This window comes from Lithobates pipiens, unplaced genomic scaffold (genome assembly GCF_037356315.1).
Source record: "Lithobates pipiens isolate NorthernLeopardFrog02 unplaced genomic scaffold, aLitPip1_a1.2 Scaffold_8, whole genome shotgun sequence".
Lineage (NCBI taxonomy): Eukaryota > Metazoa > Chordata > Amphibia > Anura > Ranidae > Lithobates > Lithobates pipiens.
Window position 1 is genome coordinate 457571634 of NW_027507903.1, and position 72089 is coordinate 457643722.

The 72089-nt window shown below is 44.1% G+C and overlaps 1 protein-coding gene across 2 annotated transcripts; it reads left to right on the forward strand.

Moving 5' to 3' along the window:
• Positions 1 to 13959: 13959 nt before the first annotated feature.
• On the forward strand, positions 13960 to 54989 carry TMEM263 (transmembrane protein 263). 2 transcript variants are annotated; one of them, XM_077468467.1, is made up of 3 exons: positions 13960 to 14105; positions 39523 to 39591; positions 49608 to 54989. In XM_077468467.1, the coding sequence occupies exons 2-3, from the start codon at positions 39528 to 39530 to the stop codon at positions 49886 to 49888; spliced, it is 345 nt and encodes a 114-aa protein (XP_077324593.1). In that variant the 5' UTR covers positions 13960 to 14105; positions 39523 to 39527; the 3' UTR covers positions 49889 to 54989. The 2 variants fall into 2 exon arrangements, with proteins under 2 accessions (XP_077324593.1, XP_077324595.1); XM_077468469.1 differs by lacking the exon at positions 13960 to 14105 and adding an exon at positions 28501 to 28524.
• The last annotated feature ends 17100 nt before the right edge of the window (positions 54990 to 72089 follow it).

Below are 72089 nucleotides of genomic sequence, written 5' to 3' on the forward strand. Positions count from 1 at the left end.
AATTATGACCGCCTTTACAAAATTCGACCAATACTAAATTATTTTTCAGAAATATTCCCCAAATTGTTTACCCCGGACCAACACATATGTGTGGATGAGTCCCTTATTAAATTTAGTGGCAGGCTTAGAATGAAGCAATTTATGCCCAGCAAAAGGGCCCGCTATGGGGTGAAGGTCTACAAATTATGTGACCGAGCCACAGGGTACACATATTCCTTCAAGGTGTACGAAGGGAAGGACACCCAGCTACAGCCCCCTAATTGTCCGGACTACTTGGAATCCAGCGGAAAAATTGTTTGGGACCTCATATACCCCCTACTGGATAAAGGCTACCACCTCTATGTAGATAACTTCTACACATCTCTGCCCCTGTTCCACAACCTTCACCGGAAGAAGACGCCAGCATGTGGCACTGTAAAAAAGAATCGGAAGGGCTTTCCTCAAAGTCTGGTGAACAAGAAGCTGCGGAAAGGAGAAACCGCAAGTCTAAGAAACAAGGGGGTTCTGGCAGTGAAGTGGAGGGACAGAAGGGATGTGTACATGTTATCTTCTATCCACAACGATACCTTCGTGGAAATCCCCAGAAGGAATGGCCCCGTAAAGAAACCCAAATGCATTTCCGAATATAATTTGTTCATGGGAGGAGTCGACTTCAACGACCAAATGATGGAACCATATCTGGTCACAAGACGGACATACCATTGGTACAAAAAAGTAGCAATTTATTTTTTTCAATTGGCCATTTATAATTCATATGTCATTTACCGCAACACCACCCAAAACCCCAAACGTTTCTTTGGCTACCAGGAGGAAGTTTTCACAGCCCTTATTTTCCCAAATGGCCCACCAGAAAATATCAGATCAGACGTTGTTAGTCGACTCTCCGAGCGCCACTTTCCGGATAAAATCCCCCCCAAACCAACAGGCAAAAGACGCCAAAAAAGATGTAAGGTGTGTACCAAAGCAGGAGTCAGAAGAGACACATCTTATTATTGTGCACAATGTCCTTCCCAACCAGGCCTCTGTATAGGCGACTGTTTTCGGCGTTACCATACTTCAATAAATTTTTAGTGAAGTATGGTAAACATAATCCTCAGTTCCTGCCTTCATACACTTTCACACCCCTTATGCCACTGCCTGCTCTGTAACTGACCCTGGCTTGTTATTTGACCACTCTTATGCCTGCCGATTCTGTACATACCGCTGCCTGATCTGGAACTGACCCTGGACTGTTATTCGACCATGCTTCTGTCTAACGATTCTGTACATATCTCTGCCTGATCTGGAACTGACCTTGGACTGTTTGACCACGATATTTGCCTGCCTCTTGGACTGATCTTGTATTCTGCAACTGGACTAGTGGGATTCAACACGGGGTCTCACATATGTGAGGGGCTCCAGTATAGTTTTTCTGGAAGAAGAAAACTATTTTCTTTGTTTTCTTATTCCTAGATTAGGGTCTGGAGACTCGGAGGCTTCAAAGAGATTTGGGAGGGAGAAGCCTCTACCCCTATCCCCATTCTGTCCTGAACGAGGCTCTACTTCTGTCTGCTGCCTGTAGGACTTACTGCCATCATGCCGCACTGACCACACCCCAAGGACCTGCCTACTACCAGGACCAATATTTTTGGCACTGCTGACATCTCTGCACTAACCCTGGACTGTAATACGGACAGTATCCCTGCCTGCTGCCTAAAAAACTGTGTTCGCTGTTGCTGACCAAGTCCTTTGCCTGCTGCCTGGACCAGTGATATCCTCCTGTGGACAACTGCGCTTCTAAAACCACAGGTAATCTTTTCTTTACCCTTTGCTCAGCATAATGTATTTGGGGGTGTAATTCTTGGTATGTGCAGGCTATGTGTCCCTGGAACGCCGACGGTGTTTCTTGCATGTTGCGCCTCTGTATGTGGCCAGGCTGTATAAACGTCTCACACATGTGGTATCGTTATACTCAGGAGGAGTAGTAGAATGTATTTTGGGGTGTTATTTTTGCTATGTAAATGCTATGCGTTGGAAATATCTTATAAACGGACAACTTTGTGTAAAAAAAAATGCGTTTTAATTTTTTTCCACATTTTCCGAAAACTTCTGGAAAAAAATGAACCATTGAAAAGACTCATTATGCCTCATAGATTATACGTTGGAGTGTTAGCTTTCCAAAATGGGGTCATTTTCTGGACGTTTCCATTGCCCTGGTGTTCCAGGGCCTTCAAAACTGTAATAGGTGGTTGAGAAATGAAATGTGTAATTTATGCTCCTAGAATGCCTGAAGGTGCTACTTCAAAATTAGGCCTCTGTATGTGGTCAGGCTGTGTAAAAGTCTCACACATGTGGTATCGTTATACTCAGGAGGAGTAGCAGAACGTATTTTGGGGTGTTATTTTTGCTATGTAAATGCTATGCGTTGGAAATATCTTATAAACTGACAACTTTGTGTAAAAAAAAAATGCGTTTTCATTTTTTTCCACATTTTCCGAAAACTTCTGGAAAAAAATGAACCATTGAAAAGACTCATTATGCCTCATAGATTATACGTTGGGGTGTTAGCTTTCCAAAATGGGGTCATTTTCTGGACGTTTCCATTGCCCTGGTGTTCCAGGGCCTTCAAAACTGTAATAGGTGGTTGAGAAATGAAATGTGTAATTTATGCTCCTAGAATGCCTGAAGGTGCTACTTCAAAATTAGGCCTCTGTATGTGGTCAGGCTGTGCGAAAGTCTCACACATGTGGTATCGTTATACTTAGGAGGAGTAGGAGAATGTATTTTGGGGTGTTATTTGTGGTATGCACATTCCGTGTGGGAGAAATAAGCTATTACAATGAAAATTTTGTGGAAAAAAATAAAAATAAAAATCGTAATTTTGCAAAGAATTGTGGGAAAAATGACAACTTAAAATAACTAACCATTATTACATACTAAATACATTGGAATGTCTACTTTCCAAAAAGGGGTCATTTGGGGGGCATTTGTACTTTCCTGGCTTGTTAGGGTCTCAAGAATGGAGATAGGCCTTAGTACATCAGATGTGATTTTTTTTTGCAAATCTTTATGATTTGCACCATAGCTTGTAGACTCTATAAATTTCACACAGATCATATAATATGCAAATATTTGGGTTATTTTTACCAAAGATGTGTAGTAGTATAAATTGTGGCCAAAATTTATGAAGAAAAATTGCTAATTTGCTAAATTTTGTCACAGAGACGAAGAAAAATTCTTTTTTTTTCAAAATTTTCGGTCTTTTTTCATTTATAGCGCAGAAAATAAAAAACCAAGAGGTGATCAAATACCACCAAAAGAAAGCTCTATTGGTATGAAGAAAGGGACAAAAAAATCATTTGGTTACAGTGTTGCATGACTGAGTAATTGTCATTCAAAATGTGAGAGCACTGAAAGCTGAAAATTGGTCTGGGACTGAGGGGGGTTTAAGTGCCCAGTAAGCAAGTGGTTAAACGCCCCTGTTAAACAGGGGCAGAAAAATTGGGCTGCTGGCATCACCCAGAACCAAAAATGTTCTTCCAACATATCAGCGGAGGAGGAAGAGGATAGACAATCAACATAACAGGACAGTCACTCAGCATCAGCATAGGCAGTCTTGAAGGGATGTGGTATTTCAAAAAAAATTATTCGGTTACATCAGCTTCAGGTGCTTGGTAGCTGTGGGTGATCCAAGACTGATTCATCTTGATGAAGGTCAGTCGATCAACTGATTCGGTGGACAGGCGCACCCTGTGATCGGTAACAAAGCCACCAGCAGCACTGAAGGTGCGTTCCGAAAGAACGCTGGATGCAGGACAGGCCAGTAGCTCAATTGCATATTGTGCAAGCTCTGGCCAGTGATCCATCCTCAAGACCCAGTAAGCCAGAGGATTTTCGGTGGGAAAGGTGTCCAAGTCTGACCTTGCCCCTAGGTATTCCTGCACCATGTAAATCAGACGCTGGCGATGGGTGCTGAAACCGATCATACCTTGGGGCTGCGGACTAAAAAATTGTCTGAAAGCATCAGTCAGACGGCCACCTTCTCTACCGCTCCTTCTGACCGATGCCTCAGCAACACGTTGTCCAGGACCAGGAGTTTGTAACCTCCCAGTCTCTGGGAACGCGTTGCACAGACCTTTCTGCAAGGCCTCCCGGAGATGTCTCATCCTCTGCTCCCTCTGCGATGGCAAGATAAGGTCGGCAACCTTACCCTTGTACCGTGGATCAAGGAGAGTGGCCAGCCAGTAATGGTCCCTCTCCTTGATCCGAAGAATACGAGGATCCTTCCGCAGGCTTTGCAGGATTAGGGAGGCCATGCAGTGTAGGTTAGCTGAGGCATTCGGTCCGGAGTCCTCTGGGTCACTAAGGACAACATGATCCGCAGCTACCTCCTCCCAGCCACGTACAAGTCCACGTGTTTCTTGGGACTGTAAATCATCCCTATAAGACTGCTGCTGCTGCAACTGATGCTGATGCTGAGTGCCAGCCTCCACCTCCATGCTGACACAATCATCCTCCTCCTCCTCTTCCTCCTCCTCATCCTCTTCCTGTGTGATGGGTGGCACAGCAGGAACACTGTCTGGATAAAGGGGGACTTGAGAGGCAAGGAAGTCCTCCTCTTCCTGCCTCTGTTCTGCCTCAAGTGCCCTGTCCATTATTCCACGCAGCGTATGCTCCAAGAGGTGGACAAGAGGTACAGTGTCATTGATGCATGCACTGTCACTGCTCACCATCCTTGTGGCCTCCTCAAACGGTGACAGGACAGTGCATGCATCCCTGATCATGCCCCACTGGCGTGGTGAGAAAAAACCAAGCTCCCCTGACCCTGTCCTGGTGCCGTAGTCGCACAGGTACTCATTGATGGCCCTCTGCTGCGTGTGCAGCCGCTGCAGCATAGCCAATGTTGAGTTCCATCTGGCGGGCATGTCACATATAAGGCGGTTCTTGGGCAGGTTCAACTCCTTTTGGAGCTCAGCCAGCCGAGCACAGGCATTAAATGATCGGCGGAAATGCACACAGACTTTCTTGACCTGCTTCAGGACATCCTGTAAGCCGGGGTACCTGCCCATGAACAGCTGCACCACCAGGTTAAGGACGTGAGCTACACAGGGCACATGGGTCAGTTGTCCCTGTCGGAGGGCGGAGAGGAGGTTGGTGCCATTGTCGCAAACCACCATTCCTGGCTTAAGCTGGCGTGGCGTCAACCACCTCTCGGCCTGCCCCTGCAGAGCTGACAAAACATCCGCCCCAGTGTGGCTCCTGTCCCCCAAACAAACCAGCGCAAGCACGGCATGGCATCGTTTTGCCTGCGTACTTGCGTAGCCCCTGGAACGCCTACGGAGCACCACTGGTTCTGAGGACAGAGCACTGGAAGAGGCCATGGAGGAAGAAGAAGAGGAGGGGGTGGAGGAGAGAGGTGTGTCACAACCAATAGTAGCATTTTGGAGGCGTGGTGGTGGAACAACCTCCAACACTACTGCACCTTGTCCTGCATCCTTCCCAGCAGCCAGAAGAGTGACCCAATGGGCCGTGAAAGACAGGTAACGTCCCTGTCCATGCCTGCTGGACCATGAGTCAGCGGTAATATGCACCTTACCACTGACCGCCCTGTCCAGCGAGGCAAGGACATTGCCTTCCACATGCCGGTAGAGAGCCAGAATCGCCTTCCGTGAGAAAAAGTGGCGTTTGGGGACCTGCCACTGAGGAACCGCACATTGTACAAACTCACGGAAGGGGGCCGAGTCTACCAACTGAAAAGGCAGCAGTTGAAGTGCTAGCAATTTAGCCAAGCTAGCATTCCACCGCTGGGCATGTGGGTGGCTGGGAGTAAACTTCTTCCGCCGGTCCAGCAGCTGGGGCAGGGACATTTGCCTGCTATAATCAGACGTGGGTGTACCGCTAGCAGAGTTCCTGGAAGCACTTGGCTGTGACACACCTAATTCTACACCTTCATTCCTCTCAGAGCAGGTTTCAGAGAGGACTGAAGATCTAGTGGGGTTGGAGATGCCAGCTGATGAGGAGCAAGGAGAGGTCCGCTTTGTTCTTTGGTGTGGGTCTTTGAGGTACGCTTGCCAACGAGCTGCATGGCAGATCAACATATGTCTGGTCAAGCATGTGGTGCCCAAGCGGCTGATGTTTTGGCCACGTGAGATACGCTTGAGACATATGTTGCAAATAGCAGCGGTGCGATCTGATGCACTCGTCTCAAAAAAGGCCCACACCAAAGAACTTTTAGAATAACGCGCAGAGGCAGCGCTCTGCACAGGCGGAGCTCTGCGGTGTGATTCAGTCGGTGTGCTGCCCCTAAGCTGGCCCCCGGAGGGCATCCTGCCTCGTTGGACATGTGCCTCCTCCTCCTCCTCCTCCCTCCTTCCAGGCACCCACGTGGAGTCAGTGCCCTCATCATCCCCTCCCTCTTCATCGCTGTAGCAAACCTGGCAGTATGCTGCAGCTTGTGGAACATGACTGCCAGATTGCTGTCCTTCTTGAGCATCCCCTCTCTCTGCGCTCACGCTACTGCCTTCCTCTAGCTGAGTGTCATCATCTGAGCCCACCAAACACTGGGCATCCTCCTGGAGCATGTACCCAACACTGTGCTCAAAGAGTTCAGGAGACTCCTCAGGAGGACGTGGTGGGTCTAGGGAAGGAGTCACTGATGATGACATTGAGAGGAGGGAAGACGATGCGTTGGCAGCTGCTTTGCTACTACCCTGAGACTGGGTGAGAGAGGATGAGGAAGATGAAGAGGGCTTGGTCATCCACTCTACCAAGTCGTTGGCATGTTGCGGTTCAACATGTCCAGCTGCCGAAAAGAAGGACAAGCATGTCCCATGGCCACGTGCTGATGACAATGCACCGCGTCCACGACCAGCACTGTTGTCTCTAGACACAGAGCCTGCTTGCCCTCTTTTATCGGCTCGCGCCTGTCTGCCTCTCCTTGCTGGCCTTCCAGACATGGTAATGGCCTGAAGGGAGTTGGGTAAAACAGCAGTTGGGTAGTTTATATTGTGCTGGAGGCACACAACACCCACTAACTCCTGCAGATGCCTTTTTTATAGAACACCAGAGATAAAGGGGTATATACAGATGTATACTGTGCTGTGCTGGAGGCACACACAACTTCCAATAACTCCTGCAGATGGCAAGTGGGCTCAAATAGAGAACAGCTATGTAGGTGGATATAGCGGTATGTACTGGGTACAGAGCACGCAGACAGCACGCACTATCTCCTAACACTACTGACTGCAAGCTCTATTATTAAAGATAGATCACTAGCTATATAGGTGAGGTGAATATAGTGGTGTATACTGCGGTCAGGGCACGCAGACAATAACCAGAAAACAGCAGAGATAAAGGGGTATATACAGATGTATACTGTGCTGTGCTGGAGGCACACACAACTTCCAATAACTCCTGCAGATGGCAATTGGGCTCAAATAGAGAACAGCTATGTAGGTGGATATAGCGGTATGTACTGGGTACAGAGCACGCAGACAGCACGCACTATCTCCTAACACTACTGACTGCAAGCTCTATTATTAAAGATAGATCACTAGCTATATAGGCAAGGTGAATATCGCGGTGTATACTGCGGTCAGGGCACGCAGACAACAACCAGAAAACAGCAGAGATAAAGGGGTATATACAGATGTATACTGTGCTGTGCTGGAGGCACACACTACTTCCAATAACTCCTGCAGATGGCAAGTGGGCTCAAATAGAGAACAGCTATGTAGGTGGATATAGCGGTATGTACTGGGTACAGAGCACGCAGACAGCACGCACTATCTCCTAACACTACTGACTGCAAGCTCTATTATTAAAGATAGATCACTAGCTATATAGGTGAGGTGAATATAGTGGTGTATACTGCGGTCAGGGCACGCAGACAATAGCCACTACACAACAGCAAGATAGGAAATCAGCCGAAAACGATCGGTGTGTACTGTGTTAAAGGTACACAGAACACCCACTGCTTCAGACGCCAACACACTACACGAGGCCGCCGCAATGGCGGCCTTATATAGTGTGGGGCATGCACTACACAGCCTGAGCTATGATTGGCCACAGGTATCCTGCCTGTGGCCAATCATGGCTCTCCTCGCTGCTGGCGCTGCGATTGGCCAAGCATGCGGGGTCACAGTGCATGCTTGGCCAGTCATGAGCCAGCAATGCACTGCGCCATCGCAGTGCATTGTGGGCCGTGAGCGCCACGCGAATTTGACACGAACGGACCAAAATGTTCGGATTTCGCCGAACGGACGAACAGCCAATGTTCGAGTCGAACGTACGTTCGACTCGAACACGAAGCTCATCCCTAGCTGTGAGTACCCGGAAGAAGATGGAAGCTCCATACTACAGGGGACAGTGGTGACATTGCTGGCTCCTGTGTCAGGTAAATGACGCATCATGGGCTACTATGCGATGCATAGTAGCCCATTATGCTTTACCTTTGCAGAGAGACAAAAAAGAAGTAAACCCATCAGGGTTTACTTCCTCTTTAAAGCTTATTGGGATTTTTTTTAACCTCTAGAGATCCGCGCTATAGCCGAATGACGGCTACAGCGCGGACCTGCATTGCCGGGACTATGTCTATTGACGTCGTCCCATGCACGAGAGCGCGGTCTGTGATCAGCGAGTCTATGAGACTCGCTGGATCACAGATCGGAGTAAGGGGTCGATCCCCTTACCATGTGATCAGCTGTCAGCTAATGACAGCTGATCATGTGATGTCAACACAGCCAGTAATCGGCAATTTTTTCTCCTCGCGCTGACAGCATGAGGAGAAAAAAAAAAGCCGATCACCGGCGGCAGTGAGCGGGACATCAGTCCCGATCACTGCGATGTGCCCCAGCTCCTCAGTGCCCACCCGTGCCCCCTACAAGTGCTGCCTACCAGTGCCCACCAGTGCCACCTGTCAGTGCCCACAGTGCCACCTGTCAGTGCCCACAGTGCCATCTTTCAGTGCCCACAGTACCACCTATCAATGCCCACAATCAGTGCCTGGACAGTGCTGCTGCACATCAGTGCCATCTATCAGTGCCCATCAGTGCCACCTATCAGTGCCCATCAGTGCCACCTATGTGTGCCATCTATCAGTGCCCATCAGTGCCATCTATCAGTGGTACCTATCAGTGCCCATCCGTGCCACCCATCCATGCCACTCACCCGTGCCACCCATCAAGGCCCATCAGTGCCATCTTATCAGTGGCCATCAGTGCCACCTTATCTGTGCCCATCAGTACCGACTTATCTGTCCCCATCAGTGCAACCTTATATGTGCCTATTAGCGCCCATCAGTGCAGCCTATCAGTGCCCACCAGTGCCGCCTCATCAGCACATATCAATGAAGCAGAAAAATTACCTGCTTGCAAAATTTTATAACAAACTATTAAACATGATTTTTTTTTTCAAAATTTTCCATCTTTTTTTGTTTGTTTAGCAAAAAATAAAAAACCCAGATGTGATTAAAGACCACCAAAAGAAAGCTCTATTTGTGGAAAAAAAAATGATAAAAATGTTATTTGGGTGCGGTGTTGTATGACCGCACAATTCTCATTCAAAATGCTTCAGTGCCGAAAGTTGAAAATTGGTCTGGGCAGGAGGGGGATTTAAGTGCCCAGTAAGCAAGTGGTTAAACCAAAAATATGTAGCAGAATACATATTGACCAAAATTGATGAAGAAATTAGATTTTTTACATTTTTTTATTGGGTGTGTTTTATAGCAGAAAGTAAAAAATATTGGGGGTTATTTACGAAAGGCAAATCCACTTTGCACTATAAGTGCACTTGGAAGTGCAGTCGCTCTAAGACCCCTTTCACACCAGGGTGTTTTTCAGGCGCTATAGCGTTAGAAATAGTGCCTGCAATCTGCCCTAAAAAAGCCGCACCATTGTCTGTAGTGTGAAAGCCCGAGGGCTTTCACACTACAGTGGTGCGCTGGCAGGACGTCAGGGAAAAGTCCTGCCAGCAGCTTCTTTGGAGTGGTGAAGGAGCGGTGTGTTTACCGCTCCTCCACCGCTGCTCCCCATTCAAATCAATGGGGCAGCGCTGTAATACCGCCGACAAAACGCCGCTATTGCGGCATATTGCCGGCGGTTTTAACCCTTTCTCGGCCACTAGCGGGGGGTAAAAGCACCCCGCTAGCTGCCGAAATGCGCCGCAAATCCGGCGGTAAAACGCTGCTAAAAATAGCGGCATTTTACCGCCCACGTTATGGGCGGTGTGGTGTGAAAGGGGTCTTAATCTAAGGGGTAGATCTGAAATGAGTGGAAGCTCGCTGATTTTATCATCCAATCATGTGCAAGCTAAAATGCTGTTTTTTTATTTTCCCTGCATGTCTCCCTCGGATCTACAATGACTTTACTTCCAAGCGCACTTGCAGTGCAAAGTGGATTTGCCTTTAGTAAATAACCCCCATTGTTTTTTTTGTTCAAAATGGTCAGTATTTTTTTGTTGATAGCACAAAAAATAAAAACCACAGAGGTGATATAATACAACCAAAAGAAAGCTCTATTTGTGGGGAAAAAAAAGGACATACATTTTATTTGTGTACAGCGTCGCACGACCGCAAAATTGTCAGCTAAAATAAGGCAGTGCTGTTTCGCAAAAAATTGCCTAGTCGGGGGGGGGGGGGGGGGGAACCAATAAATAAGAAAAATGGTAATAATCTGACTTTACTGGTACACAGGAGACTATGCTTTACAAAATGTATTGAATACTTTATTACATGAACCATTAAAACCCAAACTGGATCAAACACAATCCTAAAATAAGCATATGAGCTGTTTTACATTCATAACTCCTACAGCAATAAAAAATTCTACCAAATTGTCTATCACCCTATTGGCCTATTGTTTTGTGTTTATGTCCTCAATAACATTAGCCAGGTGGTGACAGATCCTCTTGGGTTAACCGCCTCACTGCTCTAGCCACAGTATGTAAAAACAATGTACAAAAAGCAGATAAAAAATAGTAAAAAAAAGAAAAACATGTTAAAACAATTTAACAACAACATTGTCCCGAATCACTACCACACCAGTTATATGATGACATATGATATATGATACTGCTCTGGTGACAGTATGTAAAAAAAAAAAAATAGATTTTATTTCTTTTTTTAATTGTGACAAAAAAATGACAACTCAAAAACACTCACTATGCCTCTTATTAAATACATCGGACTGTCTTCTTTCCAAAAAGAGAAAAATAGGTCATTTGGGGGATATTGGTATTGTCCCGGTATTTTAGGGCCTTAAGAAATCAGATAGACCGTCAGTACATCGGGGTTGATCAATTTAAAAAAAAAAAAAAATTATATATATATATATATATATACACACACACACACATACACACTATATATATATATATATATATATATATATATATATATATATATATATATATATATATATATATATATATATATATATATATATATATACACACACACACACACATACTATATATATATATATATATATATATACCATAGAAATAGATTGTACACACTAAAACTTTCAGTATGTGGCAGAATATATTTTGGCCTAAATTTAAAAAGACTAGTTGCAAAATTGTATGATGGAAACAAAGAAAAAATAGTTTTTTTTTTTTTCATTTTTTTTTTTTATGTCTATAGCAAAAAAACAAAACCAAACCCAGTGGTGGCTAAATACCCCCAAAGAAACTCTGTCTCAAAAAAATGATAAAAATTTCATTTGGTTACAGTGTTACATGTCCGAGTGTCATTCAAAATGTGTCAGCACTGAAAGCTGAAAATTAGCCTGGGCAGGAAGGGGGTAAAAGTTTTCTGTATTGAGGTGGTTATATTGCTTTGGTGATAATTAGCTAACCTTTTATGTCATGTGGTTATGATTTGGGTTCAATAGGAAAACAAAAAAACAAAGCTGAATTTAAAATCGGTACAATACTGATTCCAACGTGCCCGTCATTGTATACAGCAGACCTAAGAGCACCTACACCTCCTGCAGTGCACCCAGGGTCATGTATGGGCAATGTTGGTATAGGGTTCTGGACCCCCCTGAGGGACTAGCAGTGCAGTTACTGGTGGTATGGACATCTTTTAGACCTCTGATGGACAGACAGGGCAGACACAGGGAATATTGGCAACTCCTAGGGAATGGTACAGAGGGTATGAACACCTCTGAGGGACTGGCAGTGCAGGTACAGGGGTTATAGGCACCATTTAGGGATTAGCAGTGTAGGTACAGGAGGCATGGGCATCTCTGAGGAACTAGCATGTCAGGTATGTGGGTATGGGCACCACTAAGGAACTGGCAGTGTTTGTACAGGGAGAATAGACACCTCTGAGGGACTAGCAGTGTAATACAGAAGTTATGGTCACCTCTAAGGAACTGGCAGTGTTGATATAAGGAGAATGGACACCTCTAGGGGACTGGCTTTGTAAGTACAGCTGGTATGGGCATCTTTGAGGGACTGGCAGTGCAAGTTCAGGGATTATGGGCACTTTTCAATGACTTGCATATGCATTACAGGAAGAATGGATACCTCTCACTGGCAGTGCAGCTACAGAGGTTATAGGCACTTCGCAGGGACTGCCAATGAAGGTACAAGATGGTATGTGCACTTTTCAGGGGCCGGCAATGCAGGTATAGGGGGTATGGACACTTCTCAGGGACTGGCAGTTCAGGTACAGGCGGTATGGGCACTTCTCAGGGACTGGCAGTGCGGGTATAAAGGGTATGGACACTTCTTAGGGACTGGCAGTCCAGGTATAAGGGGTATGGACACTTCTCAGGGACTGGCAGTGCAGGTACAGGGGGTATGGACACTTCTCAGGGACTGGCAGTGCAGGTACATGAGGTATGGACACTTCTCAGGGACTGGCAGTTCAGGTATAAGGGGTATGGACACATCTCAGGGACTGGCAGTGCAAGTGCAGGAGGTATGGACACTTCTCAGGGACTGGCAGTGTAGGTACAGGAGGTATGGGCACTTCTCGGGACTGGCAGTGTAGGCACAGGAGGCATGGGCACTTTTCAGGGACTGGCAGTGCAGGTACAGGAGGCATGGGCACTTCTCAGGGATTGTCAGTGCAGGTACAGGAGGTATGAGCACTTCTCAGGGACTGGCAGTGCAGGTACAGGAGGCATGGGCACTTCTCAGGGACTGGCAGTGCAGGTACAGGAGGTATGGGCACTTCTCATGGACTGGCAGTGCAGGCACAGGAGGTATGGGCACTTCTCAGGGGCTGGCAGTGCAGGTATAGGAGGTAAGGACACGTCTCAGGGAAAGGCAGTGCAGGTACAGGAGGTAAGGACACTTCTCAGGGACTGGCAGTGTAGGTACAGGAGGTATGGGCACGTCTCAGGGACTGGCAGTGCAGGTACAGGAGGCATGGGCACTTCTCAGAGACTGGCAGTGTAGGTACAGGAGGCATGGGCACTTCTCATGGACTGGCAGTGCAGGTACAGGAGGCACAGGCACTTCTCATGGACTGGCAGTGCAGGTACGGGAGGTATGGGCACTTCTCATGGACTGGCAGTGCAGGTACAAGAGGTATGGGCACTTCTTGGAGACTGGCAGTGCAGGCACAGGGAGTATGGACACTTCTCAGGGACTGGCAGTGTAGGTACAGGGGGGGTATGAACACTTCTCAGGGACTGGCAGTGCAGGTGGCATGGGCACTTCTCGGGGACTGGCATTGCAGGGACAGGAGGTATGGGCACTTCTCAAGGGCTGGCAGTGCAGGTACAGGAGGTATGGGCACTTCTCGAGGGCTGGTAGTGTCGGTACAGGGAGTATGGGCACTGCTCAGGGACTGGCATTGCAGGTACAGGAGGTCTGGACACGTCTGATGGACTAACTGTACATGTTGCCAGTGTCTCAGCTCTCAGCTGCCCCCTCCACCATCACAGAGGAGAATTTAGAAACATCTGGGACATTCCACGTCACTGCCCTGAGCTCTGCGCTGATTGGCCGATCTGTAGGGCAGTCGCTATTGGCTGAGCGGAAGGATGCGTCAAGCGCCACGTCTGCAGCAGCCGCAGATTGAAGTGTGAGCCAGAAGAGCGGCGGAGGGAGATCCGTCACCGGGGCTGTAATACGGCCAGTTATTCGGGAGAGAGGCGGGAGTGGAGCCGGTGAGTTCGGGCTGAGGGGGCACCGAGGGGCACGGCCTGGGAGGGCTTATGGAGGCGCACAGGTAGCAGTATGGACTGTATGGTGTACGCACAGGGACTGTGCCATGGTCTAGTGCCAAAAGATGCTCAGTAGGGACTATGAGCTGTTCTGTCAGCGACTTGGTGATAAACTGAGGCTTGCTGATTCGCTGATAGGGACTGGTTGGACCACTGCCAGATGATGTACTGTAGGGATCAGTATTGGGACTTTGTGATGAGCTCTTCCAAATGGATGAGACCTATGTGACTGTGTCATGGACTGCTGCAAGCAGATGCACTTGCTATGGACTTCAGATGAACTATGGGGGTCTTTGGGGTGAAGTGTGTGAAGAAGGGACTGTGACAATGACCATTCCCAGCACAGTGCTAACATGTACTGGTATGGTGGTAGTATAGGGAACAGTAGGGAATGTGCTCAACCATAGCTGATAGGGACTGTGCGCTGGACTGGCCCCCTTAGTGACATTTGATGATATGTGTTCTAATCTATAGGATGGAAGGCAGTGTATGAAGGACTGGTCTAGGTGTGTGAAGTCACATAACTGGGGTAAACCTATGTACAGTATGATGGCCACTGCAAGCAGATTCACCAACGTGTGTGATGGACCGTCCATTCTCTACTTGGAAGGACTGGAATGGGGGTCCTAGGAAACCCGTTTTAGGTCCGCAGATTGTTAGAAATTCTACTTATGTGATGGGGCTTTGAGCAACATATTTTGTGTAGGCAAAATGAAAGCTGAGGGTCCCAGATAAGGGTTCTTCTAACTTCAGACCACACCTGTATGAGCCGCACAGCGATATCTGTAGGGACTGTCAGGACAGTCCCAGGGTGGGTAGCTGCTGGAGTAGTGTGGAACAACCTACCTCAACCAGTGTTCTTCCAGAGGTTACTAGGGATTACTTGAGCAATTTCCCTCCCTCTCTCTGATAATTAACCACTGACACCAACTAACTTTGTCACTATCTGTAGGGAGGTCCTTCTCCCTCTGATCACCAATGAAGGAACGTTCTTCTGTTCTTCTCGCTAACAACTAGTGTAAGGAGCTACCTCCCACATTGACCTTCCACGTAAGTGGCTCCTTCTCCCGTTGACCGCCAGCGTAAGTGGCTCCTTCTCCCGTTGACTGCAAATTTAGGGATCATTCTTTTCACTGACCATTAGTATAAGTAGGGAGGTATGTCTTTTTTTTTTTATTGACCACCGATTTTTGTAGGGAGGCCCTTCTCCCACCTGCCAATGTAAGGAGTAGGCCACTGATCACCAACGTAAGGAGGTCCTTCTCACATTGACTGCCAGTGCAAAGTGGTCCGAGTGAGAAGGACCTCCATACTGCTAATGTGGGGTCCTTCTCAAGCTGACCACTAATCTGATGGGCACTTTTCTACTGGCCACCATTGTAAGGGGGGACACTCTTCCACTGACCATTTGTGTAAGTGGGCCATATGCCATAAACCCCCAATGTGAGGGAATACTACAATTTTCACTATCTGTGTTACTTTCCTGGCCAATATTGGGCCTTGTGCACACCGGACATTATTCTAACTCTCCTAAACTCCTTTCCTTCTAGCAGCAGCATTTTGGCAGAAATATAAATGCTTGATGCTTGAAAACCCATGTAATGTGCTTGGGCATTTAATTCATTTCAGTGGCCAGAATAATTTATTCTGGCCACTGAAATTAATTAAATGCCCAAGCACTAAACACACCTAGCGTTAATGCATGTTTAGGCGCATAAGTACTTGGGCTTTAATTTATTTCATCGGCCAGAATGATCATTAATTTTGGCCGTTGAAATTAATGCTCAATTGCTAAATGTGCATTTAGACACATTTACACACGCCAAGCATTTTTTTTCTTCCAAAACTCTGATGTTTCTGGATGCCCTGGTTGTAGGTTTTTTTTTCCCCTGTCTCTAAACGCCTATGTATACATAGGTTAACATGCAGGGCCTTTAGAGGCAGGAGAAAAAAAAAAAAAAGATACCCAAACAAGCCACATTAAAAATGTCAAGTGTGCAGGAGGCCTTAATAATACGTTGGCCTGTTCTGTTCTTTTTTTATAAATATTAGCTGTCCTGAACGTTAATTCTAGGGTTCCTCTGTGTTGAAAAGGATGAGAGAGGTCGGTGTAGAGGCAATATCAGAAGCTCTAACGGGTTACTGTGGGAAGTGACAGTATTATAGACTACGTAGTGGACCAGTACTATTTTTTTGCTTGTTCCTCCCATCTAGGAGGGCTGCTAAATTTAGAAACTGACCGTTTATTTATTTTTTTTGATTCTCACTAATCGGTTGCAGTGGGGCCCAAAATAAAGAAATTCCTTAAACTTTTTGACTTTTCAGCAGAAACTTAATTTTTTTTTGTAGAGTGTGTGTGTGTGTGTGTGTGTGTGTGTGTGTGTTTTTTTTTTTGAGGAGTGGGGGCAGGTTTATTATATATGTGATAGACTTATCCCAGTGTGGTGACAATAAGGGCCTATTTGATGGGGCAACAGTGGTGACCGTAGAAGCTACTTTAGTAAGTGAGTGATGGACTGGTCCTAATGTTTTAGCTGTGTTATGATCTGGCCCTAGTTCAAGAAACAGTGGTGACTAGAAGACCCAGTTCTGACGGATATTAGCTTTGTGTTTTTTACCTTTCCAAGTAGTGACTGTAATATAATATATTAAAGAACTGCAGTCTGCTCACACAATTTTGTAATAAAAAACATCTTTGCCATTCTGAAGCTTCCCTACAACCACTTTGCACATTATTTTATATATACTGTGATTCTGTACTTCCCAAATATGCTGCAGAAATCTCCCTCCACGAAGTCTGGCTGCTACCATTTTAACCGTGGGCAGCTGAAGCTGCTGCCTGTTCACTTCCTGGATTTACACAGACACACACCTCCAGCTCTGCAGCTCTCATTGGTCCTCTTATGACTCATCCCTCCTCCCTTTCTGGCAAACTTTCACAAAAGTGAGAGGGAGAGAGCAGTGCATGATGTCATAAGCCTAGGCGAATGACCAGACAAGAAACAGGAAGTGGGATGTATAAGATATTTACTGGCAGAAACAAAATGTTTTACTATCTAAACTTAAAACAAGGGCAGAAGATTTAATAGATGGAAAGTTAAAAAAATGACTGAAGGTCCGCTTTAAGATAAAGTTTCATGAAGAACGGTCCATAGTGGTGCTTTGGGCCCCATATAGTTGGCAGATGTGAATAATCACAGTTGTGACTGGTTCCAGTGACCAGCATGGTGACTTTGTGATGAACTTGCTCCATTATTTTATTTATTACAGGTATTTATGACGGCAACAATTTTTGAATTGTTCTACACATTGTACAATTACATTGGTCCCTGCCCCCAAGGATCTTACAGTCTAAGTCACAAACAAAAGATTTCCCAGCACGCTTGCCAGCCTGCAAACCATTAAACATTGACCTAACAGTTTACGTTAAAAAAAGAGGGTTTTGTTTGCACACATTTTGCAAATATATGCATAAGCTGCAGTGTCCATGCCAAGGGACCTCCTGTATATACACTAAAGTATTAACTCAAAATTTACAGAGCCTCCATAGTAGGTGCACATATAAGACTGGATAGATTAACCACTTCACGCAAATCGCTGTACCCATACGTCGCTACTTTGACGCTAAATACCGGGAACGGCGTGCGTTTCTCTTTAGGATAAAAGTTGTGTCCTCTGTGGATTCGCCGCAAGATTACTTTTATCGGTGGTGGGAGAGGTGCCCACTCCCCTCCTTCTGTACTCCGGTTGTCTCCGCCACTTACCGGACCTGCTGGTATACCTGGCTGCCGACTGAGAGGAAAAAGGCCCCTGCTCGGCTGCATGGCATGGGAGGGTGGAAGTGACGTCAATGTTACTTCTGCCCATAGCTCTTAAAGGAGAATAATTTTTATTTTATTTTTCAATTTATTTTTTATTGCATTTTAGTGTAAATATGAGATCTGAGGTATTTTTGACCCAGATCTCATATTTAAGAGGTCCTGTCATGCTTTTTTTTTTTTTTTTTTTTTTTTTTTTCTATTACAAGGGATGTTTACATTCCTTGTTATAGGAATAAAAGTGACCCAAATTATTTTTTTTTTTAAAAAGACTGTGTCGGATTTAAAAGTAATATAAATAAGATTTATTTATTTTTAAAGTGCACTAGACCTCCTTTGTAACTCAAATCTGGTAACCTGTAGACGTTTTTAAGCATCACCTATGGAGATTTTTGGGCGGTAAAATGCAGCTATTTTTAGCGGCGTTTTACTGCCGGATTTGCGGCACATTTCGGCCGCTAGTGGGGTGCTTTTACCCCCCACTAGCGGCTGAGAAAGGGTTAAAACCGCCGGGAATATGCCGCAATAGCGGCGTTTTGCCGGTGGTAGTACAGCGCTGCCCCATTGATTTCAATGGGGAGCAGTGGTCAACACACCGCTCCTTCACCGCTCCAAAGAAGCTGCTGGCAGGACTTTTCCCTGACTTCTTGCCAGCGCACCGCTGTAGTGTGAAAGCCCTCTGGGCTTTCACACTACAGACAATGGTGCAGCTATTTTAGGGCGGATTGCAAGCGCTATTTCTAACACTATAGCGCCTGCAAAACGCCCTAGTCTGAAAGGGGTCTAAAGGTTTGTCACAATTTTGAAGAAGGATATTTTGGGTATCAATTTTACTTGGCATAAAATTTATCTTTCACACTATAAAAAAAATGGGCTAACTTTACTGTTGCCTTATTTTTTTATTCAAAAAAGTGTATTTTTACCAAAAATGCGCTTGTAAGACCGCTGCGCAAATACGGTGTGACTGAAAGTATTGCAACGACCGCCATTTTATTCTCTAGGGTGTTAGAAAAAAATATATACAATGTTTGGGGGTTTTAATAATTTTCTAGCAAAAACAACTGATTTAAACTTGTAAACGACAAGTGTAAAAAAGAGGCTTGATCCTTAAGTGGTTGAGGGCAGGTATGCCTGGCGGGAGCCCACCCCTCCTTTAAAGGCACGGTGGTGCACATGAAGCCCAACAAAGTCATCCAGTGTGTCCCTTAATCGAATTCAGCCAACTGTACAAAAAAAAGCATCAACCACCCCAACCTATTGCTGGCCTTTGCAGCAAAGTGCACATGGAAGGGTGATAAACATAACAGACAAACATTTTCCCAGCACACTAACCAGCCAACCTGCAAAACAACCAAATTGTTTTTGTCAAACAGGTTTGTTTGCACACACTTGTAAATATATGCATAAACAACAGTGCCCATGCCAAGGGACCTCTGCATGTACTGCGGTCCTAAGATCCCTGTCACACTGGGATGTTTTTCAGGCTAAAAATGGCGCCTGTAAGGCACCTGAAAAACGCCTCCCCTGCAGTCCCAGTGTGAAAGCCAGAGTGCTTTCACACTGGGCTGCTGTGTTGGCAGGATGCTAAAAAATTTCCTGCAAGCAGCATCTTTGGGGCGGTGAAGGAGTGGTACACTGCTCCCCCCCATTGAAATGAATGGACACCGCTGCCAAAACGCCTCGACAGTGGCGCTACACAGGTGCATTAAACCTTCTATTCAGCCATTAGCAGGGGTTAAAAGCGCCCGCGCTAGCGGCTAAATAGTGATGCTAAAATTACTGTAAAGCGCTGCTAAAACTAGCGCCGTTTTACTGTCAGCACCCACCTGCCCCAGTGTGAAGGGGCTCTAAATTTCCAGAGCTACCATAGTAGGAGCACATATAAGAATGGATAGATTAAGGGGCAGGTATGCCTGGAGGGAGCCCATCCCTCCTTAAATGCAGTCTATGGTTTCATCTCATTTGTGCACACAGACCTATTTGCGTCAATTTGCAAATTAGCCAATTAACCTACCAGCATGTCTTTAGCGTGTGAAAGGAAAACCTGAATACCCAGAGGAAACCTATGTATTTACTGGGAGAACATGCAAATTCCATGCAGGTAGTGTCCTGATTGGGATTTAAATGGAGAACCCCAGTGAAGGGGTTAAAACCTTCCCTCCCATCTCACCTATTTAAAACCCTGACTCCTTCCCCTGAGAGTTCTGCAATTCAGACCCTTCACCCAGTACTGCAAGGCATAAGAACATCTAAGTCGCCATGCTGCCAGTGTGTTTAGTCATAGAGACCATGCAAAGGAGTTATCTTCACTATGTGGCTGGCTATTACTAGTGGACATCAACACATACTTCGTAATGGAAAAACTCAGACAGAAATACCAATAGTGACAAAGGATGGCTATCTGGATACTTGGTGACTTGTTTCAATAGAGGTCGCTACAAAGCCTAGAGAGTTTGTGATGGACTCTAATGTTGATATGTAAGAAAATTAAATTATTTAGGAAGGAGTTATATCGGGATCCTCCGGTAGTCCAAGATGTAGAGCTTGTATGAATTATAGGGCAAGTCTTTACAATCTGGTTCATTGGTCTTTAAATTGGTTTTGGAAAGTAGTGTACAGTCTGGATGACAAGCTTCATGAAACTTATCACTGATAAGTATTATTATTATTATTATTATTATTATTATTATTATTATACAGGATTTATATAGTGCCGACAGTTTACGCAGCGCTTTACAACATTAGGGTAGACATTACAATTCAAGAGAGGGGGAATCAGAGGGCCCTGCTCATTAGAGCTTACAATCTAGGAGGGATATACTGGATAGACCTATGTGAACCCCAGGATAAGCAATCAGTCTAAATCTTGGTGTGCTTTGTGTATACTGTATATGGCACATCTGTGCAGTATGTAATCCATTGTGAAACTTTTATCTCTGTGCAGGAGCTTCCTGTAATAAAGACCGGTCACTGCTGCTCTTTCCTTGTGCTGGGTGACTGGTCTTGTTTCCGCCCCCTCATGTCGTTTTCTGCTGAAAGCTGTAGTGGGTGGAGCCTGCTGGGCCCCTCCCACAGCTCTGCTCTGTTTACTGCCTATGTTCAGCATAGTGAAGTTGTCACAGCTGCTTTATTAAGGTGATAGCTGAATTTGAATCAAACAATGTGGATTTATGTTCTTTGTGGCAATTGAGGTGTGTGTGTGTGTGTGTGTGTGTATAATATATATATTGCTTTTTATATGTACAGCTTTAAAGCTGATCTCTGGGCAGAATTGAATTTCTGCCCATATGTAGCCCATACATTACCTTCTTATCCTGTGCCTTGTGATCATTGCTTATCTGCTGTATTGCTCAGGAATCAACTCTCAATGCCCCCTCCCCCCTCCCCCTGTGTAGTCTCATGTACTCCCCTGTGTCTCATTATTTGCACTCACATAATCGCCACAGTATGATCCTAACTGTGGGGGTGTCTAATAAAATGACACTTTTTCTTCCTGCCTCTGTTAGCTGGACCCATCTATGCCTAATTTTATAAGGCTGTGTGCGGTTGTGACAGGAAAGGAGAACTGCCCCAGACACCTCCCACAGAACCACCCAGTATTACAGCTACAAACCCAAAGACTGATGGGATCTGTAGTTGGGCACATGCAGATCTGCTTGAAGCAATGCGCAGTGGCGCACAGTATCCTCCCACTCCTCCAAGATATAGCATTACATCAAAGCCCAACTTATGTCACAGGTAGTTTTAAAACTTTTTAATGAATTCTGATATTTTATGATAAAAACAAAAAATGCCTGAAATTTAAAGCAGGGTTCCACCCTAAAGTGGAACTTCCGCTGATCGGAACCCTCCCCCCCTCCGGTGTCACAATTGGCACCTTTCAGGGGGGAGGGGGTGGAGATACCTGTCAAAGACAGGTATTTACACCCACTTCCGGGCATAGACTCCCATGGGAGTCTGTCATTTCCTGCCCTGCCGTGCTGTCTGCTGGGACACACGGGTCCCAGTGACAGCGCGGAGATTTCCTATTGCGCGACGCTACTCGCCCATGCGCAGTAGGGAACCGGGAAGTGAAGCCGATTCGCTTCACTTCCTGATTCCCTCGCCTAGAATGGTGACGGCAGCAGCCGAGAGCCGAGCGATCGATCGGCCTCGGCTGCCGGCATCGCTGGACCCCGGGACAGGTGAGTGGCCATTTATTAAAAGTCAGCAGCTGTAGTATTTATAGTTGCTGGCTTTTAATATTTTTTTTTTTTAGGTGGAATCCCTCTTAATGAAATTATATTGGCTGAAAAGACGTTGGGTCGAGAAATGATTGGGGGCTTGGTTACTGGTATCTTGGAGATGGGCTTTAAAGCAGAACCCTTTGCCCCCTTCCTGATGGGCCATTTTTTTGCGATACAGCATTGCGTTACTTTAACTGAAACCTGACAATTGCGTGGGCATGCGACACTGTACCCAAACAAAATGTATGTCTCTCTTTTTTTTTTCTTTTTTCTTCTTTTTATTTTTGCTTGTAGCGCAAAAAAAAAAAATCATTTTTTACTTTCTGCTATTAAAAACATCCAGTAAAATGTGTATTCTGCTACATATTTTTGATTAAAAAAAACCAAAAAACTATGGGAACATTTAATCAGCGCTGTCCGGACATGCCTCCTGATTGGCTGAGACACAGCAGTGGTGCCATTGGCTCCTGTGGCTGTCAATGTAAGTCAGCCAATCAGGGGAGAGAGGGGGCTGGACTGGGTCGGGGCTCCGTGTCTGAATAGACACACAAAGTTGTGACTTGGCTCTAGTGCCTCCATAGGAAGCTGTTGACTGGGGGTACTCGACAGGACGGAAGGGCCAGGATCAGCAAAGAGGGACCTGAGAAGAGGAGGATCCAGGCTGCTCTGTGCTAAACCAACTGCACAGAGGAGGTAAGTATAACATGTTTGTTATTTAAAAAAAAGATACTTTACAATCACTTTCATTTTTTTAGGAAATCGCCTTGAAAACCTCCCCCTAGCATTTCTGGCTTTGGCCATCTTGAGTAAGGGCAAATAATTCATGTAGCATTTACTTCCTGGAATCCATCTGCCCTTAGCGCAGGCAGGCATGCAGAAGAGTATTCTTAAGTGGAGAAAATTCCTCTCCTTTCCTCCTCCTGAAGGCTCCTGGGATGTATGACTTTCTAAGGAGCAAGGCCCTCTGATTCCTATTGTAATGTAACTGTTCTGGTTGCCCTAATGTAAAGTGATGCACTATCCTAGATTGTAAACTCTAACAAGCAGGGCCCTCTGATTCCCCCCTGTATTGAATTGTATTGTAATTGTACTGTCTGCCCTAATGTTGAAAAGCACTGTGTAAACTGTCGGTGCTATATAAATCCTGTATAATAATAATAATAATAATAATAATAATAATATATAAATTCTGTATAATAATGACATTTGCCTAGACAAGAAACCAGGAAGTAACCTGAAGAAATAAAAATAAAAAAATGTAAAAAAAGTTTAAAGTACATACTTTCTTATCTATTTACTAATGCTAGCTGCATAAGACTTAAAGCGGGGTTCCACCCTAAAGTGGAACCTCCGCTGATCGGAACCCTCCCCCCCCCCCCCCCCCTCCGGTGTCACAATTGGCACCTTACAGGGGGTAGGGGGGTGGAGATACCTGTCAAAGACAGGTATTTACACCGACTTCCGGACATAGACTCCCGTGGGAGTCTACGCCATTTCCTGTCCTGCCGCGCTGTCTGCTGGGACACACACGGTTCTCAGAGACAGCGCGGAGAATTCCTATTGCGCTGCGCGACTCGCGCATGCGCAGTAGGGAACCGGGAAGTGAAGCCGATTCGCTTCACTTCCTGATTCCCTCACCTAGAATGGTGACTGCAGCAGCCGAGAGCCGATCGATCGGCCTCGGCTGCCGGCATCGCTGGAACCCGGGACAGGTGAGTATCCATTTTATTAAAAGTCAGCAGCTGTAGTATTTATAGCTGCTGGCTTTTAATATTTTTTTTTTTTAGGTGGAATCCCTCTTTAAAAATGAATACATTGTTGATTGGGATAGTGGAGTTCCACATTGAGCTCCCTCGCAGGTGCGGGGTCTTTGGCTCTCATGATTGGCTGGCGCATGATGATGTAACTCTGGCGCATGCATAAGGAAGTTATTAATTTCTGCACAGCGGCATGCTGGGAATGTTCTCTGAGCTGTACATGCACAGCTCAGAGTACATTATAAGGAGGACTGGGAACAGACAGGTAGGTTGTTTTCTTACAGAACAGACATCGCATGTCTCTTCTCCAAAAAAGAGTCTGCTTGTTTGCAGTTTTCATTTTTCCCTTTAATTCCACTCCTAAAGAGATGCTGCTTGTGCTTATTTAGGTGTGTCTAAGTGCCATCCGGGATGGCTGCTTTCTGTATTATACTTTTTTTGTATATGGCTAGATTCCCTTTAATAAGTGTCATCCTCGGTTACTTGCGAGCATTTGTCATGATCCAAACTCCATCCACCATGCTAGGCTTTGTAGAGGAGCTATTTCTGGATCTCGGAGGGAGGGGAATGTTCCTGCCACATGTATAGTGTGTGTGTGTGTGTGTTTAGGTAGAGGTAAATAGTTCCTCATCTCTGGGGATGACATGAAAGTGTTGCTGTAAAGCGTGGCAGAGCTTCCAGCCAGTCAGGGATCAGGTTTAAGTCTCTGCCACGTCACTGGATAGAAGAAAAGCCTCCCTGTGCTGGTGAGCTGGGCCGCCTCCCTTTCTACAGACCTTTTGTTCAGCCGATGGCTTAAAAACATGATATTATCAGAACTCAGTGCTGGAAGCTGAGTGTAAACTTTGTCTGCTACTGTCTCACTTGTTAGAATTATGATTTGCACAATAGCACGGCAGCATTCCCATTGTCGCTGGATTGGAGCTTGCTCTGAGATATTACAGATAGGAGTTATTTTTAGTTGGTGGAAAGCTTTAGAACTACTAGAGACAATTTGAATTTGTTATACTGCTTTTTATTTTGCAGTATTTTTATTGTACTTTTAGCTTACTTCTAGTGCAGTTTTAGGGCTCACTCACATGGGTCATACAGGCTTTGCATTGGGAGCCGCGCACACGTCAAACCTGGATGTGTGGGTGAGTCCATAAAGTTCTCTTGTATAGACTGCCTGCACACAGCTACATGCTAGTAGAAGAAGATAAACAAATGGCCCTTCACACTATTCAGGGGGCTCTGCGCCTGCGTGGATGAGCCCTTAGTGCTCAATTACACTGTTGCGTTCCAGTGCATTAAATCATGTGTTGTGGTCCCCATAATAAAGGTTGTGTCTGTTTACCTGTCAGCAGTGCATTTTTAAAAGAGCGTGTCCAATCTTAGAAATATATATATATATATATATATATATATATATATATATATATATATATATATATATATATATATATATATATATATATATATATATATACACATACACACACACACACAAAGTATTTATCAGTTTAGGCCAACATGTATTTTTTATATTATATTTTTTTAATATCCCAATAAGCAAATATTGATTGGTTTGCGCAAAAGTTACAGCATCTTTGCATTGGGAGGCCCTAGGGTTCATATCAGCACAATACCTTTAAAGCGGTTCTGCACCTTTAAAAAAAAATATTAAAAGCCAGCAGCTACAAATATTGCAGCTGCTGACTTTTAATAAATTCACACTTACCTGTCCCAGGGTCCAGCGATGTCGGCAGCAGAGAGACGAGCGATTGCTCGTCTCTCTGCTGCCCCCGCCGCCATCCTCTGTCAGGGAATCGGGAAGTGAAGCATTGCGGCTTCACTGCCCGGTTCCCTACTGCGCATGCGTGAGTCACGCTGCGCGTCTATGCTGGTCGCCGCTGTGTCCTGGGATCTGTGTGTGTTTCCCAGAACACAACGGGGGGGGGGGGGGGGCGTCTGCGGGGGTCTTGTCCCGGAAGTGGGTGCAGATACCTGGATTATCCAGGTAACTGCACCCCCCTCCCTCCTGAAAGGTGCTGATTGTGGCACCGGAGGGGGGGAGGGATCGGATGAGCAGAACTTCCACTTCAGGGTGGAGGACCGCTTTAATATTGTTTATTAATGCAGGACGATGCACCTGTCTAATGCTACAAAAATATACCTCTGTGTGTGTATATGCACAGATCTAAAAAAAAAAAAGCCCTAATAGTTTTCTAATTTCCCTGTGTCCCTGCTGCACAGGATTCTATCACCAGGAGAATTCCCCCCCCCCCCCCCCCCCCCTCTTGGTGACCCATTGTCACTAGGACTGAAAATGAGAGGAAATTTAAATTTTTGAGTTGCCACCAGAAGAATTGATTGGAACTTTTCCAATGATGGCACTTGTTCTGGTGACACCTGTCTGCGAGGGGATTTACCCTACTAAGGGGAGATATCATCTTACTTCCTGCTGTGTCTACAGGAAATGAAGTGAAATCTCTTGAATGGGACTCAAGTGGCAGACAGATTTTAACTATTCCCTTTGCTATCCAAAGTGGTATGCTATACAAAATAAGGGGGGTGGGGCGGGGTCGCTGGTGTATCATTGGCTTATAGATAAAGGAAATGGGCATGCATTGCTTTTGACTTTTAAAAATGCTAATTGCCTCGCAGTTTCTGATATCGCCATTTTTCGAGTCATTGACTCAGAAGCACACATAGTTGGCAGTCAGAGTGAATTTATACTTTCGAATCAATACATTTGTTTTGGGTCGGGGCTTATTTGCACCATGCCCACTAAGCTGCATAGATCAGGTCTTGACTTCATAGTTTCATAGTTAGTAAGGTTGAATAAAGACACCAGTCCATCCAGTTCAACCTGAGTGAGTGTCTACAATTGTCCCTATCCCTGTACATTGCACACTCGCATCAGTCCCTACTCTCAAAGAGCCCACAATCCAAGGTCCCCATTCATATACTAGGGCCAATTTTGGACAGAAGCCAATTAACCTACCTGCATGTCTTCGGATTGGTGTAATCCACGCCTCCCACACTTTTGTTAACCTTTTTGTTTAATGTGAGGATTTCATAGCAGCTTGGAATGAAGTGACTAGCAAATTTTTATTTTTCAAATATCTATTGTGATGTCATGCCATTTGGGCACAGTTAAGAGGCTTGAAACAAGAGCTTTTAGAATTGCCACTAGAGGTGCTAGAGTCCTATCCTGATATTTCTAAACTGGTTACAACTGTTTACTCACATTTCTAGTCGGCTGGGAGCAGCTTGCAACTTTCAACTTGCTCAGCAGAGGTGGGGACTGTTGATCCCTGGGCTGACTGAGATGGGATGGGATGGGATGAGGCCATGCAGGTCTGTTTTCAGGATCTTACTGGTTCTAATGATCAATTTATACAATTTAAGCACTTCCGGACCGCACATATACGGCGGTCCGGCTGCGTAAAACAGCGTACCTGTAAGTAGTTTCGTGCATGAGATACTGTGGGCCTGCTGCACACCGGGGGAGCGCGTGGATCGAGTCCGCTGGATGCTCACGATCATGGTACAGAGAGGCAGAACAGGGATCTGCCTCTGTAAACAAGGTGGATTCCAATTCTGACGGGGGACACCATGGAGATCGCTGTTCCTGATCACTAGGAACAGCAGATCTCTCCCAGTGAGCCCATCCCCCACACAGAACACACCCAGGGAACACGGTTAACTCTGTGATCGCCCCATAGTGTTAATATGTTCCCTGCCAGTGTCATTTAAATATTGATCTTTGCATTTTTTTTAAAAATTTTAGGACTGATCACTGTATTTGTGTCACTGGTCCCCAAAAGTGTCACTTGCAGTCAGATTTTGTCTGCCGCAAAAAATTGCAGATCGCCGCCATTACCAATAAAAAAAAAAAAAGTCCCTAAATCTATCCCCTATTTTGTAGACGCTGTAACTTTTGCACAAACCAACTTATTGAGATTTTATTTTTTTTTACCCCAAAAATATGTAGAATACTTGTTTGCCTAAATTGATAAATGAATTTTTGAGAGAGAGAGAGAGAGAGAGAGAGAGAGATTAAACTGCAGAGGTGATCAAATACCACCAAAAGAGCGCTCTTTGTGGGGGGAAAAAAAAAATGACATGCGGTACTTTTTTTTTTTTGTTTTTTTTTTTTGTTTGGGTACATCTTCAGTAAGTCCTTAGTCAAGCCCTTACTGAAGAAGTCACGGTGGTGTAGTAGCCCATTTGACCTAACCCGTATAGGGGGAGGGAGTCGCAGTGGCAGCTTCATCCCGCGAGCATCTTGCCGTTTCTATGCATCCTGAGCCCGCACTGCTTCAGTGCTGCATTTGCGAGTAACGTTTTCATGAGGAGATAAACCGTTTTGATATACAGAGAGCACTAGATTTTGCCTTTTTCTATTCCCATGTGCACCGGACCCCGTTGAGGGAATTTGTACTGGCTGGTATCCATCCAATCAGCCGGAGGTGGCACGGAAGGAATAGGAGTTCCATGACCAGCTGATCCGTCTGTATCTTAGAGAGGGAACCTGCTTTTTATGACCTTCAGGTGAAACGGGTCAGAACGTGAGGTGAGTGGCTAGGATATTGATGTGGAGGAGAGCATTTGCATTTTCAACATTTGTGCACTGGTGGAGTGTTGTGCGTTTTTCCTGCAGAAAACTCTGAGGATTATATTTGCGCATTTGGACTCTTATTTTTATTCAAATTTTTTTTTTTTTGAGTGTGTGGACTTTATCTTGTCTATTGTTCACTATTCCCATTTAGGGAATAGGTATATTTAATTTGTGTATATTGTTCACTATTCCCAGTCAGGGAACACAAATATTTGATTGTGCATTTATTCTTATTTAAGGATTTATTGGTAGTCACTTAGGAAGCGCAACACTGTTGTGTTATGTATATTCTATATGTGAAGTCAATGCATTTTCTGTGCGTGCAGCAGCCAGGTGGGGCGGGGTATTTTTCCATTTAAGGCCTCATGCACACGGACGTTTTTACAGCCGCTTTTTTGAGCGTTTTTTGCAGCTTAAAAACGGCTGTCCATGTTAGTCTATGGCTTCATGCCCACCTAGGCGTTTTTGAGCTGCAAATGGCATAGGCGTTTTTAAGCTGTAAAAAAAACCCAGGACCAGTGCGTTCCGTGGCGCGGAGCTAGAGCTGTAAAAACGCCAATCGCGGGAAAACACGCAACATATTTTCTTTGTTTTCTGAGTGCTATAGCCAAGAGATGTGTTTCTTTAAAAATGCTACTTAACGCTAAAAAACGCGCAAAAATGCCAATGCAAAACACGGTAAAAATCGCGTTTTTTAACGCCGATTTTTCCAGGCGTCGGAGCTAGCTTTGCAGACAGTTTTTTAAAACGTCCGTGTGCATGAGCACTTATAATTTTGTATGTTTTTTGTTATATCACCTACTACGCAGATCACTACTTGGTGATTTAAGGTTATTATTATTTGCACTGGTAGAAATTTGTTTTATTGTAACATATCTTGGCTGCCAAAAATATATAGAAGTTAGGCCTCATGCACACGAGACGCAGTTAAACGCGCGTTCAGATGCAGTTGGACAGTTTTTTCAACTGCACCTGAACTCATTCAATGTTATCCTATGTGTCCATGCACACAGTCTCGTTTTTTTCCGTTTATATGCAGTTGCGTTTAATCTCGTTTTTCCAGAAGCAAAAAAATGCGTTCAGAAACAAAAATTTCTGCGTTTCAGACGCAAAACGCGGCAAAACGCGGCAAAACGCCGCTACCGCGTTTAGCCGCGTTTGCGTTTATATGCGTTTTTAAAGGTGACCTTTTTTTTTACATTAAAAATCTCAAAAATGATTGCAAATGATGAAAAACCATTAGAAAAATATTTTAAACAATTGCAATTGCAAGTGGACAATCCACAACTTGTGGCAAGTGACGTGGCAAGTGGACAATCCACAACTTGTGGCAAGTGACATGGCAGGTGGCAAGTGATGTGGCAAGTGGACAATCCACAACTTGTGGCAAGTGACGTGGCAGGTGAAGTGGCAAGTGACGTGGAAAGTGGACAATAGACAACTTGTGGCAGGTGACGTGGCAAGTGACTTGGCAGGTGACGTGGCAAGTGGAAAATCAACAACTTGTGGCAGGTGACTGGCATGTGACGTGGCAAGTGGACAATAGACAACTTGTGGCAGGTGACGTGGCAAGTGACCTGGCAGGTGACGCGGCAAGTGACTTGGCAGGTGACGTGGCAAGTGGAAAATCAACAACTTGTGGCAGGTGACTGGCATGTGACGTGGCAAGTGGACAATCCATAACTTGTGGCAGGTGACGTGGCAAGTGGACAATCCACTTGTGGCAGGGGACGTGGCAAGTGACGTGGCAAGTGGACAATCCACTTGTGGCAGGTGATGTGGCAAGTGACGTGGCGAGTGGACAATCCACAACTTGTGTCAGGTGACGTGGCAAGTAGACAATCCACAACTTGTGGCAGGTGATGGGGCAAGTGATGTGGCAAGTGGACAATCCACTTGTGGCAGGGGATGTGGCAAGTGACGTGGCGAGTGGACAATCCACAACTTGTGTCAGGTGACGTAGCAAGTGGACAATCCACAACTTGTGGCAGGTGATGTGGCAAGTGATGTGGCAAGTGGACAATCCACTTGTGGCAGGGGACGTGGCAAGGGACGTGGCAAGTGGACAATCCACAACTTGTGGCAGGTGATGTGGCTGGTGACGTGGCAAGTGGACAATCCACATCTTGTGTCAGGTGACGTGGCAGGTGACGTGGAAAGTGGTGTGGCAAGTGGACAATCCACAACTTGTGGCAGGTGATGTGGCTGGTGACGTGGTAAGTGGACAATCCACAACTTGTGGCAGATGGCATGGCAGGTGACGTGGAAAATGGACAATCCACATCTTGTGGCAAGTGACGTGGCAGGTGATGTGGCAAGTGACGTGGCAAGTGGACAATCCACAACTTGTGGCAGGTGATGTGGCAAGTGATGTGGCAGGTGATGTGACAAGTGGACAATCCACATCTTGTGGCAAGTGACGTGGCAGCTGACGTGGCAAGTGACGTGGCAGGTGACGTGGCAAGTGACATGGCAAGTGGACAATCCACATCTCGTGGCAAGTGACGTGGCAGGTGATGTGGCAAGTGACGTGGCAAGTGGACAATCCACAACTTGTGGCAGGTGACGTGGCAGGTGATGTGGCAAGTGACGTGGCAGCTGACGTGGCAAGTGGACAATCCAAAACTTGTGGCAGGTGACGTGGCAAGTGACGTGGCAGGTGACGTGGCAAGTGATGTGGCAAGTGGACAATCCACAGCTTGTGGCAAGTGACGTGGCAAGTGGACAATCCACAACTTGTGGCAGGTGATGTGGCAGGTGACGTGGCAAGTGAACAATCCACAACTTGTGGCAGGTGACGTGGCAAGTGACGTGACAGGTGAAGTGGCAAGTGACGCGGCAAGTAGACAATCCACAACTTGTGGCAGGTGATGTGGCAAGTGACGTGGCAGGTGATGTGGCAAGTCACGTGGCAAGTGGACAATCCACAACTTGTGGCAGGTGATGTGGCTGGTGACGTGTCAAGTGGACAATCCACAGCTTGTGGCAGGTGGCATGGCAGATGACGTGGAAAGTGGACAATCCACATCTCGTGGCAAGTGACGTGGCAGCTGACGTGGCAAGTGACGTGGCAAGTGGACAATCCAAAACTTGTGGCAGGTGACGTGGCAGGTGATGTGGCAAGTGACGTGGCAGGTGACGTGGCAAGTGATGTGGCAAGTGGACAATCCACAGCTTGTGGCAAGTGACGTGGCAAGTGGACAATCCACAACTTGTGGCAGGTGACGTGGCAGGTGACGTGGCAAGTGAACAATCCACAACTTGTGGCAGGTGACGTGGCAGGTGATGTGGCAAGTGACGCGGCAAGTAGACAATCCACAACTTGTGGCAGGTGATGTGGCTGGTGACGTGGCAAGTGGACAATCCACAGCTTGTGGCAGGTGGCATGGCAGATGACGTGGAAAGTGGACAATCCACATCTCGTGGCAAGTGACGTGGCAGGTGATGTGGCAAGTGACGTGGCAAGTGGACAATCCACAATTTGTGGCAGGTGACGTGGCAGGTGATGTGGCAAGTGGACAATCCCCAACTTGTGGCAAGTGACGTGGCAAGTGGACAATCCACAACTTGTGGCAGGTGCCGTGGCAAGTGACACGGCAAATGCAAGTGTACAACTGCTCTCTATGCTGCTGCTGCTCACTCTGATCAAAATAGCAGAAATAGTTAAAAAAAATGCTTTGAGAGCTTGGGGAGGGTCTACATGATGTTATCTTTATAAACGCGTCTAAACGCAAACGCGTCTAAACGCGTCTAAACGCGACATGCAAACGCGGCAAAACGCGCGTTTCTAAACGCGCGTTTCAGCTTTTTTTTGACAGAGGTTTCATCTGCGTCTCGTGTGCATGAGGCCTTAGGAGTTTGCAAATGTTTGGGAATCTTGTCAACTGGATCATTTAACAGGGGCGCTTATGGTTTTTTCTTTTCTTTTTAAGGAATGTTGATCATTACCGAATAAACCGTGGAACATCACTCCCTTCTGTCCTCAGAAGCATAACAAATATACCTCAGGATACATTAAAGTGGTTGTAAACCCTTACAAACCACTTTGACCTACAGGTAAGCCTAGATTAAGGCTTACCTGTAGGTCCAAGCAATATCTCCTAAACCTATATGGTTTAGGAGATATTTGCCCGAAAACGGGCACCGCTGTCTACGGCGCATGCGCCGTATACAGCGGCGCACAGGCGCACTGAGCGCGGCAATTCCAAGAATGGAGCTGCCGCATTTATCGACTCCCGTGCGCATTTGCGGGAGTGACGTCATCTCGGCTTCGCCGAATGACAGCGGCGGAGCTGCGAGACGCCACCAGCAAGATGGATGCGGCGGACTACAGGGGACAGCGGCGACTTCGCTGGCTCCTGTGTCAGGTAAGTGAAACATAATGGGCTACTATGCGATGCATAGTAGTCCATTATGCTTTACCTTTTGCAGGGAAAAAAAGAGGAAGTAAACTCATCAGGGTTTACTTCCTCTTTAAGCCTGGCTGGGACTAGATACCATGTGTCTATCTTATAGATTATCTAATAGTTGGATGTTCAAGATGCACATAGCATATAACATCCAAGACGAGAACGAACCTGCACCCTTTTGGACCCCAAACTTTATTCGGAGGTCTGATCTGATTTATTTATGTTAATGGTTTCCGATTTTTCAGAATTGACTTTGAGGCCTGATATGGTTTCAACGTGACCTAGCAAGGACATCAGATTCAGGAGCGTAGTATGAAGAGTTGCATGAGGAGGATCATGGCATCTGCAAAAAAGAGCACATTTGTGATGCTTTATTCCCCCTTTCAATCTCCATATTTGGATCGCAAAAAAATTGCGATGGCTAGTTTCAATCTCCATAATAATGGTGATGGTGGACACTCTTGCTTGGTACCTGATGCAATATGAACAGGGGCCGATTGATAGCCATTCATGATCACTTGAGCAGCAGGGGCTGAGTATAAAGTCTGTAGGAATGTGAGAAAAGCTGGGCCAAAATTCCATTTGGAGAGTAACAGGAACAGCTATGGCCATGATGCATAATTGTTTTCAATGGAAACTTCTTGCCCTTCAGTTTAGAGAAATATTGTACAATCTGGTCTGGGTTTCCAGAGTCTGTTGCTTAATTTACACTACAGCGATCCATTGCAGTGTGTGAATTGGCATGGGTTAACCATGTTATGGCAAATGTTAACTTGCATTAAGTTGGCCCATTTATTATGAATAGACCGCCAAAGGATCATGCCTGATGAGAAGGCATACGCAATTCTTGGTATGTGTTGTGGTGCCCTACGCACAGGTGTGAATGGGCCCTGAAGGAACCTGGTACTTGGATACAAATGCAGGCCTTCATTGCATACCTCTTAAATATACTCAATGCCATTGATCTGGAACAAGCAGGCACTAAGTAAAGTCACCGAAATCCGAACTTGTCATCTGTAGCGTTGCTCAGGGTTAGAGACTCAAAAGTATTCTGCTGTAAGGGTGAAGTCCACTACAGTGTACGTCTTGGCGGGATATATCTGTATCGGTTTTTTCAGTACAACCCAGCCTCTGCTTCACTTAAATCCCAAGTAATGAGACAGTATTGTTGGCTCACTATAGAAAGTTAGGAGCTCACTGGATTTCTGGCAGATCAGCAGTTTTTTTTTTGTCTGTACTTGCAGCATTTTTGAAGGGATAACACAAGGGTAAATATGCATGTATTGCAGGCATGTTCTAGGTATTTAACTAACTATATATACGTTTTTTGTAGAATACAAATTGTGTCCTTAAGATAGAAGCCAGGATAACATTAACTACAATTACAGCTTGCTAGGACTTGATGTTTCTTGATGTCTGCATTTACTTTAGTTATTATACCCATCGTGCTTTATTGGTCTGCGACTAGAAAACAGTCTGTAAGATGGGAGTTGCACAATGTCCCCAAAGGCTTACAGACAAGTTCTGACCTGAGACGCTTGTAACTGCGCCATACCTGGGAACCTCACTGAATGGTCTGTTTACTTCTATGCAGCATGTAAAAACATCCACCATTTTGTAATATTAATTTTCAGAGATTTAACATCATGCTTGATTACAAATATGCACCTCCTGGCATGTATCTTTTTTTATTTTTATTTTTTATTTATTTTTTTATTTATTTTTTAAAGATATTAGGGCTGCAACCAACGATTATCTTCATAATTGATTAGTTGTCAGATTGTTTCGATTAATCGGTTAATAACCTTTAGGAAAAAAAGTGGGTGAAATTGACGTTCATTTTCAACCACAGTGATGGGAAAATTTGGACATAATAGAAAACTTCTTAGTCAAAGGAACTTTCAGACAGTGTATGTGGTTTTTCGTATAGAAATTGCATTCATTTTAAAAACAGAATGTGAAAATTTCAAACAAAATTCTTTCATTCTGCGAATGTACAAAGATCTTTCATCTGAATATTCTCATCTGAAAATAGATCTGTGTGACCAGCATAAAGCTCGGTACACACCTACCCAGTTTGCCTTTGATCTGTTTCTGCAGTGCTTTATGCTGTACGGTTTGATTTTTGCGCACGTGATTTTACTGCAATTTGCATTTTTGCATTTTTTTTTTGGGCAGATTAAAAAACACAAATTGCTGCAAAAATGCATTACATGCTTTTCTGCAGCTTCTCCATTGAAGTATATTGATCCAATAAAGCCCCATTTTGCGTTAAAAGTCCCTGACCCTTTCAGATGTGAACGTGTCCCATAGGAAACCATGTAAATGAACTGTAGTACATTTCTGCAAAAAGCACCAATAAGCACATAGATGTGAGACGTTTAGTAACATAATGGGGTTAAAAAAACAAAAATTAGCCCTTTATAGTAGAAAAAAGCAGAAAATCACTACTGTAAAGGGTTCATTTTTTATTTTTTTTTTACTGTAGAATAGTGAAAGTAATGTTTACTTGATTATTTGCTCTTTTTGTACTATAAGGCCTCATGCACACGGACGTTTTTACAGCCGCTTTTTTGAGCTTTTTTTGCAGCTTAAAAACGGCTGTCCATGTTAGTCTATGGCTTCATGCCCACCTAGACGTTTTTGAGCTGCAAATGGCATAGGCGTTTTTAAGCTGTAAAAAAAACCCAGGACCAGTGCGTTCCGTGGCATGGAGCTAGAGCTGTAAAAACGCGAATCGCGGGAAAACGCGCACAAACGCGCATAAACGCGCAACATATTTTCTTTGTTTTCTGAGTCCTATAGCCAAGAGATGTGTTTCTTAAAAAAAGCTACTTAACGCTAACGCTAAAAAACGCCAATGCAAAACGCGGTAAAAATCACGTTTTTAACAACAATTTTTCCAGGCATCGGAGCTAGCTTTGCAGCCAGTTTTTTAAAACGTCCGTGTGCATGAGCACTAAAGGGCTAATTTTTAAATTTTTTTTTTTTTTTTTTTTTAAATTTTTTTTTTAACCCCATTATGTTACTGGCCGATTAATTGATTATGAAAATAGTAATCTATTAATTTCATAATTGATTAGTTGTTTCAGCCCTAAAAGATATTGAATACACATACGTATAGATGAGAGCCATTATATCTGCCAGAACATTTTTAATTCTGTCCATCTAGTCCGAGGATTCACAGGTGGCCCTGTGAGTTAAACGTCTCGGCCTGTGTTGCAGTGCTCCTCATGGCCGACATCCCCCCCCTCCACTTCAGTGGTGAGGAGGATCTGTCTGAGGCGCGGGTACTCCCTGGGGGGGTCAGTCCCTCCGGGGTTCTCCTCCACACACCACCACCCCAGTGGCGCTCCCTGTGCGGGGCATCCGTAGGCACCCCCTGTGCGGGGTCTCGGCCGGTGACCCTTGTGAGGAGTCTTGGTCAGTTTCAGAGATCAGTCTCACTGTTTGTGATCCCGGACGGGATAAAAAAGGGGCTATCTGCTTCTTCTGTGAGCTTTCTAGATGGGTCAGACAGACTATGTCTATTCTATCAGGGGTTGGGTTCCTCCTTTCCCTGCTACGGCGCATTCTACTTGGCTGCTTATTGCTTCTTCCATCATCAGGCATCAGCTGCACTGGTTTGCAAGGTGGCCACTTGTTCGTCTGTACACGTTAACAAAATTCTACGACGTGGCTGTGCTGGCATCTGAGGATGCCTCTTTTGGCTGTAAGGTGTTGCAGGCTGCTGTTTAGAGCTTCTATTCCCTCTTGAAGTGGCATTTGTTCAGGTTGGGCTCCAGTTTGTTTCTGTGTTGAGCTCCTGTTACTTGGTTGGCTCTTGTGTTTAGCCTTGGGATTTTTCATTTTCCCACCCCTCGTGTTTGGCACTGCTTTGGGACATCCCTATGGTTCTGAATAATGGAGCTCTATCTCTGTCAATGAACGAAAGGAAAAAATTGGATTTTTGACTTGCCGTAAAATCCATTTCTGAGTTTGACAGACACAGCACCCACCCCTCTAAGGAGTTTTGATGCTTCTGACACAGCTTGTTAATAAACAGAAGGCCTATAGCAGAGAGGGGGTGTATATCACCTAGGACTGCCCATGAGCATAGCCAAGTCTTCCTTCTCTTTTTTTTTGGCAATATAACCCTATGGTTCTGAATAATGGAACACTGTGTCAATGAACTCAGAGAAATGGATTTTAATTTTTTTTTTTTTTTTTTTTTGCTGTCTGTCACTGTTACGCAGCTTCTACCTCTTTGTCCTGGTGACTGCTCTCACAGAAAACAAAATGCTCAAATTCTGAGTGGCCATCTGAGCAAGAATAGATGGGGAATCTTCCAGTGGGGGCACTAGTTCTGGTGGCTGCCAGGGGTTTCCTCTTGCATCCTGTTGATAGGAAGTCTTCACTTTCTCTCTGCTCTCGTCTTCTATCGGCATGCTCATTGTTGGCATCGAGTACTGCATCACAGATGTCAGGCTTGTGTGCTGCTTCTACTTTCAGTTTACAGGGAACTCCAAATGGCTGATACCAAGTCAAATTCAGGTACTTGTATTGCTTGCTTTAAAGTGGTAGTAAACTGCTGTGGGGTTTTTAAACCTGCAAAGTTTATATTGTGCTAGTATGCACCGCAATGACACAATTCCTGCAGTTCACAGCACAGGGCTCTGAAGACACGGCATGCTGTGCCTTTAGAGCGTATGCGCCGATATCGTCACTGGCAGCTTCACAAGTAAATATCCCCTAAATGTTTCATGTTTAGGAGATATTTACTATACCTATAGGTAAGCCTTATTATAGGCATACCTATAGGGAAAAAATCATCCATGGGAGTTTACTCCCACTTAAAAATACACTGAATTTTATCCCTCGCCTGAGGACTTTCATTCTGACACGTTACTTGCCTTCACTTATGTTGTTCTTTTTACCTGGAGAGTCTTGGGATCTCTTCTGTTAGATATTTTATTTGTGATGGCCTATTGTTTTCTTAAAAATTTAGAACTAAAAAAAAAAAAAAAAAAAAACATTGAGGGCCAGCGAGTTCACACCACATCCAGTGCAGTGCAGTGTGTGTTTGTTTTTTTTTTTTTGTTTTTTTTTTAATGCAGGAAAAAAAAAACGCATAGAAAGTAGGTTATATGGTTTTCATTGGCGCAGTTTACACCAGTGCTTGCAGTTGAAGTGCGTTTCAGAGAAATAAAATAGACATGCTGCATTTTTCCTGCACGAACACAAGAGGGGGAAAAATGCACTAGAATGCATCAAAAAACACGCATGCATAAATGCATCTGGACTGCGTTTTTTCTATGGTGTGAACCTGAATGATGCATTCGTGAACACAAGTTCGCTCAGTTTGGCCAGGCAGGCTGCTTTAGGAAGAGTCCAAGCTTCTTCCATTTATGGATGATGGAGGCCACTGTGCCTTGATACAATCCTGTCTCAGAGGTCTACAGACAATTCCTTGGACTTCATGGCTTGGTTTGTGCTCTGACATGCACTGTTAACTGAGATCTTATATAGACAGGTGTGTGCCTTTCCAAATCATGTCCAATCAACTGAATTTATAACAGGTGGACTCTAATCAAATTGTAGAAACATCTCAAGGATGATCAGTGGAAACAGGACGCACCTGAGCTCCATTTTGAGTGTCATGGCAAAGGCTGTGAATACTTAGACCCCTTTCACACTGGGGCCTTTTTTAGGTGCTTTTGGGCTAAAAGAAAGTGTCTGAAAAATGTCTCCCCTGCAGCCCCAGTGTAAGAGCCCAAGTGCTTTCATGCCGAGGCGGTGCGCTTGCAGGACGTTAGAAAAAGTCCTGCAAGCAGCATCTTTTGGGCGATCGGGAGAAGTGTATACACCGATCCTCCTCCACCGCCCCTGCCATTGAAATCAATGGGCACCACTGCTAAGTTGCCTGCAAAGTGCTTCGGCGCTGGTGCTTTTAACCCTTTGGCCGCTAGTGGGGGCTAAAAGCGCTGCTAAAATTAGTGGTGCTCTACTGCTAACACCCCCTACCCCAGTGTGGGATTGTTTTTCATTTTATTAAAAAAAAAAAAAAAAAAAAAAAAACTTGCAAAGATTTCAAACATCTTTCACGTTGTCATTATGGGGTATTGTTTGTAGAATTTTGAGAAAAATAATGAATTTAATCCATTTTGGAATAAGGCTGTGATACACTGGAAGATGTGAACATGACTCCTAGGAAACCATGTTAAATTGACTGTAGTGTGTTTCTGCAAAACTGAAAACTAAAACAAAACACTGCGTAGATGTGAACCAGGCCTCGGACAAGGGTTTAGAATAAGAATATATGATTTGCTGAAACCTAGCTTGCAGTAAAAGGTTATTTGTGGTGTTTCCTCCAGACTGTGCAGCAGAAGAAAGCAGTCTTCTGAGTCTCTGGGGTCATCTCTGTGCTAGCAGATAAATCTAAACATATTTGCAACATTTTGCATAATGTTGCTCTGTGGCCTACAATGGTCGGAGTACAGAAACATCTATATTTATATACATACACTTCTGCCATATGATTTATTTAATTGTGTTTGTGTTGCAGGCACCATGAATCAAACGCAGCAATCAGAAGAAGAGGTTCCTGCTTATCTCCGGGAGGAGGCACCAGAGGGTAATTGCAGTTTTTATACTCTAGTCTAGGGATTGGCCTTTTCTAATTTGGCCTCTGTTATCACGATGGGACTGGAAGTGATACTAAACACACTGCTTATATTACATTGTCCCATTTTTTTTTTTTTTTTTTTTCTTTCTTTCTTTTTTTTTTTTTTTGTATCTGGATGATGGCACTAATTTTAATAATAAAATCTAAGTGCCCTTTTCCTAATATGTGTATATATAGCTGTCACGTGACCTAGCTCTTTCCCAGCCTGTCTGCAGGGAAACCTAAGCAAGAGGAGCTTTTAGTCACATGTTAAAAAAAAAACCAAACAAAAAAAAAAAACCTGGAATGCAGAATAAAAATAAATAATATTAATAAACTGTTTTCAATTGATATGATGTAAAGTCTACACATCCCTGTTTAAAATTTCATTTTTTTTTTATGTGACCTGTAAACGGTACAACTCAATTGAAAAACAAACTGAAATCTTTTTTGGGGGTCCAGCTGTTCTGGTAGGACTTTCCTGACATTTTCTTAGATGCATCTTACAGCAAAAGCCATGGACTGCAGAGAGCTTCCAAAGCGTCAGAGGGATCTCATTGTTAAAAGGCATCAGTCTGAAGAAGGGTACAAAATAATTTCTAAGTCATTAAATATACCATGGAACACAGTGAAGTCAGTCATCAAGTGGAGAAAATATGGCACAGAACTGGACGTCCCTCCAAAATTGATGAAAAGACTAGAAGAAAACCGGTCAGGAGAGCTGCCAAGAGGCCTACAGCAATAATAACCACTTGCTGTCCACCTTATACCAATATAATGTCAGCAATATGACGTGATCAGGATAACAAGCCGCAGAGTGGCAATCGCTGTTGTGGTGTGCCAGTCTGACACACCGCAACTCTGATCAAGGTATAGAGTCCCCGTCAGGCTCTTTACCACGTGATCAGCTGTGTCCAATCTAGGGCTGCAACTAACAATTATTTTCATAATCGATTAGTTGACCGATTTATTGTTTCGATTAATCGGTTAATAGCCTTAAAGGGTGGTGTATAATTTTGTTAATATGTAAAGTTTTAAAAAAATATTCTTAAATATCTCTATATGCAGTGGTAAATATAAATAACCAACTATATGGTTAGGGAGCGAAATATCTAATCCACTCTGAGACTGACCGAAGAGATATACTGTATATATTAGAGGAGATATACCGTATATATACTATTGAAGACATACTATTAGAGGATATATACTGTATATACTATTATAGGCTATATACTATTAGAGGAGAGATCTACTATTAGAGGAGAGATATACTATATATACCATTAGAGGAAAGATACTGTATATACCATTAGAGGAGATATATCATGTATATACTATTAGAGGAGAGATATAGTGTGTATATACTATTAAAGGGACAATCTGGTAAATATCACTCATTAACTTTAACCCCATTTTGTTACTGGCCGATTAATCGATTATGAAAATAGTAATTGATTAATAATCGATTAGATGTCGATTAATCGATTAGTTGTTTCAGCCCTAGTCCAATCACTGACCTTGAGCAGGGGCTCCTCTTTGCACCTGCTGTCACAATTTAAAATAGCGGGGCTCTACCAACACAGCTGCATCATTCATCTGTGAATGAACGAACTACAAGTCCCATCTGCCACCGCTACAGCTGGCTTGTAGTTTGCTGATGAGTGCTCTCATGTTTTTTTTTTTTTTTTTTTTCTTTTCCTATCAGTAGGGCCTCTTTAACACATATGGACTGTTCATTTCATCAGTTCAGTCACGTCTTTTCAAAGAAGAAAAAAAAAAAACTGATGACTTTAATCAGCTGCTCGTCCGTTTTTACATTCACCACCAATGCAAAAACTGATGAAAAATGAAACGTTTGTCATCTGTTTTTCACCTCCAAAATGGAGCTTTGATCCATTTAAAAAAAAAACTGATGTTTGTGGATGTAAACATCCATTTACATCCGTTTTTCTGTAGAGATGCAGTGATGTCTGTTTTTCATCCATCAACTGATGGATGAAAAACGGACATCATGTGTGAAAGGGGCCTAAGAGGTATGGGCAGACAGCCGTTTTGAGAGTTTACAGGAGCCTGACATGATCTGCTGGCTACTAAGAAAACAAATGCGTTTGGTTTTTTTTTTTTTTTAACCTGCAGTGCTTGGGACAATGGTCTCCAGGAGAAAGAGGGTGAATTTCCCCAGCAGGACACAGCAACCTGACACTCTGGGGCATGTCTGTGAGACTGGGTCCACACTAGTGCGAATTGGATGTGGGCTTTCCCATATCCAATTCGCATGACAGGAGACTGTGACCGGCTCTCTATGGAGCCAGTTCCGACATCTGAGTCGGCTGCGGAGTGGCTTCCACATGAGTCTTGTGTGTGTTTGGATCCCTGTCAGGGCTGAATTCAGCCAAAAATTCATCCCTGAAATGGAGAACGGGGATGCACCGGATCCCTGCTGTGAGCCACGTCTGTCTGCAGTGTGACTGTGACTTTTTCCATGCACAGCCCTGGTGGTGGATCAATCACTGTATAACGCATGCACCCTGAAAATTCACCTGCAGTGAATGTTTGGGAAATGTTCGCTTGACTTCTCTATAATTATCCCCCCCCCCCCCCCCCACCATAATAAAAAAACAAAAACATTTTGGCTTTAGGTGCACGGTAAATTTGACTTTTTTTTACAAACTTACCGTATATACTCGAGTATAAGCCGAGATTTTCAGCCTCTTTTTTGAGGCTGAAAGTGCCCCCCTCGGCTTATACTCGAGTCATCGCTGTCTGCCTGCTCGATCAGCGTGTCGAGCAGACAGACAGCGGCCATTCTATAATTCAAAAGCCGCGCCTCCGGCTCCGCCTTCGCCTGTGATAGGCGGAACACTGAATTTCCCAGCAGCCTGTGTTCCGCCTATCACGGACATCGTCTCATCCTCGTACTACGGACGAGGATGAGACGATGTCCGTGATAGGCGGAACACAGGCTGCTGGGAAATTCAGTGTTCCGCCTATCACAGGCGAAGGCGGAGGCGCGGCTTTTGAATTTTACAATGGCCGCCGAGGCGCCGACGAAGAGCGGCGATCCTGGCACGGCACGGGACGGAGGCAAGGCAAGGCACGGCACGGGACGGAGGCAAGGCACGGCACGGGACGGAGGCAAGGAGGCAAGGCACGGGACGGAGGCTCGGGACACAGGTAGGCTGGACACACACACACACACACACACACACACACACACACACACACACACACACACACACACACACACACACACACACACACACACACACACACACACACACACACACAGGGATGGATGGATGGATGGACACACACACACACAGGGATGGATGGATGGACACACACACACACAGGGATGGATGGATGGATGGACACACACACACACACAGGGATGGATGGATGGATGGACGGACACACAGGGATGGACGGACACACACACAGGGATGGACAGGCATGTCTCACCCTCGGCTTATACACGAGTCAATAAGTTTGCCAGTTTTTTTGGGGGTAAATTGGGGGCCTCGGCTTATATTCGGGTCGGCCTATACTCGAGTATATACGGTACCATTTTAGTTGAAGTGTTGGATAGTGCTGCTAATTACATGATCTTACACCCTGCACTCTTTGAAGATGGGGGACCTGCAACTGATTTTTTTTTTTTTGTTTTTTTTGTTTTTTTTTGTTTAGCCTCCAAGTGCTTTAGCAACAGGCGGTTCCCATATTTCTTTTCTGACCGGGTCCTTTTAAGTCTGCATGGAGTGATGATGAAGCGATCTCCATCATCTCCCTTGTTCCCTCTGGAACAAAATCAGATTTTGATACTCTGCCGACCCCTGCTCAATCTTATTATTCTATAGCAAATAAAGAATTTATTGTCACTAATTTGCTCTGATCAATGGTTTATCACAACCCTTCAGGGCATTAATTAGCATTGTTATGTTATAAATATGTTGTTACATTAACATCGCTGTTACCTTCCTAAATTTTGTTTTTGATAAACCCTACTGAAGGGCTATGTTGGCTCCCGGTTTGGGATATTTATTTCTCCATTGTTTTGTTATTTTGATGAAAAATTTTCAATAAAAATATTGAACAAGAAGCTATCTCCATCAGGGAATCTTATGACTGCATGTCTGACCCAGTGTCACAAGTCTGGAAGATGAATATAGTCTGTGTTTACAATATTGTCCTGTTAACCAGTTTGTGGCAGGAGAAGATATCATATCAGGTGTGATGGCAATAGTGATGACCGCGCTATTTTGGGTTTTGGAATGTACTGTAGTGTGTGTGCGTCTTTTGACTTATTTACTCTCCCATTGTTCACCTCATAATGTACTCTTCTCCCTAACTGGGTTATTTAGAATTTTGGAATTAAATTCCTTTGGACTTTTAAGATTAGTAGTTGGCCTGAAGATAGGAATTTTCCACATGTTAGAATCTGCTTGCAAACTTTATGGTAGAATTGCACAGAAATATAAAGGAGTGTTTATGTCTCGCATACGATTTGATACATCCATAACATCTGAGGTTGTATAAAACATTAATTGAATAATTAGGAGCATAAGCAATTTGGAGGAGTGTGTGTGTGTGTGTGTGTGTGTGTGTGTGTGGATCACTTGTGACATGAGCTCTGGGTGCAAGATTGCAGATCTCGCTGGTGTGTGTGTTTGTGTTTTTTTTTTTTTTTTTTGCAGTCCAAATTGCACTGGTGGACAAACGGTTGCACTAATCCATGAGAAAAATAAGAAACCAAAACAAAAAAAAAAAAAAATAGATGTTGTAGTGTAAGGGTCCTTTCACACGGGGCGGATCAGTTCTGATCCGCCCCGTGGATATCCGTTTGCTCAGCGGGGATCACTCCGCCGATCCCCGCTGAGCAGGGAGATGACAGCTCCGTCTCTGCACACTGTGCAGGGATGGACCTGTCACAGCGCCGCTCTCCCCTATGGGAGATCGGATGACGACGGACCGCAGTGCCCGTCGTCATCCGATCCGCAGACGGATGGAAAAATAGCTTTTTCCTCCGTTACACTTTTTCGGATCGGAGCGGGTCGGATGTCAGCGGACATGTCACCGCTGACATCCGACGCTCCATAGACCTCTATGGAGCACCCGTTCAGGTCCGCCTGAAAAACTGACAGGCGGGCCTGAACGGGACATCAGTGTGAAAGAGGCCTAAATCAATGTCTGTGAACTTGCACACTAATTGCAATCAAATATATAATTGGAATTTATTTGAAAGAAAAACACAGTTCTGAAAAATATATAGGAACTTGGTCCACGTGATATGTATATAGAAACTCCAAGCTGGAAATTCCTTCGGGGGGTGGGGTCCACAACCAAAAAACACGCAGATCCTACTGTGACACCAATCGCCCTATTAATGAAGAGAGAGGGGACTGAAGTTCTGCTCGGATCATCCAGGCAATCTGAGCAGAAGTGAGAGCTGGTACCTGTGAGCGCCCTCTCCCCCAAAACGACATGTCAAATAGGGTAGAGGAGGGGGAGGTGGATTTCACCTTTTTGGTGAAGTTCTGCTTTTAAGATTCACAGCTGTACATCTGGGGGATTGGGAAGCCTTCCAATCTGCTCAACTGTCTAGAGGCACATTCTCCACAATGGCCACCTCCTACCATGAATGCTGGTGTGTTCTTGGAATTAGACTGTGCCAATGTTTTAATTAGAATGCATAACGTGTGTGTGTGTGTGTGTGTGTGTGTGTGTGTGTGTTTCGCATCCATGAACTGAACACATAGGACACAATGCAGTTTGCTTATCTATGTGATAGGAGTGTGTTGGGCATGAATGCCCAGCAGAGACGGTGCATATGTTGTGAATGGGCCCCTCTTCCTTTCTGTTGCATCTACTTGAAAGTGAAGGGATATATCCACAACAGGACAAAAAAAAGGTAATTGGTTCTATCTGAAACCTACTATATCCCAATACTGAAAGCTTAAACTGAAAAGGTCTGCACCCCTAGGCTGCCAGGGTCTAAAAGTAATATACCTAGATTGGTAGATGGCTATATACAGAGATAAGATATGGTACACTTATGTACCTACTGTCTTTTGAGGAGATTCTTGCATACATAGTGTGTATAGATGTATTCATGAATACATTGTGACATTACTATTTTATAGAGATGGTGACTTCCATACATCTAGCACTCAATATTTAAAGCTCTTCCCTGGCAGTTGAAGTAACTGGTGATGCAGACACTTCTATCACACATTCTCCATATCACAGCTCAGTGCAGTAAACGGTGCTGAGTTTGCTTCATTGATGTGACAGGTGAAGACCTACTTTGAGGGAAGCTGGGGTTTGCCACAGATGTTAAGCCAGGTAGCGGAGAGGTGAGACGTGCACAGGGGATGAATGTATTTTTTATTTTTTTTTGCCGGTTGAGCTTGTGTTGAACAGGCTGCATGAGGGTGTCTAAATAAAAGGAACAGGTGTTTCATGACGTCACGGCAAACGCCTTTCAAAGAGTCCACTTTCCGTTCATACACAATTGGAAAGTGAAATTCATGTTTCTCATTTTCCATCTGTTACGCATGTGTAGTGTTGTTGTTTGTAGTCCTGACCCTGCCCATTTTTGTATATTACAGCTGACCCTGGATGGTTTATACACACAGAAATATGCCTGTGTATTGTGTCTGTAGACTAACGCCGTAACTTGTAGGTCATGCACAGTGCAGGTCACAGCAGGAGACAAACCGTGCAAACAGGGAAATTGGATCAGCATTATCTCTTTAAAGTTCAGAGACCATTCATTTACACACAAATTGTCCTAATAAGATTTTGTTTTTAACCTTATTGTATTCATGTTCTTTATCTGTAAAATCCTTCCCTGGACATCCAAAAGCCCTGAGACTGCTGCTAGGTGCTGCCTTCTGGGATGTGTTATCAGCAGACTCTGAGTTGTTCAGATGACTCTCCATAGTATTTTTCTTCATTCCTCCCCATCGGCTACGTATAGGGTAAAGAAGGGAGGGGCTGTGCGGTGCTATAGAGTAGTCAAATTTTCTATCAAATTCAATATTGCAAGCATGTAAAAGGCATTTATGGAGAACGCTGCATGTAAGCTTTTAAAATTGCATAGTTGGTGTTGGGAAGGTTGGATAAAGACACCATTCCATACAGTTCAACGTGTTTGTGAGTGTGTGTGTGTGTGTGTGTCTGTATCTACCACTTCCCATATCGCTGTATATTGTGTTCAATAAGATGGCCATCTATTCATTTTTTTTTTTTCAAATTGGCAATATTGACCACTGAAACTACCAATTGTGGCAGGGCGTTCCACATCCTTGCCGCTCAAACAGTGAAAAATCCTTTTTGCAGTTTTAAAGGTGAAGCTCATCCAACTTTGAGTGGCCATCTGTCTTCTTGAGTGAACCAAGACTGAATAGTTTCCTCCCTATGCTAGAATCACCGTTAAGATACTTGTATATCCTGTATTGCTATCATGTCTCCTCTCAAGGGAGAATAAGTTTTAATGATGGTAATCGTTTCTCATAACTGAGATTCTCCAGCCCCCTTATTAGTTTTGTTGCCCTTCTCTGGACTCTCTCCCATTCTAGCACATCCTTTGAGGACTGGTGATCAGAACTGGATTGCAGAGTTTTGGAAAGTTGTAGTTCTAATACACGCTAATAGTCTGCTAGCCTTGCTTGCTGCAGCTTGGCATTGCATGCCTAAATGCTTTATTCTGTGCTTTTACCTGGATTGTTTTAAAAAAAAGTGGTAGCAGAGACAGTTCTTCTTTTTTCTTTCTTCCAATGGTTCCCTCTCTCCTCACTGGACATGGAGGCAGGAGCCATTGGCTCCTGCTGTTAATTACAGCCTGTGCGTAGAAATCGGGGTGCGGGACCGAGCCACGCTGTGTGTCAATGGACACACACAGCCTGGTTTGGGATTGAGCCTGCAGGAGTGCCCCCATAGCAAGCAACTTCCTATGGGGGCACTAAACCACGGAGGGAGCCAGGAGCGCCACCAGGAAGAAGAGCAGGTAAGTATGACATGTTTGTTACTAAAAATAATTCTAATTACAGATATTTTAAGTTGGTGGCCCAATTCCTTGAACTAAAAATGCCCACTTTACATTTTTCTATTTGGTGCTACTGTGAAGACACATTCAGCCCACTGAACAAACTGTCTGCGCATATAACTGCTTTGTTTACAAGGTTTAGTATCTTTTCAGATTTTTATTTTATTTTTTTGTATTATAGTAGTACAATGCTGATTTTTCTTAGTGGTTCCTCCACTCATAGATGTATCCATTTAGTGTCCAGTCCTCAAAGCAGGTGATTACACAATAATAAAACATTTACGTCTGTCCCAAAATCCTGGCCTTAGTATCACTTGGGTGTACGACCTCAGTGTGAAATGACACATGGCCACTGCACCTTTTAAGGCTGGGGCAATTTTTGTTACCAGGCCTCAGAGCCCGGGCAGTGCACATTGCATGGCCACTTTTTTTTTTTTTCATTTGCTCCTCGTGTTTTGTCACCTTTCACATGCACATTTTTAGTTCACTTAACGTTTTTTTTGGTTTCGTCTTTCGTATTCAAACCAAGAAAAGTGCGTGTTCGTGTGATGTAGATTGCCCTAAACATGTCTGGAAGCCATGACACAAGTGTATAATTTGAGAAGAGGGTTGGGGGAGGAGCAGTGGAGTTAAAGCAGGGGGAAGGTCAGATTTAGGGATTATTGGATAAATGCATTTTCTTTACTTGGCTTTGATCCTTGTTGCATGCTTAGTCATTTGCAGAGGATACCTGTTCTGCCTGAAACTATTACATTTCTTCTTCCTGCAGCAGCCTTCATAGCCACCACTAGAGGGAGACAAGACACACTGCTCATTTATTCCTTTACTCAGTCCATAGATTGTCTTCCCTTTAGCTCCTTCAGGTGGTGACTAGGAATAGCTACTATAAAAGAGTATGGAAAGTCAGTAATGGAAAAAGTCACAGCTGATCACGCAGCTTCAGCTTCCAAAATTCACTTCCTCTTTAGAAGAGACAGTTACTATTTGATGATAACAATAAATCAATAATTGGTGTTGCGCTCTCAAATACAAAATGTGTACAGAATGAATAAAGTTGTGTTTGAATAAAACAAATTATAAAAAACTTATAATTTACAATTTAACACAATGCAGCCAGTGAGGTGCAAATTGGCATAAATAAACAAGTGTAGTAAAGTGCAAAGTGTGCTAATCCCAGTGAATATAGGGGGAAGTCAGATTAAATAAATTCAATTCATACGAAACTCATGTAGACAAAACTTCGCTATGTATATATAACATAAAGTCGATATAAAGTGTAAATGGTGCTAATGAATCACAGAGAGCTCCTCTGGATCCAACGTGCAAGATGCAGTGTGAAGATGTTCTGTAGTAACATGAAATGGTACTGTGACTTCAGTGACATGTGAATCTTCAGTGTGTGTTACACCCGTGGGTGTACTAAATTATTCATTTTGTACACATTTCATATTTGGGAGCACAACACCAACTATTTATTTTTATTTGCTTTATGGGTAGTGTTTGACCCCTCCGGTGTTTGCTGCACCCGTGGCTTCTTATTTTATTTCCTAAGTAGTGCGGGGGTACCTATTTTCCACCTATTTGAAGATGTCACGACAAAGCTGTGTATTTGCACAATAACGGAATGTTATGAGGAATATGGGTACTGCCATTGCAAGCATTCTACAAATTTCTGATTAAATACAAACCCTCTGTGCTACTTATCTCTATTTGTTTAGGGTCAGCAACATGGATATCATTAAAGTCAAAGCATCAGCATGACAGCTGGGGAATCTGCTTTCTCAAAAGAAGCCAGCAATGGCAACCACCATCAGATATTCATGGCAGATTTTCTTTAAACTTGCATTGGTTTTATCCATATGTTTAAAAAAAAATCTTCAACTGTGCAGCAGAGAAATTGAGCATATGCTAATAAAATGTTTTGAATTTCTTCCAGAAACAGTTAAGGACCACCCTCAGCAACAACCTGGCATGATCTCTCGTGTAACAGGGGGCATCTTCAGCATCACCAAAGGAGCGGTTGGCGCCACCATCGGTGGAGTGGCTTGGATCGGAGGCAAAAGCTATGAGGTTACCAAAACAGCTGTCACATCTGTACCTAGTATAGGAGTTGGCATTGTGAAAGGCAGCGTGTCGGTGGTCACTGGTGGTGTGGCTGCCGTGGGATCAGCAGTCTCCAGTAAAGTCTCTGGAAAAAAGAAGGACAAATCTGACTGAGCCAATCATCTTATTTCTAGAGGACTGTCCCAGCCGCGATTTTGGTGTCTACCGAAGAGTTAAGCCAACGCCACGCCACATAAGACACTTGTTATTGTAGCACCGGTGCGGTTAATCGAGCAAGTGGAAGGGAGCGCAGCAGTCATATTGTAGTGAACACAGACTATAACCCCGTTCACTGACACTGCGTTTCAAATGTTACATTTATATTACACCAAATCATGTTTGTTTTGTTCACAAATTTTTTGAATTTTTTTTATTTTTTCTGGAAACATTGACATTCACAAAGCCATTTGTTTAGGGGACTTTACTTTTTAGAATTTTTATTTTTCTTTTCTTTTCCTTTTTTTTTTTTTTTTTTTTTTTTTTTTGTGTGTGTGTGTTTTTGCTTCTGTTATGTTATGAAAAGCCACAGCACATAATTGTGTTTATTCTAGTTAGCTGTTAGTATATATATATATTTTTTTTTTTCTTACGTTTCTTGTTTGGCTAGGCCGATGGAGCAATACCGTAATGTATCGATCCATTGAAAATATCCTATATGGTTTACCAAGTTCAGTGCAATTGTATTGGTAGATGGTGGAATAGAAGATTTGCTATGCTAAAAATAGAGGTGGAACTCTTATAGGAGCCCTCTTTGTTTTATGTCCGAGAATTTCAAAACGCTGTTCTCCCTCATGTTTCTTTCACAATATATGTAATATTTTGCGCTAGATCTGTGCCAGTGTTTTACGTATCTCTCCATTATTGGCTTGCATCACATCCACGGATGAGGTCTTTCAATGAGACATGTCGGGACAAATGCGGGAGCTCCGTCAGTGACTCGCTAAGCAAGGATCAGAATGACAGCCTTAGAATTTGCACCTACGAAAATGAATCCTCATTGGCAGCTTCCATATTTTTATCCTGACAAGCTCTCCCTTCAATCTGTAACTCAGGTTAAATATAAAACCTGTGTTAGACTGTTATAAGGGCCACTACTAGCTACATTTTGCTTACTTAAAGTGTATGTATTGGCAACCCCCCCCCCCCCCCTTTTTTTTTTTTTTTTTTTTTTTTTTTTTTTTTTTGTACAGTATATAGAAGGGTTGAAGTATCACTTTTTTGTTTATTTTTACAGTATCCAGTTCTTGGTGGGATAGGTAGAACTTTTTCTCATCTTCCTCTGTGCTTTGTAACACTAGCTGCTGTGCCAGACAAGGCGCTTCCCTTGGCACACCACCACGAGGAATGCAGGGACTGGTGAAACGTGTCCATTCCCCATCCCTCTTTATTCCCGATGGTGGTGCATGCCTTAGACAAGTGTGGGGAACTGGAGACAGGAACTCGCTAACAAGGCAGTTGTCTCCTTGTTAGCTGCAGTGTTGGGCAGCTGTGTCCCAAAAAAGGATTGGGCGATTACAGCTCGCTTCACAGGGCATCTAGCAAGATGGGGCAAAGTGTGCAATGTATTTTCTGGGAACTAAATACTGTTAAAAAATAAATAAAAGGCTACTTAAACACTCGACCGGTAATTTTTTAAATTTTTTTGGTCCCACTGGGGAGATTCCCCTTCACTTCCTGTATTAGATATACAACAAATGAGAGGACACCTGTTCAAATGAGAATTCCCATCTAAGAAACTTGTCACCAGAACATGTCCCCATTCGAAGGTTTACCTCTCTTGCTCTGGTGACAACTCACAAAATAAATTCCCCTTACTTTGTCTCTAACGGTGGCCATCAGCACAAATGGGAAAATTAACCCTTCCCTACTCTACCCTACCAAAAGAAAATAAAAAAATTTGCTTTTCCATAAACTTTTTTTTTTTTTTTTTTTTTTTATTTCTCCATTCAGCAAATTTTGTGTATCCTCGGAGTTTTTTAAACTTATTTTTTTTTTTTTTTCTGTGATTCATATCTAGCCTTTAATTTGTGTCAAATCCCTGCTCTTTGATGTATGCCTGAATTGGGTTGTAGCTAAACCATTTTCACCTTGTTGAAAGCCATGATGCATTGTCAGCCAGGTGACAGTGCTTTTCACCTGATTTCCCTATTCATCAGTTTACTAGTCAGTGTAGCCACTCCCATTTGAAAAAAATAAAATATCCTGTACATTTTTCAGCCAGATTCAGGTGCGATTTCCAATGCCATACACTATAACAATTTGCACTGGAATCACACCTGAACCACTGAGCACTGCAAACCAGCCCCACACATACACTATATTGTCAAAAAGTATTGGAACACCTGCCTTTACGCACATAACCTTTTTAATGGCATCCCGTCTTAGTCCGTAGGGTTCAATAGTGAGTTGGCCCACCCTTTGCAGCTATAGGAGCTGTTCAACTCTTCTGGGAAGGCTGTCCACAAGGTTTGAGCGTGTCTATGGAGATGTTTGACCATTCTTCCAGAAGTGAAATTGTGAGGTCAGGCACGGATGTTGGACGAGAAGGCCTGGCTTGCAGTCTCCGTTCTTATTCATCCCAAAGGTGTTTTATCGGGTTAAAGTCAGGACTCTGTGCAGGTCTGTCAGGTTCCTCCACCCCAAACTCGCTCATCCTTGTCTTTATGGAGCTTGTTTGTTGGAACAGGAAGGGGCCATGTCCAAACTGTTCCCACAAAGTTGGGAGCATGAAATTTGTCCAAAATGTCTTGGTATGCTGATGCCTTAAGAGTTCCCTTCACTCAAAGGTAGGGGCCAATCCCAACCCCTGAGGAACAACCCCACACCATAACACTCCCCCCCCCCCCCCAAATCAAATGATTTGGACCAGTGCCCAAAGCAAGGTTAATTATTAAGTTGCATATGTGTGTAAAGGCAGGTGTCCCAATACTTTTGACTAATATAATGTATGTGAACCCAGGAACCCGGCAGTTACAGTCTGCGGATTTGAAGGTATCAATTTTATTATCTGAGCATTTGCACGAGTACAAGTACTCGTGCAAATGCTTAGTATTGGCACCGGTATCGGTGCAATGCTACCTGTCAGATTTTACTGCTGTCTGGACTCCTGGAAACCTAAAGGGCTTTCCTCTCACATCCGCTTCTGCTGACCGCTGTTTCAACAGATCAGAAGCAAGTGAAATTGTAAAGAAAAACACAAAAAAAAGCTTTTTTAGTAGAGATGGGGGAAGGCTAGATTTCCTGTCACATTTGTATTTTAGTCTGTGCCCCTGTTGCAGATTTTACAGTTTTGTTTTTTTCCCCCACTTCTGGAGTTTTACCTTAATTTATTGTTGTTGGTGGGAAAAATAGAAACCAAATAGAGATCTCAAGTCCACTCCCTTATCTTCATCTTGTTAGTGCCTTATAGAAACCCTCAGGTACACTGCACAAATGCTAATTACACTACCATTTGCATGAAGTGCAGCATGCTGTATAAAGCTGTGTTTTTTTGTTTTTTCAATTATGTTTAAAGGGTCAGTCAGCCAAACCAGGTACAGTATTTTGGTTTTTGGTGTATTGATGGCAGGTGCAATCATCTAGCCAGTTCCTTCAACCCTCTAGGTAGTGTCTTTATAACAGAGGTCTACCCCCCTAATTGGGGCCATTTTGGGCCCATTTAAAGAGGAAGTAAACCCTGATGGGTTTACTTCCTGTTTCCCTGCAAAGGTAAAGCATAATGGACTATTATGCATTGCATAGTAGCCCATGATATGTCACTTACCTGACACAGGAGTTAGCAATGTGACCACTGTCCCCTCTTCCACGGAGCGTCCATCTTCTTTCCAGGTATCGTGGCTCTGGCGTTGTGATTGGCCGGAGCCACGATGACGTCACCCCTGTGCACGGGAGCCGCCACTAACGGCATATTGCCGTTACCAGCAGCATGCTCGGTGTGCCTGCGTGCCGCAGTCTACGGCACATGTGCCATAGACGGCGGTGCCTGTCTTTTTGAAAATCTCTCCTAAACCGTGTAGGTTTAGGAGATATTTCTTGGACCTACAGGTAACCCTTAATCTAGGCTTACCTCTAGGTCAAAGTGGTCTGTAAGCGTTTACAACCACTTTAAACTTGAGCAATCTCTTGCACTGGGTTAACGTGGTAGCCCATTCATTGTAAATATGTTTTGCCAACACTGATGAATTTGGCACCACAGCAAACCACAGGACACCACAACACACACATCTACTGTACAGTGCATTGGGGGAACATTCATAATGCCAGTGCATTGCACAGTGAGCAGTTGCATTTCTATACGTTGGGGTGATATATGGTATTGCATGCGTTATGGTGCAATCCACCAGCAAATAAAAAAAAAAAAAACGCTTATGGAAAAAAAACAAAAACACTTTTTTTTTGGCTGGACATATATTTTAATTGTTCTGGCTCTGCATGCTTGTTTTCAGCAACTACGGTACCCTGTTTCCCCTAAAATAAGACCTAGTGTGATTGTCGGTGATAGCTGCAATAAAAGCCCTACCCCCCAAATAAGCCCTAGTTAAAGTCCTTGTAGGTCTTCTTTTCAGGGTAGGGCTTATTTTTGAGGAAACAGAGTAGGGCTTATTTGGGTGGTAGGGCTTATATTGCAGCCAACACCGACAATCACGCTAGGTCTTATTTTAGGGGAAACAGGGTAGCATTTTTAGAAGGAATTTAACAATGGCACCTTGTTTTTCTTTCCAAGAACCCTTGGGAGATGTAAAATTTAGATCAGCCGAATGCACCCTATTCTGAAATACCAGTTTTTGGAGGGCTGACCCTTCTCCATCTTCTACCTTTGGACCTTGTATTGTTAAATGACTGACACTCCCACTGTTCTGCTGAATTAGGTGCAGTTGAACAGACTTGGTTTTGTTTTGTTTTTTCCAGTTTTTGAAGGTCCTAAAAGTGTTAGCGGCCATATTTTTTATACATTGCAAGATGCTTATTGTGTGTGTGTATATAATATATAATTATATACACACACACACACACACACAAAATATTTGCTGTGTTTAATAGGGCATGCTAAGCAGGGCCTCTGTGCAAAATTGTTGTACTAAACGCAATGACTGGCTTTTATCTTCGGACTCCCATCCTTTGTATTTTTAATATACCTTTTCAGATATGTACTGAAGTAGTCGCCCACTTGAACTGTGAATTGTGGTGAGGTAAAGAAATAAACGTTGTGCCTATATGCATTTGTATTGGGCTGTTTCTAAGCATTTGAAAATGTATACACTGATTACTAAAGCTCCATCAAAACGGTCTGTTACCACACAGTACTATTTTTAGTCTTTCATTGCAAGTGGAACTATAAAATCACATGTGGTGTGAAGGATGTGCATCCAAGCAGTACCCCCTGGAATATTTTGTAAAAACCTGTTGATCCTGCCAGTATAATCATTGGATAGGCACTTCCTTTGATAGTGTGGCATCTGCAGCGTTTTCACCCTTGCTGCTGAAACTGTTTTAGATATTAGCACTGTTGATAGCCCTAACAGTGAAAAGCAATGGGTCATGTCTGACCAGGTCTGCCAAATTATAGTTTGCTGGGCAGTGTGGTCAAACCTTCATTCCTTTTTGACTGTACAGTTGTCATATTTTGACACACTTTGCAACTGCTATAACAGGTAAATGAAGAATATTAGCTATGGACTCAGACCCTATGCTATTACTGGGACTTTAACTTTTGTCTTAAAGTGGTTGTAGAGGCCTAAGGTTTGTTACCTTAAAGAGAACGTAAACCCTGATGGGTTTACTTCCTCTTTGATTCCCTGCAAAGGTAAAGCATAATGGACTACTATGCATCGCATAGTAGTCCATTATGTTTCACTTACCTGACACAGGAGCCAGCGATGTCACAGCTGTCCCCTGTAGTTCCTAACGTCCATCTTCTTGGTGGGTCTCGCTACTCCAGTGCTGTGATTCGCCGCAGCAGTGATGACGTCACTCCCGCACATGCGCACGGGAGCCAACACTCGCGGCTTACCCAGTGCGCCGTAGACAGCGGTGCCTGTCTTCAGGTAAATATCTCCTAAACCGTATAGGTTTAGGAGATATTGCTTGGACCTACAGGTAAGGCTAGATTAAGGCTTACCTGTAGGTCAAAGTGGTTTGTAAGGGTTTAAGACCCCTTTCACACTGAGCCATTTTAGCGTTAGAAATGGCCTCTAAATAGTGCCTGAAAACCGCCTCCTATTCATTTCAGTGTTTCTTTATATTCTGGGGTGTTTGTGCTTGCGGGAGGTTTGGGAAAGTCGTGCAAGCAGCATCTTTGGGGTGGTTTGGAAGCACTGTGTACATTGTTCCCAAAACGTCCCCGGCCCATTGAAATGAAAAGTGCTTTGGAAGCACTGCAACACGGGTGTTTTAAACCCCTTATTTGGGGTTAAAAGCACCACGCTAGCGAGTGAAAAGCACAGTTTAAACAGCATTAAAGTGCTGCTAAAAGGAGCAGTGCTAACACACCCGTGGCCCCAGTGTGTAAGGGGTCTAATGCATTCTCTGCATTTAGTTAAAACAAAAAATAAAACACCTTGGCTTTCCTCCCTCCCCCAGATACTTACCGGGGCCTGATCTGGATACAGCAACAGGCCTGATACTCATTGACTCCTGCTGCTGTCCATCAAATCCAGTGAGGAAGGGCCAGGGCCAAGCTAAGCATTTACCCTTTAAAGCATCATTTCAGCTTGCAAGTCTTGGTTCAAACCAGTACAATTTGTTGCGTGACAATGTGCAACAATAGGAATCCCATTATCTATGGGGTGAGCTCATGCCTATGAAACGTGCTTCCATGTGACTTAGTAACAGGTTCAGGAGTAGTGATGAGCCGGACACCCCCCGGTTCGGTTCGCACCAGAACTTTCGAACGGACTTCAAATTCGTAGGAACATTAGAAACTCCATTGAAGTCTATGGGACTCGAACGTTCGAAATTAAAAGTGCTAATTTTAACGGCTAATATGCAAGATACTGTCCTAAAAAGGGTTTGGGGACCTGGCTCCTGCCCAGGGGACATGGGTCAATGCAAAAAAAAGTTTTTTTGGCAGGAGCACTGATTTTAATGACGATTAAAGTGAAAAAAAAAAGTAAAATATTCCTTTAAATATCGTGCCTGGGGGGTGTCTATAGTATGCCTGTGAAGTGCCACGTGTTTCCCGTGTTTAGAACAGTCCCTGCACAAAATTCCATTTAATGGAAATAACGTCATTTAAAACTGCTTGCGGTTTTAATGTTATATCTGGTTCCTGCAATATGGTTGAAAATTATTGAGAAAAATGGCATGGGTAGCCCTCCCTGCCCATTACTAGCCCCTTTGGGTCTTGTACGGCTATTAAGGGGAACCCCGTACCCATATTAAAGAAAGGAAATACATGTGGCCCCCAGGCCCTATATACTTAGAACAGCAGTATACAGGCGGTGCAAACAAGACAGGGACTGTGTAGATTTGTTGTGTTAAGTTGAATCTGTTTGTAATTTTCAACTGGTACATTTTTAAAGTGTAGCTCCAGTCAAAAAAACTATTTTTAAGCTTTTTGGAAAACATAGGGAAGGGTTATCACCCCTGTATAAATTGTTTTGCCGTCTGTCTTTTTTCATCTCACTTGCTGTTGTCTCCTTCCGTTTGCAAGTAGGAGATGTTTGTAAGTTGGATGTTTGAAAGTAGGGGCCTGCCCTATATGCTCTGCAGAAATGGCGGAACAAGGTGTTGGTTTTGCCACAACATTGTAAGCCCTCAAAGTGACTCTTGGTGGGCGCTGGAGCGCCCTGCTGTGCACGATTATATCAAGAATTGTAATTACATGCCATTGTTGAACAGTGGTAGAAAAATTTACCTTTGGTGGTTGTGGTGCTGGTGCCACAACACTATAAATCCTCAGTTACTCTGCGTGGGCACAGGAACGAGCCCTCCTGTGAAATATTATATCAAGAATTGTAATTGCATGTCCCCGTTAAACAGGGGCTGAAAAATTGGGCCTTAGGCACTGGTGCTGGTGCCACGACACTGCAACCTCTCCCATATACTCTAGTTTTAGTGCAGGAAATAGCCCTGCTGCAAAGCATTGCATCAAAAATTCTAATTAAACGCCCCTGTTAAACAGGGGCAGAAAAGTTGGGCTGATGGTATCATCCAGACCCAAAAATGTTCTTCCAACATATCAGCAGAGGAGGAAGAGGATAGATAATCAACATAACATACCAGGACAGTCACTCAGCATCAGCATAGGCAGTCTTGAAGGGATGTGATATTTCAAAAAAAATTATTCGGTTACATCAGCTTCAGGTGCTTGGTAGCTGTGGGTGATCCAAGACTGATTCATCTTGATGAAGGTCAGTCGATCAACTGATTCGGTGGACAGGCGAACCCTGTGATCGGTAACAAAGCCACCAGCAGCACTGAAGGTGCGTTCCGAAAGAACGCTGGATGCAGGACAGGCCAATAGCTCAATTGCATACTGTGCAAGCTCTGGCCAGTGATCCATCCTCGAGACCCAGTAAGCCAGAGGATTTTCGGTGGGAAAGGTGTCCAAGTCTGACCTTGCCCCTAGGTATTCCTGCACCATGTAAATTGGACGCTGGCGAGGGTTGCTGGAACTGATCATACCTTGGGGCTGCGGACTAAAAAATTGTCTGAAAGCATCGGTCAGACGGCCACCTTCTCCACCGCTCCTTCTGACCGATGCCTCAGCAACATGTTGTCCAGGACCAGGAGTTTGTAACCTCCCAGTCTCTGGGAACGCGTTGCACAGACCTTTCTGCAAGGCCTCCCGGAGATGTCTCATCCTCTGCTCCCTCTGTGACGGCAAGATAAGGTCGGCAACCTTACCCTTGTACCGTGGATCAAGGAGAGTGGCCAGCCAGTAATGGTCCCTCTCCTTGATCCGAAGAATACGAGGATCCTTCCGCAGGCTTTGCAGGATCAGGGAGGCCATGCAGTGTAGGCTAGCTGAGGCATTTGGTCCGGAGTCCTCTGGGTCATTAAGGACAACATGACCCGCAGCTACCCAGCCACGTACAAGTCCACGTGTTTCTTGGGACTGTAAATCATCCCTACAAGACTGCTGCTGATGCTGGGTGCCAGCCTCCACCTCCATGCTGACACAATCCTCCTCCTCCTCCTGTGTGATGGGTGGCACAGCAGGAACACTGTCTGGATAAAGGGGGCCTTGAGAGGCAAGGAAGTCCTCCTCTTCCTGCCTCTGTTCTGCCTCAAGTGCCCTGTCCATTATTCCACGCAGTGTATGCTCCAAGAGGTGGACAAGAGGTACAGTGTCACTGATGCATGCACTGTCACTACTCACCATCCTTGTGGCCTCCTCAAACGGTGACAGGACAGTGCATGCATCCCTGATCATGCCCCACTGGCGTGGTGAGAAAAAACCGAGCTCCCCTGACCCTGTCCTGGTGCCGTAGTCGCACATACTCATTGATGGCCCTCTGCTGCGTGTGCAGCCGCTGCAGCATGGCCAATGTTGAGTTCCACCTGGTGGGAATGTCACATATAAGGCGGTTCTTGGGCAGGTTCAACTCCTTTTGAAGCTCAGCCAGCCGAGCACAGGCATTAAATGATCGGCGGAAATGCACACAGACTTTCCTGGCCTGCTTCAGGACATCCTGTAAGCCCGGGTACCTGCCCAAGAACCGCTGAACCTCCAGGTTAAGGACGTGAGCCACACAGGGCATGGCATCGTTTTGCCTGCGTACATGCGTAGCCCCTGGAACGCCTACAGAGCACCGCTGGTTCTGAGGACAGGGCACTGGAAGAGGCCATGGAGGAAGAAGAAAAGGAGGGGGTGAAGGAGAGAGGTGTGTCAACCAATAGTAGCATTTTGGAGGCGTGGTGGCGGAACAACCTCCAACACTACTGCACCTTGTCCTGCATCCTTCCCAGCTGCCAGAAGAGTGACCCAATGGGCCGTGAAAGACAGGTAACGTCCCTGTCCATGCCTGCTGGACCATGAGTCAGCGGTAATATGCACCTTACCGCTGACCGCCCTGTCCAGCGAGGCAAGGACATTGCCTTCCACATGCCGGTAGAGAGCCGAAATCGCCTTCCGTGAGAAAAAGTGGCGTTTGGGGACCTGCCACTGAGGAACCGCACATTGTACAAACTCACGGAAGGGGGCTGAGTCTACCAACTGAAAAGGCAGCAGTTGAAGTGCAAGCAATTTAGCCAAGCTAGCATTCAACCGCTGGGCATGTGGATGGCTGGGAGTGAACTTCTTTCGCCGGTCCAGCAGCTGGGGCAGGGGCATTTGCCTGCTATAATCGGACGTGGGTGTACTGCTAGCAGAGTGCCCGGAAGCACTTGGCTGTGACACACCTAATTGTACACCTTCATTCCTCTCAGAGCAGGTTTCAGAGAGGACTGAAGGTCTAGTGGGGTTGGAGATCCCAGCTGATAAGGAGCAAGGAGAGGTTCGCTTTGTTCTTTGGTGTGGGTCTTTGAGGTATGCTTGCCAACGAGCTGCATGGCAGGTCAACATATGTCTGGTCAAGCATGTGGTGCCCAAGCGGATGAAGTTTTGGCCACGCGAGATACGCTTGAGACATCTGTTGCAAATAGCAGCGGTGCGATCTGATGCACTCGTCTCAAAAAAGGCCCACACCACAGAACTTTTAGAATAACGCGCAGAGGCAGCGCCCTGCACAGGCGGAGCTCTGCAGTGTGATTCAGTCAGTGTGCTGTCCCTAAGCTGGCCCCCGGAGGGCATCCTGCCTCGTTGGACATGTGCCTCCTCCTCCTCTCTCCTACCAGGCACCCACGTGGAGTCAGTGCCCTCATCATCCCCTCCCTCTTCATCGCTGGAGCAAACCTGGCAGTATGCTGCAGCTTGTGGAACATGACTGCCAGATTGCTGTCCTTCTTGAGCATCCCCTCTCTCTGCATTCACGCTACTGCCTTCCTCTAGCTGAGTATCATCATCAGAGCCAAAACACTGGGCATCCTCCTGGAGCATGTACCCAACACTGTGCTCAAAGAGTTCAGGAGACTCCTCAGGAGGACGTGGTGGGTCTAGGGAAGGAGTCACTGATGATGACATTGAGAGGAGGGAAGACGATGCGTTGGCAGCTGCTTTGCTAGTACCCTGAGCCTGAGTGAGAGAGGATGAGGAGGATGAAGAGGGCTTGGTCATCCACTCTACCAAGTCGTTGGCATGTTGCGGCTCAACATGTCCAGCTGCCGAAAAGAAGGACAAGCGTGTCCCATGGCCACGTGCTGATGATGACGATGCACCGTGTCCACGACCAGCACTGTTGTCTCTAGACACAGAGCCTGCTTGCCCTCTTTTATCGGCTCGCGCCTGTCTGCCTCTCCTTGCTTGCCTTCCAGACATGGTAATGGCCTGAAGGGAGTTGGGAAAACCAGCAATTGGGTAGTGTATATTGTGCTGGAGGCACACACAACATCCACTAACATCCACATCCTGCAGATGGCTCAATTAGAGAAGAGCTATGTAGGTGGATATAATGGTGTATACTGGGTTCAGAGCACGCAGACAGCACGCACAATCTCCTACCACTGACTGCAAGCTCTATTAAAAAATAGAAATATAGCTAGCTATATAGGTGAATATAGCGGTGTATACTGGGTTCAGAGCACGCAGACAGCACGCACAATCTCCTACCACTGACTACAAGCTCTATTTAAAACAAGCAAGATAGTTAGCTATATAGGTGGATATAGCGGTGTATACTGGGTTCAGAGCACGCAGACAGCATGCACAATCGCCTACCACTGACTGCAAGCTCTATTTAAAACGAGAAAGATAGCTAGCTATATAGGTGGATATAGCGGTGTATACTGGGTTCAGAGCACGCAGACAGCACGCACAATCTCCTACCACTGACTGCAAGCTCTATTTAAAACGAGCAAGATAGTTAGTTAGCTATATAGGTGGATATAGCGGTGTATACTGGGTTCAGAGCACGCAGACAGCACGCACAATCTCCTACCACTGACTGCAAGCTCTATTAAAAAAGAGAAATATAGCTAGCTATATAGGTCAATATAGCAGTGTATACTGCGGTCAGGGCACGCAGACAACAACCACTACAGAAGAGCAAGAACGAAAAATCGTCCGATAACGATCAGTGTATACTGTGTTGAAGGTACACAGAACACTCACTAACTCCTACAGACGACAACACACTACACAAGGCTGCCGCGCTGGCGGCCTTATATAGTGTGGGGTGTGTACTACACAGCCTGAGCTATGATTGGCCACAGGCATCCTGCCTGTGGCCAATCATGGCTCTCCTCGCTGCCGGCACTGGGATTGGCCATGCATGCGGGGTCACAGTGCATGCTTGGTCAATCATGAGCCAGCAATGCACTGCGATGGCGCAATGCATTGTGGGTCGTGAGCGCCACACGAATTTGGCGCGAACGGCCCATAACGTTCGGAATTTGCCGAAGGGGCGAACAGCCGATGTTCGAGTTGAACGTATGTTCGACTCGAACACAAAGCTCATCCCTATTCAGGAGTCTCTTTGCTTTTGGTTTTGCAACCATAGACTTTAGGCACCTCAAGACCCCCTTACTGCCCAGGCCATTTTTCAGATTTCAGCGCGGTCACACTTGTTATAATTTTATACAGTCATGCAACACTGTACCCAAATTAAATTTTTATCATCTTTTGAGACAAAAAGAGCTTTTGTTTGGTAGTATTTAATCACTACTTTTTTTTTTTTTTTTTGCTTAAAATCTTACATTTTTTAAATAGAACCCACATTTTTCTTAGTTTCTTTTTTAAAATTTAACAAATTGTCTTCATAAATTTAGGCCAAAATGTACAATCCCAAATTGGAAAAATGTTGGGACGCTGTGAAAAATCTACATTATGGGCGATCTCATCAGGTCTGCCTGTCAGGTTTGTCTGGCAGACCTGAGCAATAGGTCCATTATTTATTTATTTATTTATTTTTTATCGACTTGAAGGTGTAAATGGATACAAGTCTGGGTCCGATCAGGTCCGTTTAAAAAAAAAAAAAAAAAGACATCCTATTCCATTTGGACAGACTGAATCTGAGGCAGCCGGGTGTAAATTAACAGTGGAGTCTGTTTTCTCCCGACTGCCCATAGACCATGAGAGAGGTTTTGTTCATGTGGACACTGACCTGTCATCCTTCCTGCTCATCTCTGATCAGCAGGGGCTCAGCTCACAGATCCCCCGCTGATGAGAATGGAAGGTGCCCATGTGAAAGGGACCAAGAACAGAATGCAATGCCAACCTCATAACCACCCATTTTTATTCATGATAGAAAACATATAAACTGTTTAAACTCCAGAAAATGTACAGTTTTAAGAAGGAAAAAATAAGGTAATTTTGAACTTTAATGGCGGTAACATGTCTCTTGGGACAGGACAACAAAAAGCTGGCCAAGTAAGTAGTAATAAGGAAGAGCTGGAAGAATAAAAATATTTTCGCAACTAATTGGGTTAATTGGTAACACGTCAATAACATGATTGAGCATAAAAAGAACATCTTAGAAAGTCAGCGTCTCAGAAGTAAAGATAGGCAGTTCATCAATCTGTGAAAAGCTGTGTCTCAAAATTGTTGCACAAAATTAGAATAATGTTTCTCAATGTAAAATTGGAAAGAGTTTAAATATATCATCTTATACAATACATAATAGTGAAAGATCTGAGAATCTGGAGAAATCTCTGTGTGCAAGGGACAAGGCAATAAAACGCAATATTGGATGCTTGTGATCTTCAGGCCCTCAGACGGCACTGCATTAAAAACAGGCATGATTCTATAATGGACATCATTGCATGGCATCAGGAATATTTCCAAAAATCACTATCTGAAGACCGTTTGCTGTACCATCCAAAAATCCAATGTAAAGGTTTATCATGCAAATAAGTAGCCAACACAAATGTGCAAGAAAAATTTTGAAATTACTGCGCTAAACCACAATAGTGTCAATAAAAACAGAAAGCAGCAAACACTCAAAGCCAAAAGGAAATACAAATATACAGTGTAGTGCTGCAAGAAAAAAACAAAGAACTGTGATATCCAATAAAATAATAAAAAAAAATTAGTGAACTGATCTAGAGTCCAATGTTCACTGAAGTTGGACTAAGTACTTGATGAAATGTCAAAGAATATGCCCATCTCATGCTCAATAGAAAATCTTCAATTGGACAAGGATAGCACAAACAATATGCAAATGTGCAGTTGTGGTTGTGAAGTAATCCTCTGTAGAAGGAATAAGGTGGGTACTCTCACCAGATATGGTGAGCCCACTTGCCATACGCTAGTGGGTCAATCAAGCTTGTTTGGGCTAAGTGCCACAGAGTTAGGATTGGCAGGAAGACTCATTCTGTATGGGATGGTTCCACCCCACATCTGTGATGGTCCAGCTGAAGAGCCTGAATCCTTGACTCTCCAGAGTGGTATAAAACTTCCATCTTGTGGGGCAGCCGTATGGATATTGATGTATATAAAATGGACTCAATTGGACTGGGATAAAAATAAGAGAAAATGGAGAGACTCCATATGGTGTAGGTAAAAAAAAAAACGGAAGGTATTTATTAAATAAAAAAGTATAATAAAAAGCAAAGTGGGGAGCAAGCGTAGCAAGCCCGACGCGTTGCTTTCCCACATTGCTTATATTTATAAGAAGTCCAAACAACATGTGAGGGAGGGAAGGTCTGCCCCCGATATCTCAACTGGAAGTGATACCACTCTCCTGTAATCTCCCTCCCCCAATGGTGCATCTCCAAACATATCCCCATAGGTAGGGGAGTATAAGGGTGTCTATGGCGCCTGTGGCGTCTAACCTGGAAATAATACACAAAAGGCGCCAAATGTCAGAAACCGCCCATAACAAAGGCTCCACCAATGCCGCTCTTCTCAGTGTCACAGGGAAAAAGAAGCCAAAAGTCGTCACGCGGCTGCAATGTTAAGGATTCTAGAATGATGCTATCTGTCAATGATGGTGCCATGTATATGCCATGTGCTAGGAACACCTGATCACATGACCCACACGAACACACTGTGGGCGCGTATGTCACGTGGTAGGGACACCCAATCACGTGATTCACACCATGTACCAGGTCACATGACTCGCGTAAACACACCCACTCATTAGAGTCACGTGTCTAAAACCAGTCACGTGACTTCTCCGGGGGCATGACATATAACGTGACCCGTCATGTGATTCCCAATGAGTCCCCAAATAAACAAATCACACAACCCATCGGGAAATAGCATGTGATAAGATACAACACATGATCCACCATGGATCACACAAGCCGCCGGGTGGTCAGGGCGCATGTGTGTCCAAATCCAGCGCTCCAAATGGACAAGAGGTGATCCAAGCCTCACTATCGATAGGAGGCTGGTCCCAAAACCGAGATGGACAACCAGGCGGACCACTCCCACACTCTGATGAGTGACCCTGCCTAGAACACCGGATGAGTCTCGTTGTATGGTATGAGGTCATGACGTCCCCAACACTGAGAGGAACGGCATTGGCGGAGCCTTTGTTATGGGAGGTTTCTGACCCTTTTGTGTATTATTTCTGGGTTAGACGCCACAGGTCTAATTGGTCCTTATACTCCCCTACCTATGGGGATATGTTGGAGATGCCCCATTGGGGGAGGGAGATTACAGGAGAGTGGTATCACTTCCGGTTGCGATACCGGGGGCAGGCCTTCCCTCCCTCACATGTCACATGTCTGGATTTCTTATAAATATAAGCAATGTGGGGAAGCAATGCTATGCCCTAGCTGAAGTCCTTTAGGAGGAAATGCGTTGGGCTTACTACGCTTGCTCCCCACATTGCTTTTTATACTTTTTATTATTATACTTGTGATCACCAGTACTTGAACTCATTTACTTTTGATGTACTGTAATCTTTTAAAATAAATACCTTCTGGGTTTTTTTTTGACCTACACCATATGGAGTCCTTCCATTTTCTCTTATTTTTATCCCGGTCCGACTGAGTCCATTTTATATACATTAACAACTTCCAGACGACTCCCCCACAAGGTGGAAGTTTTATACCACGTTGGAGAATCACAAGGATCCAGGATCTTCAGCTAGACCATCACGGATGAGGAGTGGAACAGTGTGACCGCCTTCCTGCCAATCCTAACTCTGTGGCACTTGGCTCACATAAGCTCGATTGACCTATTACTGTATGGTAAATGGGTCCACCATGTCTGATAAGCGTACCCACCTTATTCCTTCTACAGAGGATTTCTTCACATCCACAACTGCACAGTTATTTGCATATTGTTTGTGCTGTCCGTGTCCAATTGAAGATATTTTATTGAGCATGAGATGGACATATTCTTTGAATTTTCATCAATTACTTAGTGCAACTTCAGTGAACATTGGACTCTATATCAGTTCACTCTTTTTTTATTATTTTATTGGATATCACAGTTCTTTGTTTTTTCTTGTAGTGCTACACTGTATATTTGTAACACCACTGACTTCTCTGGGCCAAAGCTCATTTAAAATGGTCTGTTGCAAAGTAGAAAACTGTTCTGCGGTCAGACAAAAATAAATTTTACTTTTTTTTGGGAACCAATGGTGCCTAAAGAGGAGAGGAACCTTCTGGCTTGTTATCGGTGTCCAGTTCGAAGCCTGCATATCTGACAGCTTGCACATCTGGAAAGGCTGTCTGAATACTTTGAATTACAAAGAAGGGATTTGGGGTCTTTTGGACCCCCGATCCCTCCATAAGAGCCCTTTCACACTGGGGGCATCGCCACCGTCGGTGGTAAAGCGATGCTATTTTTAGCGGCGATTTACTGTAGTTTTTGTAGGGGTTTTAACCCCTGATAGCGGCCGAAAAGGGGTTAAAATTACCTGCAAAGCACCACTGCAGTGGCGCTTTGCCGGCGGCTCTTCAGCAGTGCCCATTCAGTTCAATGGGCAGGAGTGGTGTGGGCACCACTCCTTCACTGCTTCACTGCTCTAAAGATGCTGCTAGCAGGACTTTTTCCAATGTCTTGTCAGCGCACCGCTCGAGTGTGAAAAGCCTTGGGCTTTCGCATTGGAGAGACAGGAGAGGCGCTATTTTTAGAGCTGCACCGCCTGTAAAGCACCTCAGTGTGAAAGGGGTCTTAAGAGTACCTGTCACCACCTATTACTGTCACAAGGGATGTTTACATTCCTTATGGCAGCAATAAAAGTGATCACATTTAAAAAAAAATTTAAAAGTGACAATGTAAAAAATAAATAAATCACACATGTGAGGTATTGCCATGATCGTCAGAGCAAAAGCAATAATTCTAGCACTAGACCTCCTCCATAACTCTAACCTGCTAACCGTTATTTTTTTTTTTAAGCGCTGCCTATGGAGATTTTTAGGTACCATCGTTTGTCTCCATTCCACGTGTGCGATTTCAAAGCATGACATGTTAGCTATCTATTGCGCTAACTTTACTGTTTGTTTTTTTTTTTTTTAATTCATGAAAGTGTTTTTTTTTTTCCCAAAATATTGCGTTTGAAAGACCGCTGCGCAAATACAGTGTGACATAAAATATTGGAACAATCTCCATTTTATTCTGTAGATTCTCTGATAAAAAAAAAAATTATAATAATATATATATATATATATATATATATATATATATATATATATATATATATATATATATGTTTCGGGGTTCAAAGTAATTTTCTAGCACAAAATACGAATTTTAACGTGTAAGCAACAAATGTCAGAAATAGGCTTAGGCGTGAAAGGGTTAAAAAAGGCTCAGATTCTTTCCTAAGTGTACATAATATAACTGGATACTGAGATTTATAGATAAAGTTTAATCAGGGAATATCAGATTGCCTGTTGGGGGATCAGGAAGGAGTTTTTTTCCCTGCTGGAGCAAATTGGATCATGTTTTGCTGGGTTTTTTTTTTTTGCCTTCCACTGGATCAACTGTGGGTATAGGATTGTGTATATATGATTGTATTTTTTTCCCCTTTTATTGGTTGTACTAGATGGACTTGTGTCTTTTTTTGACCATTTTAACTACGACATTTTGTAAAAAAAAGGGAGTGCATAAGGAATACTGATTTTGAGCTGGCTGCACACCCCGAATAGAATTATACAAAAAATACAATAAATTCCCCTTGGGGTTTTTAAGCAGCAATGAGAGACAATGTTAGATAAAAAATATTTATTTTATTGACCCAAAAAGCATTGTAATCACAATGATTTTAAAATTCAAGCTCTGGTGTACATGTATTGAAGCAGCTAAGTAAATAAAAATACATACGACTTTGAATACAAAGTTCATATGAAAAATTTTTCATGAATTTTAGATCATACAGAATAAGGCACCCTGCGACCCCAATGCATTTCGACCCTCTAAAAATTACGGTCTTCTTCAGGGGGGACAGTATTGTAAAAGGGCAACATTTTATCACATTTCTGCGGGATATCAAAAGAAAAGCCCCCCCTTTCCTTTTTCCCTTCCACCTCTCCCCCTTCCCCCCATTTTGGTGGGAGGAAATATCACTGTGGCAAACCAAGGATCACCCTCAGGGAGAAAATATAGTCTTTTTAATTCCTCATAATCAAAGTCTCTGGTTCAAGCGCATGCGATTGGTGCAAACGGTAAATACTGTATGAGATTCATATAAACAATAACTATAAAACCAAACTAATTTCTTTATATATTTTGATTTCTTTTTTCTTTTGATATCCCGCAGAAATGTGATAAAAGTCGCCCTTTTACAATACTGTCCCCCCTGAAGAAGACCGTAATTTTTAGAGGGTTGAAATGCATTGGGGAAGCAGGGTGCCTTATTCTGTACGATCTAAAATTCATGAAAAAATTCTGAAGATTTTTGTAATCTCTTCATATGAACTTTGTATTCAATGTTGTATGTATTTTTATTTACTTAGCTGCTTCAATACATGTACACCAGGGCTTGAATTTTAAAATCATTGTGATTACAATGCTTTTTGAGTCAATAAAATAAATATTTTTTACCTAACATTGTCTCTCATTGCTGCTTAAAAACCCCAAGGGGAACTACCACATTTTAGGCCACAGATCTGGAATAAGTCTAAGATTCTTGAACAAGGATTCCTGGCTTTTTTCTGTCATCTCATCCCTGTATTTGAATCTTTTTTTTCTTTTTTTAACACTTGTAAATTAGACATGAAAAGAAAGCTCAGCACTTGGTTGAAATCTGCATGCTTGAATTGGGACTCTAATCTTTTCAAAGATAGTGTCCTGGAATTACCTGTGATCTCCTGGTCTGGAATGCTGTATCTGGTCTAATGTCTCCAGGCACATTCCTTATATATCTCTTAAGCAGCCACTAAGCCATGGGACACAAATGTATCCAGTGTGGAAAGAGAACTTCAAGCACTGATGTAGACTCGGTCAAAATGTAACAAGAGCACTATTTTTCTACCATTTGGAAGCAATAATACCTCTACCCGTCTTCCTCCCTTTTTAGATGCATTTTGGATCTACAGTACATGTGAATATAAGTGGCTTTGTAAATGTAAGATGGCTTACTCTGGCCTATTTTTAAATCAAGAGTGTGCATTGAACAGTTCTGGCAAACCAGCTTTACTTCACTTGGACCTGTTTGTGATCAATTCTCCTCCAAAAATGGAAAAGTAGCAATAGAACCCCCCCCCCCCCCCAGAAAGAACATGCTCTCCATTCAGGAATAGTGGAAGCTTTGCCTTGTGTGATTCTATGGGAACAAATTTTTTCACTTACAGGGTGCTAAGAGATGAAAAGAGGGGCAGATATTGGCCTTGGCCTTTCTGTGTCGGAGTCTCATTGCATCTCATTCAGACTGAAAATTAATTGAAAAAACTACTAATTCTAAAAATACTCTTATGTCCTGTACACGCGGTCAGACTTTACGACGGAAAATGTGCGATCGGAGCGTGTTGTCGGAAATTCCGAGCGTATATAGGCTCCATCTGACTTTTTCCATCGGATTTTCCGACACACAAAGTTTGAGATCTGGATATAAAATTTTCCAACAACAAAATCCGATCGTTTAAATTCCGATCGTGTGTGGACAATTCCGACGCATAAAGTACCACGCATGCTCAGAATAAATTACGAGATGAAAGCTATTGGCTACTGGCTATTGAACTTCCTCTTTATAGTCCCGTCGTACATGTTGTACGTCACCTCGGTCTTAACGATCGGAATTTCTGACAACTTTGTGCGACCACGTGTATGCAAGACAAGTTTGAGCCAACATCCGTCTGAAAAAATCTGATGGATTTTGTTGTCGGAATGTCCCATCGTGTGTACAGGGCTACCCTCCTCTAAATCTCAAAAAAAAAATTCTGCTTTGTTCTCCATGGTCTCACTGTATGTAGGAGGAACATTTCCACACATTCTTGCTGATCCACAAGACGGACAAGGGACTATGGTCTATGGAATTTGTAGTATGCATAGAGCAGTGAAAAAGAACAGTAAAACAGTTTCATGAAAAATAGACCATTATTGGTCTTGTCTAGGTTGCAGACCTAGGTTGCAGACTTCTCTCTTTGAACCTTGTCGATCCTTACATGCAAGGTGGACTTTTTGGTGGCCATTACTTCGGCTCACAGGGTCTTGGTCTCAAAGGAACTTTTTATGGTTCGTCACCAGGATAATGTGGTGTTGAGGCCTTGGTCCTCTTTCTTTATATCGTGTTGCCATCCTTTTGTCCTGATCTTAAGCATCCTAATGAAAAGGTGCTTTGGATGATGTTCACACTGCTGCATGGTCTTCTCTTTACATGTTTACTATGTATTGGCAGGTATATGTTTTATGCCTCTATGGATGTCCGTTCGAGCAGAAGGCTTACAAGTGGCTTTGTAGTGGGGTTACCTGATTCTGTTTTGGGGTTTGGGTGTATTGAACTTGTTGCTGTGTCGTTCACCCCTGATGTTCAGTGTTTAGGGACATCTCAAGCAGTGATGAATTAAAACCCCTCCTGTGTCCTGTGATGTATGATTAAGAAATTAGGATTTTTGGATTACCTGTCTGTATCTTGGAGTGCATAACAGGTCACAGAGGCTTAGCTGAGCTGGGAGGGAGTTATGTCTGGGTGGGGATTCTTTACTTTTTTTGGGGGGCTATTCACCTAAAGGTGGCAGCATACCCATGTATCTGTTTACAGTATATGATCTCTTCTGTGTCCTCCAATAAAAGGAATAAAGCAGGTAAAAAAAAGCCTAATTTTCAACTTTTTTCTTCCTCTTTTGCATCTCAGTGCTGTGAATCTCCTCTTGCCTCTTCCAGCCACTTTCTGTTCACATGCACATGTTCCACCTTCAGCTGCACATCATTGCTTTGGACCAGCTCCCTGATAGACTATGTCTAAGTAATGTGGATGAGCATGGCCACCTGTAGTCCCCACAAGTAGTGCATATGAAGGGTGACAACATCGTAGCACAATTGGGGGACATTTATCACCTGGTAAGTAACTGAAAGTACCTGAACAAGGACCCTCGTGATTATAACACCAGGTATTCTTTTATAAAAAAAAAAACTGCAGATTTTAAAGATTAGATTTTGAGCCACTCCATTGAGGTTGTGTCTTTGTACAGAAGTACAATATTTCCTCAGTGATGTTCCTCTCTGGGGTGCCCACTGTGTATTTAGTGAGCTGGTAAATGCTTATTTGAACTTTTTACCAGTTCACTAACCCAGTAGGGGAACTGAAGATTAACCCAGTGGAGCAAGTAATGTATTCCACTTTGCTAAATCACCAAAAACTGCAGAATTTCCATTAATCGTTTATCTGTGTTTTGTAGTTTTATACGACCAGGACAGCAGACAGGGGCAAGACGCAGACATCATGGCTCTTTCCTGAGTGGCTCTGTCACGAGTGATGCGCAGTTTCAGCGACGCAGTTATCAATCCTGATCATGTCTTCTCCTCTGCTTTCTTGCAGGTAAATGTCTTATCCATCTGTACACTCTACTCTGCTGAACTGACATTGCTGTAACATATTTGGTAAATGTCTTCTACTGTCATCTCTTTAAACTTCCATATTTAATGCTAGCTATATAACAACCACACTACAATAGCAACATTGCTGATGACTGATTCTAAACCCCATTTGGCTTCAGTGATCAAGAGAAGTAATTAGCTTTATGACCCCAGTCTGTGTCTAGTATTGGACATCTTCTCTCCCATATTCAGGTGTCTTAAATCAGACCCTATGATGACCAATAGAGAAATGCATGCCTGCTTACTCTCCCTATAAATTTAAATCAGTCTATGGGGTGGCGCAGACATCATGGCTCTTTCCTGAGTGGCTCTGTCACGAGTGATGCGCAGTTTCAGCGACGC

Bases quoted from the DNA above. Each gene is read 5' to 3' on its own strand.
- TMEM263 (XM_077468467.1), top strand. From the start codon at position 39,528: ATGAATCAAACGCAGCAATCAGAAGAAGAGGTTCCTGCTTATCTCCGG. The intron at 39,592-49,607 runs GTAATTGCAGTT...AATTTCTTCCAG, and splicing joins CCGGGAGGAGGCACCAGAGG to AAACAGTTAAGGACCACCCT.